We start from the raw sequence: 56977 nt of genomic DNA on the forward strand, positions 1-56977 counted from the left end.
CTGGATCTCCAGGTTTGCGGCGGCAGGGCGGGGCTTTCTCGACGGCGGCAGAAGCAACGGGGCGAGGGTAATGCGGAGCGGAGGCAGATCGACAACGAGGGCTCGGCTATGTGCGTGCCCGGGTGTGACTGGCGTGCCCACGCATCGTGGGTGGCCGTGGCACGCCGGCGGCGTAGGGTAGGTGGCGGAACCAGGGGCGCCGGGGGTTTGTGTGCGCAGGCGCTCGCGACGGCGGCTAGGTGTGGTGACAAGGCCGGGCTGCGGATGGATTGTGCCCGCGACGGCGAGGCGGAGCCGTGTTTCATGGCGAGGACGAGGCTTGGGGCGCAGGTCGGGCGGCGACAACGAGCACGGGCAGAGGCCGAGAGGTGAGATGGCGGTGGCACTCCGACGGCGGAGCGTAGCATGGACGGCTTGGCGGGCTTCCTCCACTCCGAGCGACAACGGATCTCTCCCCATGGTGGCGGTGGTGACGACGGCTAGGCCGGGCAGGTCTACGACGTGGCTGCGGGGATGACCCAGGGTGCGCGCGCGCGGCGCTAGGCGACTTGGCCGTGTGCGCGCGAGGACGCGGCGTGCGCGTGGGTGCGTCCAGGGCGCCGTGAGGCCAAGGGCCATGCTTTTGTGTGTACTGGTGTGTGTGGGTGTGCGTTCGTGGGGCGCACAGACGGGCACGGCCTGGGCGAGGCCATGGCGCGGCCGGTCGGCGGCGTGTCCAGGGTCGAAAGGTGGAGCAAAGGATCGGGCGGTACTTGGTGGTGGTGCGACCGTGGGCGTGGCCAAGACTTGGCCTTGCGACCAGGCGTGGGTTCGCGCGCACGCGCGTGGGTTCCTAGTGCCGCAGGTCCGCGGCGCGACGCGACGGCGGCGAGCGGGATGGCACGGATGGAAGAAAGGAAAACAGGGGTGGCGAGATGGTGGCCTACCGGCGGGCTCGAGGGTGAAGGGGCCTGGTGCAGCAGTGAGTCGGAGCAGCGAGGAGGCGAGGCCGTGCAGGGAGAAACGCAACGGTGACGTGGTCGATTCTCTTCCCCCTTGTCGGGCGCAGGCTCGGCGTCGGCGTTGGCGTTGGCGCCCTCCAGTGGTGGTGCTCCGGCCGCTTCTCTTCCCCCTTGTCCTCCCCTGGTGCATCGACGTCGAGCTTCGGCCGGCGTCCTCCTCCTTCTTCCTTCCTTCCACTACTCCTCTCCCTCTCCTCTTTTCTTGCGGCTAGCGGCGGCGGATTGGGGAAAAGCACTTGGGCTCTAGGGTTCGGTGGCCGGTGGGGGTTTTATAGGCGAAGCAGCTAGGATTTGGGGCTCGCGCGGGGGGAGGGCTCCAAGGCACGGACGCCGAGGTATGGCGGAGGGCGCTCGGCGCGGGCTCGCGGACGCGTGGCGCGCATCGCACGGCTGCGCGGCGCGGGGGTAGGGTTCGGGAGCACGCGCGGGTGGTCAAAAGCGAGGCGAGGTGGGTGACGCGAGCAGGCAGACGCCGCCGACATGAGAGGCGGAGAGGGGCGCGGCCGGTCAATAGCCAAAAGGCAGAGCAGAGGCATCATCCGCGACAGGGAAGAAAGGGAACAGTTTCCCCTGGCAGGCGGGCCCGGGACAGCAGGGAGTCAGGCGGGCGACGCGGGCTGTGTCGCGCGTCCGCGCAGGCGAGTCGGGCCGCGCGCATGCAAGCGAGCCGGTGCGCGCGGGATCGGGCTGGTTGTGTGGCGCGGGTTGAGGCGGAAGCAGCAGCAGGGCCGGGGCAGGCGTGCGTTGGTGGGCTGGCTGGCTCGTTTCGGGCCGGCGGGGTAGCAGGCTAGCAGGCCGAGCTAGGGGTTAGTAGGCCGGCTGTGATGGGTCAGGCCGAACAAGGAAAGGGGCACTGGGCCAACTCGGTTGGGTCTTGCTGGGTTTGGGCTGGACCGGAATTAGGGTAGAGCTCAAGTTTGGATCGGGTTGGACTGGGTAGCGGGTTCGTCCGGTTGGGTCAGGGCTAGGATAATAGGTTAGCAGGTTTGGGTTAGAGGTTCGGATTTAATTTGTATGGCTTGTTCAAATTAAATCCCACACAAGAGTTAGCGTTTGAAATTAAATTGAGGGGCACACCTCAATTTAATTTCCACACAATTTCAATCAAGAAAAATAAATCCAAATCGAATCGAATTAAACAAGGTAGAGCCAATAAAATCCAAATAACTCCAGCTATTCTCACACTAGCAATTAATAACCTTAATTATATTAGAAATTTTTAATTACTAGGATTTTTGGAAGGCAGAAATCCTACTTAAATTGATAATTACAGCATTGCCACGAATTTTTTTTTGAAATTCACATTTTTCGACTTTATAACATTCCGGAAAAATCCGGGATGTTACACTAACCTTCCCCTGTCGATCGACGGAGAAGTACGAGATGTATTGCTTCATGGCTTCTTCTTCAGCCTCTGGATCTCATTCTACTTATCTTCTCTGATTTTCTTTTGGATGTCATCAAGAACCTTCTAATGATCGGCCGAAAATTGCTGAAAAGTCGGCCTCTTGATGTTGGCAGCATCACTTTCGCCAGGTTTAGGAATACCGGCCATGGCAGTCGATTTATTCTTTCTCATCCCCAGTGGAGTCGCCAAAAAGTATGTTGGCGCAGAACTAGGGCCAACACACGAAAGCGCTCGAACGCACAGTGAGCGATGGCACGACGCAGCTCAGTCCGGTTGTCGACGGGCAGACCGGCGGCGAAACCAACGAATGTTGCCCGGGAAGGACCCGTAGGGGCAGGCGCACGCAGTGTTGTTCTAGGGTCGGCAGGCCACCTAGAACGCCCTCAATAGACATAGTGCGAAGGAGGAACAACAAGTAGTAGATTGGAAAAGCTAGGGCAAAGAGAAAAAATAAAATGATAAAAGTTGTATTATTTGATCGATTGGATACCCTCAATCGGTCGTGACCCTTTATATTTATAGGGTGGGATGGACTTATCCCGCAAGAAATCCTTTTTACAGATAAAAACCTATGAAATAATCTAATTACACTCGGACTCCTCGAAGACCGATCAGCTGCTGCCGGACCGACTACAGCGTCAGACCGGTGCACCGGTTAGCCAATTTGGTTGTCAACAAGTACACATCAATGTAAATCTTGGCACGTGTATGTGTTACAGACTTACACATTGACTGGCTGGATTTTTGGAACCTTTGTTTCTCACAGCACCTGTTCTTAAATCTTATTGGGAGAAGTATTCAATGGATCAATTTCATTCCATCAGACACCATTCTCTTGAAGGTCAACTTATTTCATAGTTCATGAGCATCGACAGTTCATGATTTCCTACAGTTGCATGGCCTTCAAGGTCCACGGCACTACTGGAAAAACGCACATTCGTCCGCGGCCGTTAGTACCGGTCACAGCTTTGGCCGGTACTAACGTGCAAATTTAGTACCGGGCCAAAAAAACAGTAGCCCTGGGAGCCTATTAGTACCGGCTGGTGGCTCCAGCCGGTACTAAAGTCCGCCACCAACAAGCTCTGACATCCGCCACCGACGGCTAGTGACAGTTTAGTACCGGCTGGAACCACCAGCCGGTACTAAACTGCCGCGAAGAAATTTAGTACCGGCCGGAGGCTTCACCCGCTACTAAAGCGCAGCTTCCTTCCCGAGTTCCTCTCTATCTCCCTTTTATATTCTGAGTCCTTGTCTTCTCTCGAGACTTCCACTGTCTCCCCTTCCTCTTCCTTTCTCCTTCCTATCTCTCTCCTTCCCTTTCTCTAGATCTGCTCTGGCCGCCGGGCACCAGCGGGCGCGGACCTGGCTGCTGGGCGGGACGCTGGCGTTGCGAGGCCACCGTGGGTGCCGCTGGCACAGGGTCCCGCCGGCCTGGCTGCGGTCATCGCTGGCGCGTTGGGGCGCGGCCTCCCACTGTCGGAGCCAGGCCGAGCCACCAAACTGCGGTGGAGAGCGCAGGAGCCCGACCTCCCAGCTTGGAGCGGGGCTGGGCCACCCCGGCAGTGGAGCGCGCAGGTAGCTGAGCTGCTTTTCTTTTCGTTTCTTGATGCTTGGATTGGGGAACTGAGCGGAATGGGTGGCTCCTTGTTTCCCTGCTACTTTGGCTGGTGATTGGTCTTTATTTTACTTATGTGGTTATAATCAGCGATTTTCTTAAAATCCCTTTCAGAATAACTTGGACGGAGATCATGGATTGTGCATCCAGTGCAGCCACTCCTATGTGTCTTGATGCCTCTTGTGAGCGTGAATGAACAGTCAGCCAAGAAGCAGCAGAAGAGGAAGAGGGCCTTCTTTGAATTGGATATTGGGGATAAAGAATCTATATCCGCTGAATGGCAGCGAGAAATGAAATCTTGTGAGCATTTTGTGATTCTTGTGTAGTCTTGTGAAAACAGTGAAATGAAATGTCGTAATTGTTGTGTAGTCTTGTGTAAGATCTTGATTCTTGTGTAATGAAATCTTGTGATTGTTGTGACTCTTGTAAAATGTGATTCAGTGATTCTGAAATTTGTGATGCACTGCGCTATGGAATGAAAAAGGAAAGAAAATGAGAAAAGAAAAGGTAAAGAAACAAAACCACCAATGGATCTTTAGTACCGGGTGTTTTGGTCGGTACTAAATGCAGCAGGGGCATTCAGTACCGCCCAAGCGGTACCGGGCGCCCAACCGGTACTAATCGGGGTTTCTGGCCCGGTACTAATATGTATTTCTCTAGCTGTGGGGTGTATCCCATGCCAGATTAGTGCCTACTGCCAATGGGAAAGGCCAGCGTCATCTATTTATCTCCACCAGTTATCTTGACCAGGCGATGTAGTGTCTAGGAGGTGACGGTAGCCAATTAGTGGGAAGTTATAGCTAGGTAACGAGTACATGCCCACTTGGCTGCCACACAGCTTCATGAAGCCTGGAGGGCACGAACCATTCCTTGAGATCACCAGTCAGAGCACGGGCATGTGCCTAAATATCATGATATTGTGGCTGGAAACTTTCCGATACCTCAAATTCCCAGTTAGATGCTGGAATGCTAGAGAGGGTATATATAGAGATTCCTAGTTAGTGCAGTGCTTAAGCTATAATATATAGCTAGCTAATAGGAGCTTGATGAGATAATGATGTCCTCGCAGCAGCTGTGCCATGTTGATTCAAGTAGTTGCTGTTCCATGCATGGTTCAAGTAGTTCCTCTGTATATAAAGACCTAGCTCTGCCACTGGCTGCCGTGGAGATAGTGGAAATGGAGACAACCAGTGTCAAGTCGTAGAAAGGCCCACTGCACAACTGATGGCAGAAGGAATAAACTCTAAAAGAAAAAAAGAGAAACTAATAAAAGGACTAGAATGCAGATTGTGGTAGAGGTGAGTGGTGAAGGTTCATTTATTTACTACAAGATGAAATTTGTTAGTAATTATTGTGCCACATAAATTGGTTGGTTGGACTACTGTACCATTCACATCTCAGTCTCATCACTACGAGGAACTTTGTTGGGTTGGATTCAAATAAGTCAGTATGTATAAGATGCAATTCATTTCTGTTTGTTACAGATCGAGTTCAAATTTTGTATCCATATATAGAACTCTTGTATAAGAAGAAACATAGAAAAAATTTTATCAGAATTTTTCATTGGAAGGTCTGTTGCAGAATTGTTAAATAACAGTTGCAACATTAGAAATCAACACTTGCAACATCAGAAAAAAGTATATATATACAAATAATTTTGACATCCGATTTGAGGATGGAAATTCCTACCGCAATTGACACCATTTTTCATGCAACATCCACTACGAGATATAAAGAAACAACAATTGCAACATTAGTGAGGGTCTCTTGCAACATGTGTCGAGCATCTTATCAATGAACCGACATGGAATGTCTGATCTGTAGCTTCAGTCCTGACATCGATGACCCAGACGTAGCTGGAAACTCGTTGATACCTCTCATTCCTAGATAGTTTGTCTGAGAAGACATCGTTTTGCGCATGTGTGAGGGAGCTACCGGAGACTAGTATATATCCTTGCTCGAAGCAGCAGCAATGGATTGATGTGTCCTACGTCTCCGAAGCACCGTACCCCCTTCCTGATGATGAACACTACTGCAGTTATTTCTAGCTCGTGGTTTACCGCCTACTGTCGTGTACCTGTTGACAGCCCGATGCAATAGAATAATGACACTGCAGTTGCTGTCTCTGTTCTACTAGTGTTTAAGGTCCTGTGTTTTGAGAAGCTAACTTCAAGTGCTAAAGTTTAGCCAGCTAATTTAACTGGCTAAATTTTAGAACTATCCTGAATGGATCCAAGTGCTAATCACATGCCAATAGGAACATCGTTTTCCACACTCTATTGCTACCCCTCTGCGCTATTGCTAATCCACCCCCCCCCCCCCCCACGGCCCCACCACCCACCCAAGCTGCTCCTGTTCTGTTCGGCTCTGCTCTCTTTTATATTTTTCCCTTCCTGATGTGCTATCTTTTGAAACAACATAATGACAAAACTATAATATACGAAAAACTAAATACTACAACATAATATAACAGTAAATATAATATTATTAGTAGAATCCGGTTCATGACAGTTTTTGCACACACACAACAATTCATATTGTAGCTGTTTCAAGCTGATAAATACAACATGAAAAAATACATAAATACGACAGTTCATATACATATGAATTGCATATTTCAATCACTCTCATCTCGCAAACAATCCATTATTGGCGATATAATCACGAAATGCATTCATTTTTTGATCTTCATCTCCTACATGAGTATTCAAACAACTTTGTTGAGATGATGATGGCTCGGGGATTGGAATATAGTTTTCATCACAATCACACTTTTCAATATCAGCATCTTCCATTGCAGTCTCTCGGATAAAGTTACGTAGTTCCATGCGTGTGAGTATTATTTTGCTCTGCTTACTGCCACCAACTTTCGAACCGGCGGCAGAGGCGAAGCTAGAGCTGAATCGAGGGGGGTGCCTTGTCCATGGTTGTACTACTAGCTCTATAATTTATGAAGTGAAAATTTGATGATTAACATTGAGTTTTTGTTTTGGCGTGGGTGCCCAGGCACCCCCCACACACAACCTAGCTCCGCCCCTGACCGGCGGTGATGAAGAATTTGCGCAAGTTCATTTTGAACTGATGGTGAAAAGTCAGTTTGCAAAGGCTAGCTCTGTAGTATTCTGTGGTCGGAAACTCGTTGATACCTCCCATTCCTGTCTAATTTGAACTATTCCTCCACGTAAACGCAACACGTCATCAGCGGCCAGCTAGCAACAACTATCTCGATCGGCCGCTGATGAGCTAGTTGTAAGAAAAAGACATCGTTTTTGGTGTGTGAGGGACCTATCAGAGACTACTATATATCCTCGCTCGAAGCATGCAGCAGCAGTGGATTGATGTCCCGGCCGATACGTCCGTGAAGCCCGTACCCCTTCCTGATGATGAACAGTGCAGTTATTTCTAGCTTGTGGTTTACTGCCACTGTAGTGTAACTGTTGACAGCCAATGCAATAGAGTAACATTGCAGTTGCGATCTCTGATTTACTGCCAAAATAAAAAAAATGACCACCCGTGTTGAATTTAAAGATTAAACTTGGGTGGTAGGTTCCATCACAAGGGGCTTATTAACGGACTGAGCTAGCTAAATTCAGTGCGTCTGAGCTACAGAAAAGAAATGCATCAATGCAACTTTGGTCTGGACGTAGCTGTGCCGAGTGTGAATGAGGTCGTCCGCTTCAATGTGTGCACATGTGCACATGTTAAATTTTGGCAGATCATTTTTGGTACATTTATTTTCATTGGATTAATTAACTATATGTACACGAGGTCGATTTTCTATCATTGCTACTCGAAATTGTAGAGTAAAAAGTTATTGAGATTGTCTCTTGTCCATTGCCGAACATGGTTCTGATTTCTGTATCAAAATCGGTGATGTATACAATCCTTCACCCTTTTTTTTAGCTTTCACTTCTACATTGCTAGTATGATGATATGATTTTTATTAAAAAAAAACAATGTCGAGATACATTGCATGGCACTTCTAGTAGAAATACGAGCAGTACATGCATCTCAAAAGATGGTAAACATTGGTAAACCAAGATATTAGGATGTAGATGTATTTGAGGAAAAGAAACCTATGGGCTCGACGCATTGTTTGGCAAAGGGGGTGGGGGCGGACACTGTGAGGAGGAACTATCGAGTGAAATCTATGAAGGCAGTACAACTGGGACAAAAGTAGAAAGTACAAGTCAACGAGAAACTTGCTTGCTCTGAAATAAATCATGCATGGCTGGTTGCTAGAGAATGTCCACTCGCCAACCCTCTCCACAAGAGGGCGCAGCCTGAATCTTATTTAGATGAACCTTTATTCACACAATAGTCGAGAACTTGATGATACTTCTCATTCCTAGCTATCTAGTGATTCCATGTTGATATGGAAGATTTGGGCAAAAAAGGTTGTTCAGAAATGAAGCTAACCACCAGTAAATCAATTGTGCTATATATAACTTGTAAGTTAGAGAGCTAGGGGTCAAGAAGGGCCCATGCAATTGAAGGCGGTAATAGATATGAGGCAGTAGAACGCTTGTGCTAGTAGTTGGCTAGCTAGGAGGACCTTAATTATGTAGAAGAGTTACAATATGTAGTAGGTGAGGGAGGAAAACTACAATTCAAAAAAGGGCTACACGCAGAATGAAAGTGATTAATAACTTGTAAAAATATTTTATTGGTAAATTGGGGCTCAGGTAATTTACCAGTAAAAGTAATACCATCTCCTTCTCTCCATTAAGGAAATGCATGCTTGAGGCAAGGACAAAAACCATCTTCCCTAGAAGCACTACATATTCTCTTGTGCATGTGGACTTCTGATAGCCTATACATGCTACGAGAGTGACTCTACGGCCAGCAGCTTGAGTGTGAGATCCAGCTGTGGAGTTGGACCATATCCGGCCATGCATGAAGCTTCATTTTGGAGCTGCACTGCGCCGTTCTCTGCATGATCCAATCAACACTGTGGTGTTTTTCAGTATTTCGTCGAGGCCTCCAGCGGAAATTGTAGCTTCAGTCCTGATATTGCTGACTTTGATGTAGCGGCAAACTCTTTGGTACCTTCCATTCCTAAGCTAGCTAGTTTGAACTGTTCTTCCACGTACACGCAACACATCATCAGCGGCCGATCGAGCTGGTTATACGTTCTTACTAGCAGTCAGCAGCTAGTTGTATGAGAAAGACATCACTTTGGGTGTGTGGGAGCTACTAGAGAGTACTAATATATCCTCGCTCCAAGCATGCAGCAGTGGATTGATGTGCCAGCCGCTACGTCTGTGAAGCCCTGTACCTCTTCCTGATGATTAACAGTGCAGTTATTTCAAGCTCGTGGTTTACTGCCTACTACTGGAGTGATGTATACTTGTTGACAGCCGATAATGCAATAGAGTAACATTGCAGTTGTGGTCTCTGATTAACTGTGCCAAAATTCAATAAATGACCACCCGTGTTGAATTTAAAGACTAAGCTTAGGTGGTAGGTTCCATCACAAGGGGAGCTAGCTACACTCTGGTGCTTCTGAGCTGCAGAAGAGAAATGCAACGATGCAACTTCGATCTGGATGTCGTTAGCTATGCTGGGTGTGAATGTGGTCGTTCGCTTCAATGTGTACACATGCGCATGTTAAATTTTGGCAGATCATTTTGAGTATATTTATTTTCATTGTCGATTTTCTATCATTACTAGTTTACTACTCGAAATTGTAGAGAGTCAAATAAAAGCGCATTTAGATTTTCTCTTGTCTGCGTTGAAATTGTTTTGATTTTTGTAACAAAATTCGGTGCGGTAGACAATCTTTCATTTTGCTTATTAGCTTTCACTTCTACATTGCTAGTATGATGATGTGATTTTTATTAAAAAACAATGTCGAGATACATTGCATGTCACCTCTAGTAGAGATAAGAGCAGTAGATCTCAAAAGATAGTAACACTGTCTTCTTTTATTTTACTCATTCAATTATATTCGAATATCCAAAAACAAGAAATTTCTCATTGTATACTTTTGTTGAAGAATATCCCCATTGGTTCGTCAAAAAATGATGCAAGAATATCGCATTAGTCAACCAAGGCATTCGGATGCATTGATGAATTTGAGAAAATGTTCCCTCAATGCCAAAAAAAAAAGAATTTGAGAAAATGGAACCTATGGGCTAAACTCATTGTTTGGCAGAAAGTTGCTGGCTCTAAAATCGTGCATGCCTTGTCGCTAGAGAATGTCCATTCGTCGGGCCGCTCCACCAGAGGGTGCAGCCTGAATCTTGTTAGACGGACCTTTCACACAACAGTCGAGAACTTGCTGATACTTCTCATTCCTACATAGTCATTCCATGTTGATTTGTAACATTTGGGCAAAAAGGGTGGAGCTGGAGCCGGAGCCCGTGCTGGGCGTACGTGCTGCAGCACGCGTGATGCGCCTAGCCCAGCTCGTTCAATTTTAACTCCCACAGTACTTTATCAACTGATTAGCCCCAGGTGGAAGGCCCTTTTCTGGCTCCGGCCGGCTATATATAACTTATGGTTAAGTTAGCGAGGGGTCTAGGAGGCCCATGCAATTGAAGGTGGTAATAAATATGATGTAGTAGAATGCTTGTACCAGTAGTTTGCTAGCTAGAAGTAGGACCTTGCAAAAAATATTTTATTAGTAAAATGGAGCACAGGTAATCTCTAATAAGGACAAATTAAATTGGCACAATATGTGAACAAAAGTTTCATTAAGCGGCCAAGATATTGATGGAGAAGAAACGGGAAAATGATAGTGAACTATGTCAAAATGAACTTGCTCACATGCAAACAGACGGAATCCAGAAAGCGACAAATGTATATTGCTGCATTTCAGTCAGGACGTTTAACCTAGTTACGTATCAGATAGACAAATAATCCAAGGAACTGCGAGAGTAAAATTGACATGAATGTTTAGCTAATGAGGACTAAAGTTGACATTTGCATCACTAAAACTTTGTCGACACCAGTTCTTTTTACATCTGAACTGTACTAGGTATGCTGCTGTTAGTGATCATTCAGGATTTTACAAACATGGGCTCAGGACAGTAGTAGTAATAAGAGAAGAAGCAAAATACATATTTACAATCAGATACAGCTTGGGCTGAAGATTTACCTAGGTTAATTTTCATCATCCTGATCATCTCCAATTAAATATATATCCAACTATTTCGTCGTGAGTGATATTGTGTGAAATAATTGAAATGTATTAGACAAGGAGTAAACATATTAGCAAACAAGAAAATATCAGAATACATTAGAGTAAACATATTGTTCCCTCTGATCCAATCTTGGAGACAGATCAATGCCCTGTCTCTATTGGTCAACCTGCTTCTATATATAGTCATTGATAATTCTCTCCACTAGAAAAAGCTGATTCTGACGATGCCATCGTTGATGCTGGAATGGCTAAGCTAATATCTCGTGCCATACGTGCAAATATTGGATATGTAGCGTAAGACATCTTCCAATATTGCAAAATGTCGAACGGAATATCCTGTAGGGACTGTTTTTCTTCCAAATACTTATTGAGTTCGTTCTTCTTTGATTCAAGTTCTATTGTAAGCTCTAATCCAAGTATCCAACCAAGGGCTGGTTCTACAGACATAGGTTTCAACGCTAATAATAGACTTTGTATATTCATGAGTATAGTCACTTGATTGAGAATTATATTCAACATCAAAGAGGTTTTGATGCCTACTCCATTGTAGGGAAATACGATGATGATTCACCTTCAAATCATTGTCTCAGACAAAACTCAAGAAAGCCCAACTTAAATCTAGGGTCCATATGGATCATATTTTCTATTGGAATTTGCCTCTGATGGTTAGTTGCTATTTCTCTAATGGAGTTTTTGGCGCACAATGAAATTTCGATTTCCAACAAGATGTCTAGAACACATATTTGCAAGAAATATAGATCCCAGTGTTTTTGAAATTTTTCTTTCATCTCATGTATCATGGATGCAATTAGACATCTATATTTGAGGACTCCTTTCCAAAAAAAAATGACCTCCCAAATCTAATGGAAATAACAATTTGCAGTAGGATAGTTGGAACCCGAGAGTACTTCAGTAGCATCACAAAATGTCTTCAAGATGTCACAAAATTTCTTGGCCATCGTCTTCCATTCATCGACTAAAGGCTAATGCACATACTAAATGTCCTCACGGGTTAGAGAGCTTCAAATTCCCTCTCATACTCCAAAGCACACTAGAGCAAGTGATAAGTTGAATTCCACCCTATCGCAATATCCAAGTGGAGGTCGTTTCTGACGAGATATCCCTACTTCTTTAATCATCTTCATTCTCAAACCTTTTTCTACGTCCTTGTGAACTTTACTCATAATTTACACTATCCCTAATACTCGATGTTGGCAGCATTGCTCATTGCAACCTTCTTGAACTAGGATTCTTGATGAGGTTCGGATGTAACTTGCTGATAACTCCCATTCCTATATAGTTTGTTCTTACAAATATGTACATGATAGTTCATAGTTAAATACATGGATAGGCAGGGCTGTGGTGCAGTGCCTAAGGATAAGCTATCATAGTTCAGATAGACAGCTGATGGAAGAGGCGGTTATATATACGAGCTTCACACTAGGATGGTTTATTAGAAATTCTTTAATTGTATTGTGGGCATTGCAAGCCAAAGGACAAGCATATGTCGGTTGGTTTTTATAAAATGTTCCACAAAGTAAGTAGGAAATAATTTATTTCATATATCATAAATAGCTAGTATCGTGTTCTGGTTTTTGAACAATATTTCGCAATGGCTATAAAGAAAGATGTGTCCCGGATGCGATACACACTATTGTAGATATAATTTGGCCATCCATCCCGAACATCCCATCACCGATAGTTGATGCTTTGAGTAAACCGATAGTTGATGCTGGTTGAGCTCAAACTGGTAGTGATATACTTTCACCGCTAGTTCATGAGTAGATGGCCATATATATATATATATATATATATATATATATATATATATATATATATATATATATATATATATATATATATATATAGTAGGTCTATTAGGTACCCTGGGTATGGAATAAGGTATTGCATACCCGAGCTTACCTTCCGCACCCGATCCGCCGCTCCGGTTTCGCACCCACCGGTTGGCCTCAGTCCGCGTCGCCCCCCAACCCCCCCCCCACTAGCAGGACCACTGCCGCCGAGCCCAGCACCCGCTACGATTTCCCAATCCCGGTGCCCGGCCGCCGGCTCGCCGCTCCCTCCCCTAGACGCATCCTCAATCCCAGCGTCCCACCTTCCTCATCCCGGCGCGGTCGGCTCCCATCCCGCCCCAGCGATTCATTCCGCTCGCCGTGTCATCGCCCGTTCCGAGTTCCGCCGCCGCCGCCCGTTGCGAGCTCCTCCGCCGTCGTCGCGGTCGACCGCCGGCCGGAGTCCTACGACCTGATCCACCTAACGCGCGAGAACTCATACATCAGTTCTCCATCATTCGTGACTCCGTTCCAAGCTCCGCGAGGTCGCTCCGCTCCCGTCGCCGTCGCCCCCAGGTCAGAACCTGCCCCGCCGTTGCCGTGGACACACGATTTGTTTGTTTTTCCCCTAAAATCTAGCGACAAATTAGGTGCAAGCCGGACTGCCGGGCAACATCGATGGTTGAAAAGATTCTCCAACTAGCTGCCCATATCACCTGCAAAAATCACATACCCCGCGCACCAAATTGCTCAATCCCTCCAATTTCCTTATCCATCCTTCAATCCCCACGGCCACAGATCCATTCCATCGCAATCGCTACACACTGCGTCCACAGATCAAGAAGCGTAGTGCACAGGAGAAGGAGAATCAAATTGGTTTGCTTCTTTTATTTTCCACGTAAACATCTATTTATTTCAGTTTGTCGCAATCAACTAACATTGGAATCGCATTTGTGGCGTTCTACCACGCTGGCACCAGCTTCCTATCCCTCTCCTTACTGTGAGAAACTAATCCATACTCAATCTCAGTTTTCCATGCTGCGTGCAGATCAAATGTCTATGATTTGGTTCCAATTTTTGGAGGCCTTCTTCCATGATTTGATTCCAACCTATGGAGGTCCTCTCTGAGTTTGATTCTATTTTATGCAGGTCTTCTTGGCTGTGAATCTGGAAGCCCAATTTTTGGACGATGCAGGTTAGTCCCAAATCAACCTTTCTCCTTAATTAATCCAAATTTCTACACCACCATGGTGTCGTGGATTCAATCTAGCTGTGGTCTGACTGCCTATAAGGTTGTAGCAGCAGTTGCATATGTGCCGCTCGCCGCCGGCGGATGGGGTCACGTGCAGAGGCAATGGGATGGGAAGCGACATCACCGTGTGCTTCACCATCTAGGGAGCCTGTACTTGCTGCTGAGTGACCATTGGCACCGGTGGTGTAAAGTTGAAAAGGTGATTGTTCTTGTTCTTGGGGGGTAAAGGATGTAATTAGGATCTGCGCATAACAAAACAAAATTGAATACGCAGACCTCAAATCAGAATGTGAATGTGACCGGCTTTTTGGGTGATGAAAGGTTACTGACGTCTTTAGTACTGGTTAGTAACATCAATCGGTACTAAAGGGTCCGCATTACTATCAGTAAGTGTTACCATCTGGTACTATTGTCTATATCAATATTAGTCCCGGTTAGTAACACCATCCAACCTTCTTCAAGATTTGAAATACTTTTTAAATTTTTTGGACATGACCGGTACATAGTAAAGGTACTTTTAATACCAAGTCACCAACCAGTACTAATCAGGTACTACCGTACCGGATCATGCAACCGGTACTGATGACCTTGCGGAACCGGTACTAATGGGCATTATCATCCGATACTGATGGCCCATTCTCTAGTAGTGCTTCTTCCATGTCACTGCAATTTTGAGCACTTTTGAAAATTTAAAAATTCCATGTCACTGCAATTATTTGCCATTAAGTGCAATTTGCTGCATTTAGCTATATATGATGCAAACAAACAAACAGAGCTATGTCACTGACTACATTTGAGCACTTTTGAAAATTTTGTGTGAACTCCATCTCATAAAGATTAAATTGCGTATTCCAATTCTCTAATCTTGATAGTACCTTGTGTCGGAGGATATTGTCAAGTTTTTGCCATTGCGAGTACGTCACTTATGGTGTGCAAATAGACTAAACGTTGTTGACTATTTTGCATAATCATGAATCATATGAGGAAGTTTTAGAAAAATCACAAAAGAATTTGATATAGGATTTTTTTAGAGAACCTATTAGAAAACATTTCACATGATTTGCAATCAATATAATGTGCTTTTTTTAATGTTTACGGTAATTTGAGCCAGTACATTCCCTTGATTACCATACTAAGGTGGATGACAATGGGTTGGTGTTAGATACAGTCAACAAAGCCAACAAACTATAGTCATTATCATCACCTTTCCCTCCAACCACCATTTTACACGAGCTAGGGCTACACCTGCATGTGAGGAATCAATATCTGTACGTTTTTTTTTGTGGAACGCACTATTCATTTGTCTGTTGTAAAATCTTGAGCTCCATTGTATCACTGGGTCTTTTTTTTTCTTTCTTTTCGAAGACTACATTGGATCACTGGCTGATGTAGCACTCTGTAGCCAGTCAGGGAACAGAAAAAAAATATACATCAGGCAGGGTTTGGAGAAACAAGCTAGAAGTTGCAGAAGCAGAAAAGCTACAAACAAATTTGCAAAGCCACGCAGCTTCAAGCAGCAGCGGCGATGCGGCGCTCGTGCGCGCCGTAACCTTGGCCACTCACGGTCCAAGTGGCGTCGCCGGCGGTGGCCCACTGCTCTCCCCTCCCGGCGGCCCCTCTGCCTGCCTCCTCGGCCCGTTGCAATTGTGGACGCCGTCACCCGTCAACCACCCCCCGCGCCCGGCCCACTGCACCCTCTCCCACTGCCAGCGCGGCCCCACTCCCCCTCCCGCGCAGGCCGCCCTGGACCCGGCCCACCCGCTCCCCCACCCCGCCTCGCCCCAGTTGACAGAATCATTTTCCCCTCGGCGCAGCGAACCGCTCGCCCGCACGCCGCCTCCTCTACCCCCGCCCCCGGCCGCCCCGGCCCCGCGCGAGGCGGGCCCCGCCTGTCGGTGGCGCGTGAGGTGTGCCCGCCAGGGCCCAGGCCGGGTGGGCGCGGCGGTCCGTCACGCGAAAGGCCGCCCTCCCATCTCATCCCCCTCCCCGTCTCGCGCTCCCTCTCGCTCCGTTGGAGGCCAGGCCCAGGCGAGGGATTCGGTTCGCGAGCTCGTCGTCCTCGGCCCCGACCGCCGATCTCGCCACGCGCCGCCGCGGCGGAGGTGAGGCCCGCGCTCTCTCCGCCTGAGTCCCCGCCCCCCCGGGGCCTGGTCCGGTCCGAGCTCCCCGTCGCCCTCTGCGCGCGCTTGGTTAGGATCGGGATTCGATTCTGCTTCGAATTGGCGCGGGGGTGTCGGGTTCCGTGTAGCGTGGCTGGGGCGTTGGCGCGTCCACGGAGCTGCGATTTGCTTACGTTCAGATTGGCGGGTGGATTCCGATGAGGCGTGAAATAGTCCGAGGCAGCATGCCGGTGTGGGGGAGTGGGGGCGTTGGCGCGTCCTGGGAGCTGCGATTTGCTTACGTTCAGATTGGCGGGTGGATTCCTATTAGGCCTGAAATTGTCCGAGGCTGCATCATACCGGCATGTGCTTTCGGGGGAGTGGAATTTGGAGTGTCCACGATTAGGTGGCGCTTTGAGTAGTAGTATTTTTTTAATACGGAAAAGAAATTCTCATGGTTTTTGAGATTGTCCTCGGAGAATTTAGGCGTTGTGCATTTACTTTATGGCAGTTGAGGTACTACCGTGCTTGTTAATAGTGCCATGGCGAAGAATCCGAATAATTGCCAAAGCTCTGTGTCATGGGCTTCCCTTCTACCGCGGAAGGACCCAGAACTGGTGTCTTTCCACAGCTCAGGTCGATTGAGAACGTGTAAGGTGTTCACTCGTTTTTTCCCCATAGCCTAAATGACCCTGTAGTCTGATTAGTAGGCGTGTACTCTATACACGCTACACTAGTAGCTGGCCAGATGTATTTGTCCTAAAAGTCATGTACACGGAGGTTGCTTTGACTGTTTAGCATTTACCTTCTATGGTAGGCGGATTGACGAAATTTTCATTCATCAGTTTCTTGTGTATCCTTCAAGTTATGAGATCAAGAATTTCTGTTTGTGACAAAAATGATTGGTTTTACTTTTGCAGATGCAATAATCCTAGGCGAGGAGCATATTCAGAAGTCAAGACAGAAAGGGCATTATACGCTGGAGGTACATTGTGTTGGTGGTAGCTGCGGTTTGTGCACATTCATAGATGGAGAGAATAAGCACCAACAAGCTCTACAGTTCTGGAGTTCCTGTAACTGTACCAACATCTCTGCCTTCTATACCGGCCTCTCTGGAAGAGAGCTTCCCGAGGCTTCCGGATGCGCAGAATGTTTTGATAGAGAGAGAAATGAGGAGTGCGGCACCTCATCAAACCGCTGTTGCTCCTATCCGCAGCCAGTTTCACTCAAGTACTGGATCTGTCGGGCCTTTGTGTTCGCCCCCGGCTGTAAGGTTCTCTTCGGTTTCAAGCCCTGAGCAATACTCCAATCCTGGTCCTTACAATTCCCAAGCATCAACTACTGCAAGTTCTTCAACGCTGAATTATGGATCACAGTATGGAGGCTTTGGACCATCCTTAACTGAGTTTCCTAGTGATGTCGAACCAGCCTGGTGCTCTGATCCGGTTGAGAGCATTCTTGGATATTCTGCTGATGTCCCTGCTGGAAATAATTTGACTGGGACCACTTCTATTGGAGCTTCAGATGATCTTACTAAGCAAACTGAATGGTGGACTGAACTTATGAGTGATGATTGGAAGGACATTGTTGATAACCCAGCTTCTGCAGAAACTCAACAGGTAAACATGGAAACGCGAACTCTCATTTGTGCTAATCCTTACCTAAGTGAATAGTCGGTTCATTGAGTCTTGGTCCTTGTCAGCTAGTTGATGATGAACCAATAAGTCTGTAATCATACTGCTGATGTTCTATAAGTTGTGTTGCTATCCAGGACAGATGCTTTGCAATCGTATTCAGCTCTATATGTTTTATACTTTGGTTGGACATTGCTTAATTATGCTTCACATAGGTTGGACCACCTGCACAATCATCCGTCTCAGTTCACCAATCAGCTACCCAACAAACAGTTTCATCTCAATCTGGAGAACCTTTGACAGTTGTGGCACCCACACCCAGTGCTGGCTCCAATACTGCCAAGGCACGCATGAGATGGACTCCTGAACTTCATGAGCGCTTCGTAGATGCTGTCAACCAACTTGGTGGCAGTGAAAGTGTGTATTGTTTGAAGACAACTTCTATCTACCGTGATTGAATATTTTCATTATGACATTAGTCTTAAACTATTGCAGAAGCAACTCCTAAGGGTGTGCTGAAGCTAATGAAGGCAGACAATTTGACCATTTATCATGTAAAAAGTCACCTTCAGGTCTGATAGCTAGCCCTACTGCTGGTTATTACTGAAAGTAGGAAAAAAATATCAACTATCTGATTTAGATTTAACTTAATTTTTCAGAAGTACAGAACAGCTCGATACAGACCAGAATTATCTGAAGGTCTGTCATGTTCCGCTTGCAATGTGTTCTATTTCTTTGTACTTCTTGCTGCAATTTCTTCAAGAGTTTTACCATGTTCAGCAATTTGAAAATTTTCAAATTTTCAGGCTCTTCAGAAAAGAAGGTAGCATCAAAAGAAGATATACCATCTATTGATTTGAAAGGGTAAGCGTGCAACTCGCATGAAACTCATTTAGTTTGTTTTGATGTTATTGATGTGAATACAGTGTGAACACTGTACAGTTTGTGTTTTACTTTATATAAAATGCCTGATCTGGAAGCTTGCATATTGTCACAATCATATTTTGAGCAAAAACATGAATAATAGCACCAAATTTTATTGTTTGCAGGAACAAAAGCACAAATAGTTAATAGGAAAATTATCAAACTTAGATGACCTTTTGTTTGCACATCAATCTGGTTATAAGTCGCAACTGTTTTCAACACTGTTTCCGAGCTGTATGTAAACTGTAAACAGATATTCATGGACTTCATATTCCTGTTCCCTAGTGAATCTAGGTTCTATATCCAATTTCACAGATTTTACCTTTGATTGGATGTGTTCTATGTTTGTCCGACACATAACTGCATCTGATGAATATTGCAGTCACTGCAGTGTCCACAACAATAACAGTTTTTTGGCCTTCATTCCAACGGCTAGTCTCTTTTCTTGTTTATTGTTTTTACCTTTTAGTCATGGAATAGTTTGCAATTTTAGCCAAGTTGTATGGCCATCTTAAAATACTTGGTTACAGGGTCCTAAACTTCAGTTCTTCTATTGTGCTACAAGAGTTGCTTCTGATAAACAGTTGCAGTGTCATCTGTAATTATGGCTGTTGGATATTTGTTTTGTTGCAGTTGCCATTATTTTTAGATGGGAACCTGTTAACATTCTAGCCAAGTTATATGGACATTCAAAATTACACAGTTCTTATTAGGGGTTACTGAGAATTAGTTCTTTTATTGCGCTGCAGGAGTTTTGATCTCACTGAAGCACTTCGTCTCCAGTTAGAACTTCAAAAGCGGCTTCATGAACAGCTTGAGGTATTATTATACTTGCTCTTTTAATGCTTTTGATTTTGATATCTGAAGGAGTGAGGGTCAGTAGGGTCTAAAATCTTTGTAATTCAGAGTTGATGGTGCATGCAGTTACTGTATTGTACCATTCTTTTTCTTTGCAGCTTGATCTTGTAATTCAATGATTGCTGATTATGAATTCAACTTTTACATGCAAAACTATTCTCCCATCAGCCTGCTACAGTTTCAATTTACTTCAATTTTGAAGTCATACTGGTAATAGTCATGCTATCTTTAAAAACAATAGTTTTAGTGCAATAAACTGTTAGAGTGGTGAGGTGATTTAACCTCCCTTTTGTTTTATGGATTGCATCTTTTTCTAGGCAGAACTGATATGATAGTAGTGGGTTCATTGGGCGAGAAGCCTTTAGCAGTAAGCACTATATGGCAATGAGTTTTACAATTTTACACTGTCAAAAATATGCTAGGTTTAGCAATGCTGGCTTGTGCATCCCTGTTGGTAACTGCTAACCACTTCAGTTTCAAATTTGAGCTAGCAAACAGTCCATTGTTCCAGTGAGAATAGTTCTGATGAACTTGAACAGCACACAGTGAATTTGTACAGCAGCCTTGTGCAGGCGTATTGCTTTTATGTTCCTGAAAAATGATTGGTAACCATGTCCACGACATACTGTGTCTTGCTGAATTTTACCCTCATGTTTCCTCTATCATTACCTGGACTGCAGATTCAAAGAAGTTTGCAGCTAAGAATCGAGGAACAAGGGAAATGCCTTCAAATGATGCTGGAGCAGCAGTGTATACCGGGGACAGAAAAGGCAACTGATGCTTCAACCTCAGCAGAAGGATCGAAGTTATCTTCTGAGACTCCAGAACCTTCTGCTGTGAAGGAAGTTCCAGAAACCAGTCAAAATGGACTAACCAAGCAAACAGGTATGCACATCTAAGAAAGGCTTCCACTTGTGGTGATAATGATTTTTGATGATGAGGCACAGATAACTGATGGTTTCCGGCCTTTTGTTTCAGAATCAGGTGATACCCAATGAAGTTGCAATTGCAAGCAGGTTCTCCCCAACCTGGCCATGAAATGGGTTTGATGTTGTGACTGGTTGTTTTCAAGCTTAAGTCGTTTTTGTCCTTTCGAAGGAACAGATATAAACAACTTTGCGAAGCCTGGCCAAGTGCGTGTAACTAGGCGTTAGTTGTACAGTACCCACCATCACGGTTCCGATGGAATCCCCGTGTTATGTGGATGATGTAGGGTTCAGAAGACAGCGCAAGCATAATTGTCAGGAATTTGACATTCTTGCCTTTTCTCCTTTGTTAGTGATCAAGTAGCATCTGCTAGGCATTTGATTATGGGCTAATTCAAGTATTCACAATAATCTTCAGCACATCTCTTGTTTAGAACATAGCATGGTACCCAAATATGATCAAGGATGTATTTCCTTTTGTATGAGAATCATGGGCTGCACTTCGGTTCAGTTTCCATATCATCTTCTGTTTGGATGATCGCTGTGGTGGAGAATTGTGCTCGTGGATGATAGCAGAGCATTTGGGGTGACCTGCTCGAATATGGACAGACATGGCTACATCAATATTAGTCGCATCTTTTCTACTGCTGGATGCGAAACCCAGAATATACCGTGAATGCATTATACCTATGGATAGTATCGAATGTTGATGCATACCAAAAATGAACCCAATGTTTTCTAGTGTATTTGAGATCATGGAAGTGTAGCAGTACGATCTCTTTGAGGCATGAGCGGTCACTGCGCTTCTTGTGAAGGCAGTGTAGATGGCATCGGTGTCATCAGGTGCTATGGTAGGTTTCAGCACCATAACTTTCATCACACCATCTTTTTTTTTTTTTGAAATTGCAACCGTAAACTGACTTGAATTCATGTGTAAATAAATTGCAGCTTCAATATGAACTAGTTTAATAATATATAAGAAAAAAGTTATGCATTGACGGGATACAAAACACCGCAATTTTTTGTAACCTACTATCACTCACCATCACAAAAAGCACATCTATGAGCGATTAGAATTCATGTGTTGAAGTCTTCTAAAACTAAATAACTCGAACGAACATATGGATTCTGAAGTTACAAAACAACTATGGATTCTGAATTCTTCTACAAAGTTTGGTCTTTGCATTCAAGCTGCTAAATACTTTTCAAATCACTATCAGCCAAATTTCTGAAACTATGACCCATGCATATATTGTCCAAAATGTCTAACCGGATTACTCTATTGTGGTCAAGAAGAAGAAGAAGAAGAAGAAGAAGAGAGGTAACTAGCTATGGCTTGGTGGGTTCGAACTTTTTCCACGGCTTGTAGTCGTCGCTCCCCAGCATCTGCTCCACCTCCTCGAACTGGAGCCCTTTCGTCTCCGGCACCAGCAGGAAGAGCAGCAGGAACGACGCCGCCGACACGCCGCAGAAGAGCAGGAAGGTGCCCGCCGTGCCCAGCGCCTGCGTCAGGCTGAGGAACGTCTGCGTGACGAGCAGGTTGGACGCCCAGTTGGCCACCGCCGCCACGCCGCCGCAGATGCCCCGGAACCGGAGCGGGTACACCTCCGAGTTGATGAGCCACGGCACGCTGCCCATGCCCGGCGAGTAGGACACGATGTACGCGCCCAGCGCCACCAGCGCCAGCCACCCGAACGAGCTCGGGCACCCGCGGCTGTACCACTCGCGCCGCCAGCCGGCGGCGCCGCGGCACGAGCGCCGCGCCTCGTCCGACGCCGCCAGGCACGCGCCGGGGAGGAGCTTGTCGGCGGCGTCGGCGCAGAAGCCGCACTCCGAGGCGGCCCGGAGGCACTGGGTGCACGTCCACCCTTCCTCCGCCCCGGCGACGGCGGCGGCGAAGTCCGGGCACGTCGCGTTGGGGCCGAACAGCGCCGTCCCGGCCGGGCTGACGGCCGGCGCGTGGCTGTCGACGGCGAAGAAGACGCCGCTGAGCATGGCGAGGCACGCGACGATGCCGGCGAGGCTGAGTAGCATCAGCCGGCGGCGCCCGGCCCTGTCGACGAAGAACATGCTCACCACGGAGCCGGCGGCGTTGAGCCCCGAGGTGACGAGCGACAGCGCCAGCGCCGTGCTGTTGGACGCGAACCCAGCGAGCTGCACGATGGTCGGGCTGTAGTACATGACGGTGTTGATGCCCACCAGCTGCTGCGCCACCTGGCAGAGCACGCCGGCGGTGAGCCCGCGCCGGACCACCACGCTGCCGAGCGCCGCCCGGAGCGCGCCGGCGAGGGACCGCTCCTCCTGGGCCATGTCGGCATCCACCGACGCCCGGAGCGCCTCGATCTCCGCCTCCACCTCGTCGGGCGGGTACACCCTGCGCATGATCGCCTCGGCCTCGCCCTTGCGGTCCTTGCGGTAGAGCCACCGCGGCGACTCCGGCAGCGCCAGCATGAGCAGGAACTGGAGGAGCGCCGGCACGCCGGCGACGCCGAGCATCCACCGCCACGTGCCGCGCACCTTGGTGAAGGCGAGGTTGATTAGGTAGGAGAGGAACTGCCCTGCCGTGATGAGCAGGCCGTTGGTGCTCACCAGCGCGCCGCGAATCCTCGCCGGGGAGGCCTCGGAGATGTAGAGCGGCGACGTCATGGAGGCCATCCCGACGCCGAGGCCCACCAGGACCCTGCCCACGATGATCACCGCCGGCGCCGGCGCGAAGCACATCACCATGGACCCGGCCAGGAAGAGCAGGTCGGCGATCAGGATCGACGGCCGCCGCCCGAACCGGTCGTTCATCCAGCCACCCGCGCCCGCGCCGACGATCGCCCCGGCCACCGCCATGCTCACGATAGTCTCCTGTTGCAGTGCAGCATCCCGCCATTAGCTTGTGAACCGCGAGGAATTCAAAGAGAAAGAATCGAATCAAGAACCTGCAGCACGGTGCTCTTCTCGACCTCCTCGAAATCGTCCCGAATGTACAAGAGAGCTCCTGATATGACGCCTGCGTAGAGAAGAAATCAAGACGAAATGGATTAGACTTCTAGTTGCATTGAACATTTTAGTTAAGACATCGTGGCCTCTGAACAATTCCTAGCATAACAATGCATTCAGTATCAATTGCTGACCTCCTGGAGCACACAAACAAGTTGAGAGTTTAGACGACGGACCTGTGTCATAGCCGAAGAGGAGGCCACCGATGCCGGCGGAGAAGGCGAGGCGGAGTATGAAGGGCTGCTTTGACGTCAGGTAGAGCAAATCCCTGAACTCGGTGCTCTCTGCTTTGTGGATACCACCTTCCATGCCGCGCGGATTAAAATCCTGTAAATTGTAGCAAGCGACACCAAGAACAGAGTAGTTTAGGCAGGTGCCTGAATTTTGGAGTTCTTCACGCCATGTATGGTATATAGTACTACTCACTTTGTTCGTTCAGAAATGTAAGAGCTAGAGTACAAACTATGATCAATATTAGTTAAACTATATGTATATATTTGTATTCAAAATGGTTTTAAAATTATATTAAGTCTTTAGCAATTGATATTACATTCAGGGTTCTGAGATTCGACTGAGATGGTCCGAAATTCGCCGAAATTTAAGGTCCGAAATGAATTTGGTTCTCCAAATTTTGAATATTCCCCGGAATCCATTCAAAATCCTATCGAAATTCGTTCATTTTGGTTGGGGCCAAAAAAAATTCTTCAAATTGAATCCCAAAAACCTTGATTACATTATAAGAGAAATTAAAGATCAAATCAACTTTGTAAGACTTTTTACTCAGTTAAAATATATCTAATATTTCTAAATGGAGGGAGTATATATTGATCCAACCATCCATATTTTATTTCGTATTGTCTACTGTGTTCTACCTTTCCTACCGTCTTTCTCTTATAGAAGCAGTGATGCTTTTTGTTCATCCGCACGAGTAGCAATCTCTGTTCAATGCCGTGCCATTCAAACTTATAACTATTCCTTCTATACCATCGAAAATATAATGTTCCCTTTAGTGCCACTTTTATTTTCATCCGTCCCTACATGCCACTCAAGAAAGTTCCTCAGTTAAGTTAGGGTATGGTAGGATGTCTAGAGCCGAGGATGACATGTGGGCCCAGGCGCCTATTTGCCAAGATTGGGTCTTTGCAGCCACCCTGACCTTAGGGCTTTTCTAGTGGCCGATGCATACACCAACGTGACATGAGTAAAGTGAATCTTCGCCATTGGAGCTTCTCCAGTGGCCGATGCATACACCAACATGGCATGGGTAAAGTGAATCTTCACCACTAGAGGAGTCGAATCAAGAAGATTCGACTTCCAATTGGAAGTCGACTGACAGCGAATCGAAAAATGGATTGGTCTTCGCGTTGGATGCTTGCTCCTTTAAAGCACATGGACTTGCACCTTTTTTTTTCATAAACACAAGTACTCATAGCGAATCGATTCATAGGTAAAACAGTATTACACGAAGAACATGGAGCTAGGGGAGAGGTGGTTGGCAAGCGCAAGTTGCCAAATATTGCAAATCACCCATTTCCAGCTAGCGTCGAGTGAATTGCCAGTTTTGTTCTCTCCCCAGCTTTCTCTCTCCGACAGGTTGACACGCATTTTCATTTCGCCGGCTAAGGTGGCTCCATAGGGGGCTTCTATTCATTGTGCTTTGCGATTTGGGAGGATCCATTGCAGAAGCTCCCTAGCCGCATGTCCCCGCCAACCCCTGCCTCCCTCGGCTCCAGCGCTACCCCCGGCGCCTCCGTCGCTGCCGCCAACACTAATCACTCCCGCCACCGTGCCGCCGGTCCGCCGCCACCGCCTTCTCGCCTCCACTGCCACCCACCGCCCACAGGAGGTTTTCCCTGCCTGGCCGGCAGCGTTCCCGCGCCGTCTCGCCCTTCACCGGCCAAACCACCGCAGCCCCCAGACCCCTCCTCTAGGCTAGTGATCATGGAGCCGCCGCCACCCCAGCAACCCTGGGACAATCGCCACCTCACTGACGCTCCCCCCACCAACCACCCCTCGCCGGCCACAACCTCCCCCTCCCTAGCTCGCCGGTTGCCGCCCCTCCTCCTCTGGCTCAAGGAAGAAGATGAACAGGGGGTGGAGGGGCTTCTGCGATGCGTCCGCCGGGTTTCGCATATGCGATGAATAATAGAATCTGCGGCTCCATAATACTTGCCCTAACCCATTAGCCATCTTGCGCACCCTAAACCCTAAACCCTAAAGCCTGTGGTGCTCCCACCGCATCACTAACATCCCGCTGTTGGCCCACCTCCTCTGCTCCTCCTTTTCCTCCCCAACATCTTAAGATCAGTAACTATGTTACTCTAGCCCTATATATGACACAAAACTCAAACAACTCACACCTCTTCTAAAGCAGGTATGGTTTGGACATTAAAATATATTATACTTCTAAAATAATGTCTTCTAAATAGGTAAAAATGAAGTGGTTTATTTAAATGTAAAATTAAATATTAGCAAATTGAACTGCATTTTCTAAACTTTTTGTTTTGAGTAAGTCAGATACTTTGCAGGACGAGCGAGGTGCCAACAAGTTGGTAATGGCGATACAGGAAGGATGGTTGTTCTCCCTAGGATGCATATGGGTCGGTTCAGGTTGCGGCTCATGTTAGGCATGTATCTTAATTTACACTTGAGAAAAGTTTGAAATAATTAAGTTGTTTTGCCGATCATGCGCCAGATGAAAATTATGGACCATTGTTAAATGTGGAAATTCTAGTGCAAATAGCGATGAAGCCTGATGAGCAGATCCTCACTTACCTCTCAAGCAAACTCGACCAAGCGCTTGTTTCCTGCTGGAACAGCTAGCGATGCCCTTGGCAGCGCGATGGGGCGCCGGCCGGCGGCTGATCGCCGGTCGCAGATTCCCAGCTCCGTTGGGTCGTCGAGGATGGACCGGGAATATTCAACGCGAGAGGCATCTATCAGGAACGAGCGTTGTCGCCGGTCTCCTGCCACTTACTACTGGCTTTAGCCGAGAGGATCGGTCCATCAGCCGTGTGTCAAGTTTGCCAAGTTTAGGACGACCCAGATCCTATTTCCGGGGACTAATCTGCACACGTGGAGAGCTTTGTTAACTGACTTCTTAGGCTTAGGACGGTACTGATGATGTGTGGTGTCTAGAGGTTCCACGTTCTACGATCTGCCTGCCTAGCAGTACACACTAGAGCCGCTTGGCCCAGCTCCAGGTCTGATACTTCTGTTCCAATAACACATTATGTTCACGACAATTTGGTGTACCGCTATATTTGGAAATTGTTCATCTCAGCTCATAGATTGCTTTGGTTTCCCAACCATTGGAGGCGGAAGCTAGCTGAGGCTTGATTTTCTCAGGAAGAAGAAAGAGATGGTGTGGCTGGTATTGATCACCATTATTTATAAGAGCCTGTGTGAGGCAAATGGTGAAGCGTCTGGATTGATAGCAAGATGAAAAGATGGAATTCGAATCGTCTCTACGGGGTGCAAAGAGATTGATCCAGGGGCAAAGAAGTGTTTTCGCCTGTTGGGTGCGGGGGAGATGAGAAGTCATCAGAAATAAAGGCCGGAGGAATTCTCGAGAAGAGAATCGGAGTGGATTGATGAGTTTCAAAGTAAAAATTATTTATTTCACTCCAAAACTGGGGGGCATGTGTTGACACCGTTTTTTTGGCACGTGTCAATCCGGTAGACTGGCAGCCGATGAAGAATGGGCCGGCGTTGGGCTGGAGAAAGAAAAGAGGATGTCTTGGGCCGAAGGAGCATCGTAGCCGATGAAGCTAAGAAAAGAGCCGACGATGCTAAGTTGGCAAGTTATCTTTTAGATTTTGTTTTGTTTAGATAGGCAAGTTTGTTTTCTTGGTTTGCAAGGATGTAATCTCGCTGTATCGGCACCAGGATCTAGGTTTAGACTATAAATAGCTGACCTCCGGCATTTGTAAACTTTGATCAACCACATCTAACACAACATTTACATTCAAATGCATCTACCTTTCCGCACGGCGACTTCGCCCAAGTTGTAGTAGTTTTTTTTCCTTTACGAGTTCTTCTCAGCAGGTATGTTCCATCACTTGTTGAAAAGTTCCGAGTAGAGTTGTGTAGATGAGTTCAGGTTGACGGCGCATCGCTTCTTCCTCTATCTATGGCGCTCAAAGTTATCAAGCATGTTGGATCCGTCCGGCGGAGTCTGACTATTCACCAGTTATCGAGCTCTCTAGATCCGTCCGACGGGGTTTAGTCTGCTCACCAAGTTATCGGTAGAAGTTATCAACTTGTTAGGATAATTGATCCGTTAATCTTGCTTGTTGTTGCTTTTACCACCAAGTTATCGATATATGCTTAGTTCTTTCTAGGTTAATCTATTTAATCTGGTTTGTTCTAAGTTTATATCACAGTTATCGGTAATTGTTTAGATTTTGCTAGGTTGACTTGTTAATCTAGTTTGTTTTAAGTTTTTACCATGATTTATCCAGCTTAGATCTGTTCACTGTCGGCTGATTACGTGATTGTATCACCATAGCCGATAAGATTCAGGTTTAGGTGTTGTTCCCCAAAGCCGCATCATTTTAGATCAGCCCATCATTGTCATGTCGGCTGTACGGTAGCCGATCGCTGACGTCACCGGCATTCGGTTGGCTAGCCGATTGTACCCTAGAATTTAACGTTTACCTTCCTTGTCAATTGTAGGTCAAATTGACTGGCACGCCGAGCGCACCACATGCGCGCCGACTGGGTTCGGTACTCGGAGCGAAGCAGATCTCCCCGGCCCTAGTGTATGTGGAGTGTGAGAACCCATCCGTGGGATTTTCGCGTCAACAAGGAGCATTGGCTTGCATCCTCTTCCTCCTCTTCACTTGAGTTTCTTTTGATTGCCATCTTTTTTCAACATTCTTACTTGTTTATTTGCAAGAGCACTATATATCGGTGAAGAAGGTGGAGTTCTTGGCTTGATGTCATTGCGAAACTCATGTGCAGTCACCTTGTTGAGGACTTGATTTGGTGTCAATGTGGAAAGCTCTTTCTCATAGAGAATGGTTGTCACCAAATCATAATCCGGCCTTCGTAGTGAGTGAAGGGTTTTGCGAATGTGATCCATTTCTCCAATTTGCTTCATACCTAAGGAATTAATCTCATTCACAGGAACATTCAATCGTGAGTATATAGATTCGGAATTCTCGTAATCAAGTTGCTTAAAGCTATTAAGCCTATATATGAGAACATAATATTTTTTATTGGCAACATCCTTTGTGCCCTCATGGATCTCATTAATAGTCTTCCATAGCTCTTTAGTATTTTTACAAGCAAACACTCGATTGAACACATTGTTTTCAAGAGAACTCAACATAACACATTTTGCAATAGCATCATATTGTTTCTCTTGTTGACCATTGTTTTTCACACCTTCACTCGTTACTCTCCAAACATTTAGGCCCTTAGCTTGAAGATGGGATTGCATTAAAATCTTCCATCTTTGGAAGCTCGTGCCATTGAACCATGGAGGAGGTCCTAATGAATCCATCCCTTCCCAAACGAGCTAACTCAATAGGCGGTGAAGCCAAAACCGATCCAATGAGCCAGTATATATAGATTGCCAATAGAATTGGCTTTTTTTTGTGAAAGATGTGAGTCCTGGCTCTGATACCAATTGAAAGGAATCGGGCGCTCGTAGCCTAAGAGGGGGAAGGGGTGAATTAGGCAACTTAAAACCTTAACCTAAGGCTCCAACTAGTTTGCATAATATTTAAACTAAAACATGCTATCTAAATGTGCAACTACAGTTTTTCTAGTGTGAAACCCTCATCCCAAAATAGTTATGCAACCTATAAGCAATCCTAGCATGATACTACACTAAGAAAGTAAAGGCACACAAGTTGCAATAAGAAATGCGGAAACGTAAAGAGGGGATGAGAGAAAGCAAACTCTCGGCATGAATATTTATCGTGTGGTATCGGTAGGTACTAAGTCACCCCTAGTCCACGTTGTTGAAGCACTTACGGAGAGTATTGCTTCTCGGTAATCAAGTCTCTTCCGGGACTCTTCTTGACTCGCCACAAAGGCTATGTCAAGTCACCACGGTCACCTTGATCTCGCTTTTCACTAAGGAGCTTCTCCACGAAAGATGACCAGCGTACCAAGATACACATTGGTTCACTCAAGAACCAGCTCACAAGACTCAACACCTTGCTCTCACACTCTCTCAAGAGCTAATCCTAGCACTAACACTCACAAAGCTTGTGCTAAGCCTAAGTGTATGATCAATATGCTCTTTGGATGGTTTGGAGATGTTGTTCAATATGTATGGGGTGTCTCTAGTCTTCAGCTCCCTTGAAATGGCCGGGGTGAGGCATATATATAGGCCACCAACTCGGAGTAGCAGTTACTAGCCGTGATCCTCTTTCTGCGTAGGGCATCGGAACTTCCTATGGGGGAACTTTCAATGGGGGCGTCGGTATTTCCGGTCACTCTGAGTGTAAATAGTAGCCGTTGGGAAGCTGACACAGTGGCAAACTTACGTCATTGCTCCGACGCCTTACTCTGGTGGGGCATCGGAAATTCCAGTGCTGAAGAGAATTTTGTTCCTGGAACTGCATTGCTGACGTATTTCTCCGGTGCTTTGCTCTGATGGTGCATCGGAAATTCCGGTGCTTAAGAAATTCTTCTGCTGCCCAAAATATCGTCTATGAGTAATACTACTGTGTATACTCTGATGCTTCACTTGGGGGGCCATCGGAAATTCTAGTGCTACTAGGATTTTTCCACTTGACTCTGCAGCGCACAGAGAATTGCCCCGGTACTAGTGATTCGGATATTCCGGTGATGGGTCATCGGAGGTTCTGAAGGCCACCGGATATTCTGGTGCAACTGATTTCTGCAGAACTCATCCAACTCAGCGTTTCTTTGAGTTTTTTCTTCGTGTTTTGCTTTGCTACGGCTTTTTACTTAATCCTTGGAACCTAGAAAGATTCACTTGACAAATAAACTCGTTAGTTCCATTGATTGCATTGTCAATCGATCACCAAAATCACTCGAAATAGTCTAAATGGGGCCATATTCATTACTAGGCCCTCCCACAAGTACTCCTGCGACCTCGCCGCGCACACCTCCCTCAAGCCTAGGTATGCGTATCCCACCAACCCTTGATCCTTCCATGGAATCAAATCTTCCTCCACCCACCGGGATTGCCTGCTAGCTGCTTGGAGATCTGGCCGGCCGCGATTTCTTCTTTTTGTTTCTCCCCTAAGTCCATTCCGCGTAGCTCGATAGAGTGAGGGCTCAAATTGGGGAAACAGGCTAGGGTTTGTTTGTTTCCTAGGGAATTATTTTCGATGAGGGGTGGTGATTCCTCGATTGGGGCAAGCGGCGTGTTCGACCCCACCACGACCATAATCGCCACGTTATGGTGGCTACCAAATCATCGGCGCCTCAACCCTTGCCTATACTTTGTCGCCGCCACCCGACCAGCTTAATTAGTGTTGAATATGTTCCAAATTCATATTGGGCTGGCCGACTTCTGCTGTAGCGAAGCGGAGGCCCGAGCAAAGCCAACGGCAGGGCCGGAGCGAAACGGTATGGTACATATACCCTTGATTAGGGTTTACTCCATTCATTCTCTTGTAAGCCGCCATATGGCGTTGTAACCCAAAACTCTTGATAATAGTGAGAAGTGTTGCTGGCTAGCGCCCGTGGTTTTTTTCCCTTCGCATTGGAGGAGTTTTCCACGTAAACTCGTGTGTCTCCGCTAGGATTGATCTTACTTGTTTCATCATTTAGTCGCCGTTACTTGTAACAAGTGGTACCAGAGCTGTAGTTGCAGATTAGGGTTCCATGTCGACGTCGATAAAGTTCGATCTTCCGTTGCTGGATTACAACACGAGGTTCTCGCTATGGCAAGTCAAGATGCGGGGGATTCTGTCGCATAATCATGGCTATGATGAGGGCTGGATAAATTCGGGAAGCAAAGGAAGGCTGAGTGGACTCCTGAGGAGATCCGCAAGGATCAGAAGGTGCTTGCCCTAATTCAGCTTCATCTTAGTAATGATATTTTGCAGGAGGCGTTGGAGGAAAAGTTTGTTGCAGAACTCTGGCTGAAAGTGGAATCGATCTGTATGTCCAAGGATCTAACCAGTAAGATGCATATGAAGATGAGCACTCTTAAGATGAAGGAGGATGATTCGGTGATATGCCACATATCTGAATTCAAGAAGATCGTTGCCGACCTAGTGTCGATGGAGGTGAAGTATGATGATCAGGACTTAGGTCTTTTACTGTTATGTTCATTGCCAAATTCGTATGCTAATTTTCGTGACACCATACTTTTGAGCCGTGATGAACTCACCCTAAAGGAAGTTTATGAGGCTCTCCAGTCCAGGGAGAAGATGAAAGGCATGGTGCAGTCTGACGGGACATCGTCCTCCAAGGGCAATGCTTTGCATGTGAGAGGCAGATCTGAGCATAGATCCTCCAATGACAGCAATGATCGTAACAAGAGTCATGATGGGAGAAGCCATTCAAAGTCCAAGCTGCGTAAGAAGTTCTGTAATTACTACAAGAAGACTAATCATTTTATTGAGGATTGTTTAAAATTTAAGAATAAGGAGAAGAAGAAAAACAATTCTGATGGTAAGGCTTCCGTTGTTTCTGCTGCTGACTCTGATTCGGGAGACTGTCTGGTTGTTCTTGCTGGTTGTGTTTCTGGTCATGATGAATGGATTCTTGATTCCGCATGTTCATTTCATATCTGCATTAACAAAGATTGGTTTAGTTCCTATAAGCCTGTGTAGAAAGGAGATGTTGTGCGCATGGGAGATGATAACCCACGCGACATTGTGGGGATTGGCTCAATTCGGATCAAGACTGATGATGGCATGACACACACACACTGAAAAATGTCAGATATATACCAAGGATGACCAGAAATCTTATCTCGCTGAGCACGCTTGATGCAGAAGGTCTTAAATATTCCGGTTCGAATGGCGTTCTAATGGTATCAAAAGGTTCTTTTATTTGCTTCAAAGGTGATTTGAATTCTACTAAGTTATATGTCCTTAGAGGAAGTACTTTACCTGGTTCTGTTTCCGCTGCTGCTGTTACTAATGGTGAACTTAGTAAAACTAACCTCTGGCATATGCGTTTGGGACACATGAGTCTACTTGGTATGGCAGAATTGATGAAGAGAAACTTGCTGGATGGCTGCACTTCGAGTAGCATGAAGTTTTGTGAGCATTGTATTTTTGGGAAGCACAAAAGGGTGAAATTCAACACTTCAGAAAAGTATGGCCATATTTTCTGAAACATAAAGATGATACCTTTGCATCTTTTAAGGATTGTAAAGTTATGATAGAAAGGCAAACTGAAAGGAAGGTAAAATTGCTTCGTACTGATAATGGTGTAGAGTTTTGTTCACATGCCTTTAATGATTATTGTAGGAAAGAAGGCATTCTTAGGCATCACACCATCCCGCACACTCCGCAACAAAATGGTGTGGCCGAACGTATGAACAGAACCATCATTTCAAAGGCTCGTTGCATGCTGTCCAATGCAAGGATGAGCAAGCGTTTTTGGGCTGAAGCTCCTGCTACTGCATGCTATTTGATAAACAGGTCGCCTTCTATCCCACTAAATAAGAAAACTCCCATTGAGGTATGGTCCGGTACGCCTGCTGATTATTCACAGTTGAAAGTTTTTGGCTGCACTGCTTATGCACATGTTGATAATGGAAAATTAGAGCCTAGAGCTGTTAAGTGTCTTTTTCTTGGTTATGGTTCGGGGGTTAAAGGCTATAAATTGTGGAATCCCAAAATAAAAAAGACTTTCATGAGCAGGAGTGTTGTTTTCAATGAATCTGTGATGTTTAATGACAGTTTGTCCTCAGATCATGTTCCAGATAATTATGAAAAGGAGCTGCAGCGTATGAGCGTGCAGGTGGAGCATGTTGATGATGAGATAGGTGTGCAAGTGGAGCCTGTTGATGACCAGGACATCGATGTTGCTGATGATGATGCTCATGATGTTGTTCAGCAAACTCCTCCTGAGGAGGATTTGCCTATTGCTCAACGCAAATCAAAGAGGAGTTGTGGACCTCCGAAATGTCTTATTGAAAAATGTAATCTGTCTTATTATGCTTTGAGTTGTGCTGAACAGGTGGAGAATTGTCATGAGCTAGCAACTTATACTGAAGCTGTTCGTTGTGGTGATCGTGAGAATTGGATTTCAGCTATGCATGAGGAGATGCAGTCTCTCGAGAAGGACAATACATGGGAGGTGTCTTTGCCTGAGAAAAAGAAGACCATCCGCTGCAAATGGATCTTCAAGAGAAAGGAGGGTCTAACTCCAAGCGAGCCTCCAAAGTTTAAGGCAAAGTTAGTTGCAAAAGGTTACAGTCAAATTCCGGGTGTTGATTATAATGATGTGTTCTCTCCAGTTGTAAAGCACAGTTCAATCTATACATTCTTTAGTATTGTTGCTTCACATGATCTTCAGATTGAGCAGTTAGATGTGAAGACTGCGTTTTTGCATGGAGAGCTTGAGGAGGACATATACATGGACCAGCCGGAAGGGTTCATAGTGCCTAGCAAGGAGAAATTTGTGTGCAAGTTGAAGAGATCCTTGTATGGTTTGAAGCAGTCCCCTCGTCAATGGAATAAGAGGTTTGATTCATTTATGCTGTTACATGGTTTTAAAAGGTCTAAATATGATAGCTGCGTTTATATCAAGCATGTTAATGGATCACCTATATACTTGCTGTTATACGTTGATGATATGCTGATTGCTGCCAAGAGTAAAGTTGAAATCACTAAATTGAAGAAATTGTTGAGTAGTGAGTTCGACATGAAAGATCTTGGTGCTGCTAAGAAAATTCTCGGTATGGAAATTACTAGAGACAAAAAAAATCTGGTTTGCTATTTCTTAGTCAGCAAAATTATGTTAAGAAAGCTCTTCAGCGTTTCAACATGCAAGATGCAAAAGCTATTAGTACCTCTATTGCACCTCACTTTAAATTATCAGCTGCACAATGTCCTAGTACAGATGAAGAAACTGAATACATGTCAAGAGTTCCTTATTCTAGTGCTGTTGGGTCTTTGATGTATGCCATGGTTTGCTCTCGCCCAGATTTAGCATATGCTATGATTTTGGTCAGTAGATACATATCTAATCCTGGTAAAGAACACTAGAAGGTAGTTCAGTGGGTTTTCAGGTACCTCAGAGGCACAACAGATTATTGTTTGAAGTTTGGCAGAACTGACAAGAGACTTATTGGTTATGTGGATTCAGATTATGGTGCTGATCTGGACAGGAGAAGGTCATTGACTGGTTATGTGTTCACTATTGGCAGTTGTGCTGTGAGTTGGAGGGCTACATTGCAGTCTGTTGTTGCTTTGTCTACTACTGAAGCAGAATATATGGCAGTTTCTGAAGCGTGCAAGGAACTAATTTGGTTGAAAGGCTTGTATGCTGAGCTGTGTGGAGTTAATTCTTGTATCAATCTTTACTGTGACAGTCAAAGTGCTATTTACCTTACTAAAGATCAGATGTTTCATGAAAGGACTAAACATATTGATATCAAGTACCATTTTGTTCGTGATGTGATCGAAGAAGGTGAGCTGAAGGTATGCAAGATTAGTACTCATGATAATCCTGCTGATATGTTGACAAAGCTAGTTCCTGTTGCTAAGTTTGAGCTGTGCTCAAGCTTAGTTGGATTGATTGATTAGCCCAAGAGGCTATTTTTTGCGCCAGAAGTATTCTTTCTTTGTTATGTTCAGGATGAAGGTGTTGATTTATGCTACAAGAGGAATTTGTCTCAAGGTAGAGTTTGTTGAATATGTTCCAAATTCATATTGGGCTGGCCGACTTCTGCTGTAGCGAAGCGGAGGCCCGAGCAAAGCCAACGGCAGGGCCGGAGCGAAGCGGTATGGTACATATACCACCGGATATTCTGGTGCAACTGATTTCTGCAGAACTCGTACAATTCAGCGTTTCTTTGAGTTCTTTCTTCGTGTTTTGCTTTACTAGGGCTTTTTACTTAATCCTTGGAACCTAGAAAGATTCACTTGACAAATAAACTCGTTAGTTCCATTGATTGCGTTGTCAATCGATCACCAAAATCACTCGAAATAGTCTAAATGGGGCCATGTTCATTACTGGGCCCTCCCACAAGTACTCCTCCTGCGACCTCGCCGCGCACACCTCCCTCAAGCCTAGGTATGCGTATGCCACCAATCCTTGATCCTTCCATGGAATCAAATCTTCCTCCACCCACTGGGATTGTCTGCTTGCTGCTTGGAGATCTGGCCGGCCGCGATTTCTTCTTTTTGTTTCTCCCCTAAGTCCATTCCGCGTAGCTCGACAGAGTGAGGGCTCAGATTGGGGAAACAGGCTAGGGTTTGTTTGTTTCCTAGGGGATTATTTTCGATGAGGGGTGGTGATTCCTCGATTGGGGCAAGCGGCGTGTTCGACCCCACCACGACCATAATCGCCACGTTATGGCGGCTACCAAATCATCGGCGCCTCAACCCTTGCCTATACTTTGTCGCCGCCACCCGACCAGCTTAATTAGTGTTGAATATGTTCCAAATTCATATTGGGCTGGCCGACTTCTGCTGTAGCGAAGCGGAGGTCCGAGCAAAGCCAACGGCAGGGCCGGAGCGAAACGGTACGGTACATATACCCTTGATTAGGGTTTACTCCATTCATTCTCTTGTAAGCCGCCATACGGCGTTGTAACCCAAAACTCTTGATAACAGTGAGAAGTGTTGCTGGCTGGCGCCCGTGGTTTTTCCCCTTCGCATTGGAGGGGTTTTCCACGTAAAATCGTGTGTCTCCGCTGTGATTGATCTTACTTGTTTCATCGTTTAGTCGCCGTTACTTGTAACAATTAGCATGTACTGCTGCTAGTTATTAACCTGTTTGCACCACCTGACCCCTTCCAGGCAACAGCATGCATGCTTTTGCTCCACCTCATGATCATTTTGGCTGCACCATGTAATTTGGATTCTACATGTGCAAATTGCATACAAGGTTTGACTAGTGTCTTACAAGGTTTGAGTTACCTTGATACCGAGCTCAAAATGTTGTCTTGGTGGCTAGTAACTTCTTCCTAGGAAACTAAGGCTCAATCTTCACTTTTATTATATATCTAGTCCATTCTACAATGCATAATTTCTGACGTTGGACATGGGGCACTTATGTCATAATCAATTAAGCATTTATACGAAATCAAATCGCTGCATCTGCTTCTCAAGGCAAACAAGATTCAGCCCCACCAACTTACTGTTTACAAAGATGTTGTATATGTTCCCCGCTAGTATATCTGGGAATCACAAGTAACCTCCTCGGATATGGCTAAGATAGTCCCACCGGTTGTGCAGTCTAAACCAGGAAGTGAGATTGGCTGCATATAGTCACTAGTCAGGTTTTTCCCCTCTATTACTCAGTACTCACTACCTACTCCCGTGTATACAGTTAAGAGGGCCAGCAGACCCAAGAGGAGTTACAGAAGCGGAACCTCAGGGAGGAACTTGAGGAACGTGAGCGCAAGCACTACTCTTCCAAGGACAAGTCCTATGCTGGTATGCCTACCTTTTCTTTCCCCCTTTACATGGTCATCTAATCGTAAATTGTAAGTTTGTTGTACAATTCCTAAAGAAGAGAGAGACCGGCGGAAAAGTTCAAGCCAGCTGCTCTTAGAAGGTTGGTGGAAAAAATGCTGCATGATATCTGTTCATGCTGTGGCTTAGTGATGACTTATTCCTTTCTTGCCGTAACTCACAGGTTCAAAGAGAGATGCTGAGGATAAGATAGTTCCACGAGAAATCGATGCAGATGATTCTGATGTGGAGCCTAAAAGTGACGGCGAAAGGTCTGTATCATTTTCCTTGTGGAGTAGTGATTTATATCTGTTATTTTGCATTGCCTAGCATAGTGGCGTGTTCAGTTTATTGTGACTATTCTGTCTTCACTTCAAGCGGGCTGATAAATAAGGCAACACTGTTTAGGAGTAATTGTTTGTCCCATGTTCTCATTATGTAGTAAATTTTGCTTCACTATGTTTTGTTGCTCTTATACACATTGAATTGCAAATTCTATTCAGTGATGAAGACGACGATGACGACGATGACGACGATGACGACACGGAAGCACTAATGGCAGAGCTTGAGAGGATTAAGAAAGAAAGAGCTGAGGAGAAGCTTAGAAAGGTTTGTTAATTTTTGTATCTCTATCATGATTTTCCAATGTGATGTTCATTCAGGTTTTAGAAGCATAATGGAAATGGTTGAATTGCAGGAGCGCCAACAAGCAGAAGAGGAGGCGAAGATGAAGGAGGCTGAACTGATGCGGGGAAACCCTTTGATCAATATCAACAATCCTGGCTCCTTCAGCGTTAAGAGAAGGTAAGATGCTGATGATTAGCTTCTTGTGTTATACCATGTCATGTAATAGAAATCCTCAAGCAGCTTCTGGTGAGCCTAATCTTGCTCTGACATGTGTGGTTTGTAGGTGGGATGATGATGTGGTATTCAAGAACCAGGCAAGCGGAGAAACTAAGACTCCAAAACGGTTCATTAACGACACCATCAGAAGTGATTTCCACCGCAAATTTCTGCAGAGGTACATGAAGTGAGGCTTGTGCTGTGTATGGTTGAACACGTCCCTGCCGTGGTATGTCAGGGCCTTGTTTCGCGGCTCATCGTCTTGTAATAGATGTTTGTGTTTGAGCGTGGGACCATTGTGCTGTATGAAATAACGAGCTTTTTTTACTATGCTTGGAAATACTTCCTAACGCTTTATAATACCTCCCAACACCTACCCATAATATTATTTTAAATTAATTTTAATTATTGAAAGGTAGAATAGTAATTGGATACCCCAAATCCCCACCTGCCTCCGCTAAACCCCACGCCCGCCGGCGTCTTCTCTCTCCTGGTGAGAGTCGCCCCCACCACCGCCTCCCGCCGCGCCCTCGGCTGCTGTCACTGCCGCGTCCCTACCTCGCTGCAGCCTTGCTCGCCGGCCGGCGATCTCCCCCGTCAGACCCTCTCGATTCAATTCCTCCCAGCGTGAGCACCTCCACGCCCTCCTCTACCTTCCCCAACCCGTGGCCGACACTCTCCTACCTGAGCAGAGCTCCCCACGAGCTCCGTGATGCCGTAGCCATGGCTACCTCGGCCGCCGTACCCAACCTTCGTTTCCCATGCCCGGAGTCACCAAAGTGAAACCCCCTCACCCTCCTCTCTCTCTCCCCATGCCCTCGGATTCGAGGACGGTGGCCGGAGCTGACGCCGGCTTGAGCTCGAGCAACTCAGCCATGGCGTTCCGGCAAAGAAAGAACACGAGCTTGTCTTCTCTGTTTATCTCCTGAGCACGTTTGGGCTTAGTTCTTTATGGACCAAGGCGCCGTTGCTGGGCCATCCATCCGGCCTGGGCGACCACTTGCAGCTGCAGGGGCTGCCGTTCAGGGCACGCGCCGAGCACGACGCCGTGGAGGTGAAGCTGTCGGCGGCGGAGAGACTGCTCTCGCTGGACTGGTACGGCGAGTACCAGTTCAAAGTTAGAACATTATTTTTATAATCATAAATTTACCCTTTTACCCTTAATAAAAAAAATAACTATGAAAAAGAAATTGACATGAATTCCTAATTCTCTTAACTTTGGAGGCGTTGGGAGGCGTTACGGCACATATGGGCCCACCGACCATAGACACATCTAACGCCTCCTTATTGACGCCTCTCAACGCCTTCCCATGTATTGGGCCCACGAATCATAGACACATGAAACGACTCCTGATGCCTCCCCAAGCATTGTAAAATTTCTCATGAAATAACACACATGCCCTTTAAAGATGTGGTTTGTCTCCGGTCTGAAATGATTAATGATACCGGCCTAAGAGCAACTCCAATAAATTCTTTAAATAAACCCCCATCTTAAATTTAGAGAGTTAAATAAAAAAACCACGCTCCAGCAGACCCTACTAAATTTCCCATTTTGGCGAGGCCTCCAAATCTCTTCCCCCACTCTCTATTCCTGGAGGGTCTCTAGGGAACTCTCTATCCACTGATAGGTCCCACCCATTAGATTAAAAGAAGAGGATGAGATTTAGAGGCCACCGCTGAAGTTGAGGTTAAAAAATTAGCCCTAAAAAAATAGATGGGGTCCTTACTCAAGAAGTAGAGGGTCTGATTTGAGGGCCATTATTACTGGAGATGCTCTAAACCCTTCTCCAAATGGGGAAAGTTAAAGAAATACAGTGCGCTTTGTATATTTTATGATGTGATGAATGTGGGACAAAGTTGCAGAAATCCTTAGATATAAAAAAGCTGATAAACCAGTTACAGCAGTAGTGGGTACACATGATACTATTGTGCAGATGAAAAACTAAATTAGATAATACAGAAGATGACACGGTCGATTATTTGGGCCTGATGATGTGCTATTGCCATGGTAAAGAAGGAATGCTGACTCTTATTTAGCTGATCTTTCGAGTTGCTGGGAGGCCGAAGATTATTATGAAGGACCCGACGTTTATGAAGACTACTGAAGAAATTGCTGGAATGCTGACTCTTATTTAGCGCACGGGCGTCCCCTCGGCGCGATACCCTCCAGGCAGCGTGAAAGCTGATGCAAATGTCACAGTAGCGATGAGTACGGCGACAATGCTAATCACCTGCGTCGCATGCGTATATTTCTCCGACTCATCCCGTATAGGGCTATATTTCTCATACAAGAGCTGCGGCCGAACCCCACTGTGAGCTCCTGCGTACGCTAATGTCTTCTCTATCAAGATGGGAACGAGCCGACCCGGCCCTGGCTTTCGACCCGGCCCCATGGCCTCGAGGCCAATTCTAGGGGTCTTGGGTCGACCCATTTCTCCTATATGTTATGGTTTTGATGGCCTATTGGGTATTATGGGTCGACCCAAATATTTTTTTCTATAATTCTAAACTAGGAATACTATCAACACTTTTAGTAAAGATAAAATTCAAGATTAAAATATATCACAATAATATATTAAGATTGTTAGCAATGCATCAAATTAAATATGTTTACTAGCGATCCATGATTTTAATTTTATCCATTTTCACTTCCAACGTGTGATATTTCTCATTATATTTTGAAGTATATAGAATCTAACAACTTATGACTAGTTGTATTTATTCAAAAGAATGAAGAAAACCAATAAATCAAATAAAAAATTATTAATATGATAAGTGGGTCGATCCATAATACCCATTGGGTCAATAGGTTTCAGCCCTATTGATCTATTTTGGAATTTAGGGTCGGTCTCTATAACCCATTGACCCTATTTTTATGGGTCGTGTCAACTACCCAATGGGTCGAGCCGGCCCATTCTCATCTTGACACTCAGGAGAGAAACTCATTTCTTTTTTTCAAAGAAAGAGAGGCCCGTCCTTATCTTCTCTCGGAAACCAAGGAACGGCCATTCTCTTCCCTTTCTCTCTCCTTTATCTCCTTACTTTGTTTGGTTTCCTAGCACAATTTGTGTTCGGAAAGGAATCTTGCATGCATGAAGTATTAAACAAAATTTATTTATAAAATCTTTTCATAGATAAGTGTAATTTTGCGCGACGAATCTAATGAGCCTAATTAATCCATGATTGGATACAGTAATCATCCTCTAATCATGCGGTCAAAGGTCTCGTTAGATTCGTCTCGCGAAGTAGCGCAGGGATTGTGGAGTTAGTTTTATAAACTGTCTTTATTTAATATCCGCAATTAATGATCAAAATTAGCTACAATACCTAGCGCTACTAAACCAAACAAGGCCTCCGGGAGGAAATGCAGGGAGGAGCTCCTGCGTGCGTGTGGGCAGCTGCGCCTGCCCCTGGCGCACACCGGCAGCCAGGGCGCGCAAGCCTATGCGCCGGAGGCCGGGGCCTGGGCTATGCCTGCCCGTGGCCGGCAGCCGGAAGCCGAGCCGGTGGCCAGGGCAGGCGGCCAGGGGTGCCGCTCCGCGCGCCCGCTCCTGGGACGGCAGCCGGGAGGCCAAGCCGGCGGTTGGGACCGGCGGCCGGAGACGGGCGAGGCCACGGCCAGCGACGGGGCCTGCGTCCGCGTCCGCGGCTTGCAGGCCCGGCGGTGCGGCGGCCTGCGCCCACGGTCTTCAAGACCGGCGGCGCGGGGGGCCTGCGCAGCGCGCGGCGGCCTTCGGGGCCGGCGAGGTGGCAGTTCGAGCGCCCGGCCAGATCCGGTGGGCGGCGGCGGTGCCCGCCTGCACCTTTTGGCAGCGGCCTAGGGGCCACACTCTGCTTGCCTTGCGGGTCGTGGTCTGCTGGACCACCTCTCCACACGCGTCTTTGGGACGGTATGGATTCGGCACTTCAGGGCCGACAGCGAGTGGAGGCAGAGCCATCCTACCATCTCCGGTACTGGTGATAGATAGCAACAGGTTGATTGCAAAAGAACAGATTTCTCACCTTCTTACCCTTAGCTCGGTAGAACTCGTGCTGATAACGTGTTAAGAAATCAGCTTGCAGTACTCACAAAAACACAGAATGGACACACGAGAGCACAGTGAGGAGAGGAGTTGCTATCTGTATTTCACTTTTCACTTCACGTTACAAAAGGTGAGAGTGACCTCCTATTTATAGGAGAGGAGATCAAGTTACAGCAATGTGAATTCAAAGACTTTCTCCCCCTCTTTATAAATTGGCCACCTTCAAAGTTCAGTTTTCACTTTGATTTACAACAAATATGATAATTTTAAAATTTTAAAATTTGCATTTAAACTAGGCCTAGAGCCGGCAGGCAGCTGCAAGCAGAGGCTGCTGCCGGCAGGCACATAAAGCAGTGACGAGTCCGGCTGCCGGCCGCTGTGCCTCGGGTCTCAACTATAATCTAGGGCGTAAAACAGGGGTGGATAACGGAGGCGACCAGTAGGCTCCAGCAGGTAATTTAGTTAGATTTTTTTTAAAAAATTATCGAAAACATCACGATGAATGTTTAGACACGTGCATGGAGTATTAAATATGAAATAAAAAACCAATTTCACAGTTCGCGTGTAAATTGCGAGCGAATCTTTTGAGTTTAGTTGCGTTATGATTTGACAACATGGTACAATAAACATTTGCTAATGACTGATTAATTAGACTTAATAAATTTGTCTCGCAGTTTACAGACGAAATCTGTAATTTGTTTTATTATCGGTCTATGTTTAATACTTTAAAAGTTTAAATTTGTGTCCATATACTTCAAAAAATTTATACCAAAAGAATTAAACACACCCGCTGGCACATTAGCTCTGCCACTTGATGTTGCATCGTACTGAAGAGGGCACATGTGCTACGGTACCAAAACTCAAACTTTTTCGCTAACTAAAGGTAGCGGATATCTTAAAAAAAATAAAAAATTCTGCGGTCAAGCCGTAAAAGTTTGTAGTACAAGACGCTAGTGGATGAAGCAATCTTCATTCACACTGAACTTTTTCCCTTTCTTTTGGGAAACATAGTAGAACTGCTCGTTTATCTAAGGAGGGAAGCAGGAAAGAAAGAGTCTTAGAGGTGTGATACTGATATCACATAATAAAACAACTTAAACTCACACCAAAACAGCAACAGATCGAACAGAAACCAAGGGAACTCAAGGAAACTCAGGCCTTCCACAGGCCGCCCCACGCCACGCTGCAAAAAGTTGGGCTTTGATCAACCCAAAAACCTGCACCTGCTGCAGTAACTTCCTGTCAAAAACTCCCCAGTTTCTTTCATTCCATCCAGATATATTCCACGCGGCAACCATCAAGATAGCCGCCGCTGATCTTTGCTTTTTGAGAGGAAAATAGGAAATGGCCAGCAGCAGCACGAATGTCCACCAAGCCCGCAGATGAAGTTCATCCATATCATCCTGAATATTCAGACTGAAGAAATAACGTACTGAAAATACTCGCACGGTTTATCTGCAGGATTGGTGACCTCTGCCCTACCTCGTGCATCAATTCGCACATCATTTTCACGAGCGTACGCATCGTTCAACCAAAGCATGGCTTCATTTATATTTCTCGAATCATTCAGTGAGCCTTACATGCATGGATCATGTATACGTACGTACATATTGTGACTGGCATCACCATCACCATCACTACCATCACCGGAATTAATAACAAAAAAGATACAATCAAAGTAGGAGTACAAAGCAAGCACGAACAAATCCCTCCAACAAACCGGAGGGCAGACAGGACACACAACGAGACCAACCCAGAAGTGCAAAGTCTCACCACTGCAAAAGCACGATCTGCATGCTCTGAGGTATGTAGAGCTTAAGTGATGGAACTACGGAGAACGCGTGCCGGCGTAGTATCTCTCTCAGTGGTGACCGCCAATGCCGCCGCCGCCGCCGCCGCCTCCACCGCCGAAGCCGGCGCCGTTGCCAAACCCAAACCCGAAGGCCTTGCCGCCGCCGCCGCCGCCGCTGCCGGCACCACCGCCGTAGCCGCCTCCACCGCCAAGACCGCCGCCCTTGCCGAAGCCGCCGCCGACCCCATGGCCGATCCCGCCGCCCTTGCCGAAGCCGCCGCCGATCCCGCCGCCCTTGCCAAAGCCGCCGCCAACGCCGTGGCCGATCCCGCTGCCAAGGCCGCCTCCCTTGCCGTAGCCTCCACCGATGCCATGGCCGATTCCTCCTCCGAGCCCGCCGCCCTTGCCGTACCCACCACCAAGACCGCCGCCCTTTCCGTAGCCCGCGCCGATGCCGCTGCCAACGCCGCCGCCGATGCCATGGCCGATCCCTTCGCCGAGCCCGCCGCCCTTGCCGAACCCTCCACCAAGGCCGCCGCCCTTCCCGTAGCCGCCACCGATGCCGCTGCCAACGCCGCCACCGATGCCGTGGCCGATCCCTTCTCCAAGGCCACCGCCCTTGCCGAACCCTCCACCAAGACCGCCGCCCTTCCCGTAGCCGCCACCGATGCCGCTGCCAACGCCGCCACCGATGTCGTGGCCGATCCCTTCTCCAAGGCCACCGCCCTTGCCGTACCCGCCGCCGATGCCATGGCCGAGCCCTCCGCCCTTGCCGAACCCTCCACCAAGGCCGCCGCCCTTGCCGAACCCGCCGCCGACGCCGTGCCCAAGCCCAGCACCGCCGCCGAGCCCGCCACCTTTTCCAAACCCGCCGCCGATGCCGTGGCCTTCGCCGCCGCCCATCCCAGCGCCACCGCCGTAGCCGCCGCCGGCTCCTCCACCGTACCCGCCGCCTCCACCTCCTCCTCCGCCATAGCCGCCCTTCCCGATCCCACCGCCAAGGCCCTTGCCCAAGTGCTTCTTGAGCCAGAGGAACTTCTCGTCCCCGGCGGCGTCCCTGGTGGTGGCGACCGGGCGAGCCCACGCGCCCACGGCCGCGCTGCTCAGGCAGAGCAGCAGCGCGAGCGCTGCTCCCTTGCTCCCCATAACGGCTCCTATCAGCAGCTAGCTAAGCTATTCCCGAGGAAGAAGAAGAAGAAGCTGCTTCTGGCTCGAGTCCCCGTTGCGGTGCGGTGCATTGGCCTCGCAGCTCGGCGGGTTATATAGCCGTAGCCGCAGCGGCGGCACAGCACAGCAGCGAGGCTATAGGAGAGGAGCTGAGCATTAAGTGATGGGTACCTGTGCACTGGGCTGGCCATGTGGTGGGGGAGGACGGCGGCCATGGCGCAATAAAGGATGGCGCGTGCATGCAGCTGGGTGGGTGGGCAGACGAGCTTGAGGGGGAGGAGTAAAGAGGGTTACTGCAATGGCGGGAGGGGTCGGTCGACAAATTGGCAGATGGATGGGCTGGACGGAGAAGAAGGGCGCTGCTACACGGCACGGGGCTTGCCAGCATTAAAACTTGTCACGGATTCGTCCTCGGCGCGTTCGGCGCCATTGGCGACGCGTGCATGTGCATGTGCATGTGCATGCATGCACACCCATCATCGCCCGGAGGAGAGACCGTGCTGTGCTGGCCAGGGCATGCACGTTTTTTTTTTCCTTCAGATAAAAAAAGAACAAAGCATGTACTGTGGGCCGCCTGTGGCACGACGAACCGTTCACCTCGGTTTGCAGTGTCAGAAGTCAGAACTCAGGGACACACTACTGTATCCGTTACCCCATTGGCACGGAGGGATTTCTAGGCTGCATATGCACCTTTTTTTTTCCCCACAACGTAACAGGAAACGTTCACACCCCTGCTGATTTCAAGGAAATCACGAGATCCTGGAGGTTTAGCTGCATCTGCACTTGTTTCGTTCGTGCTTTTCAGGTACAGCAAAGCCGGCCGGAAAGCTACCTGCCCCTATTATCGCAACTATGTGGGGGTACCACCGCAAAGTTTTGAGACTAGCTTGCATGCATGTTCGATAAACTACTCCCTCCTTCCCCGTTTATAAGTCATGGTGGAACATGACACGGTCTTCTAAACAACACTTTGACTATTTATTTATTATATAGTATATCACTTTTGATTATAAACTTATAATCATTGTAAAATATATTTGATTATGAATCCAATCATATGAAATTTGCATTATAAAAATAAAAATTTAATAGTCAAATTATTGGTCAAAGATGATAAGGTTTGAATCTTGATATACGTGTATGCCTTATAAACAGGGAAGGATGGAGTATCACTACAGGAAACTAGTAATTCACCGTGTGCCTAAGAGTTCGCCGTGCGCAAACCATCGGGCACACGGCGAAGAGAGCCTTTGTTATGGGCCAAATACAGAACACACGGCCAAAATAAAGCCCACGGCGGAAGGAGCCTTCGCCGTGTGCCCTAACCTCGGCACACGGCAAAATGATTCTTTGCCGTGTGCCTCAGAGCGGCACACGGCAAAGATAGGGCCACGTGGCCAGAGTATCACGGCCGGTCAACGCCGTCACATTTTGCCATGTGCCTCCGTTAGGCACACGGCGAATTTATATCTATATCGTGTGCCACATGGAGGCACACGGCAAACATAGCGCCACGTGGCCCGTCGATCACAGCCGGTCGACGTCGTCATATTTTGCCGTGTGGCCAGATTTGGGCACACGACGAAATTTATATGTTTGCCGTGTGCCAAGATCTGTGGTACATGGCAAAGAATATTTGCCATGTGTCCTAGATCGGACACACGGCGAACTCCCACGCACTTATTAACTATCTAGCTCACTGACGCTCTCTCTGGCCTCTCTCACTCTCTCGCTCCCCACCGCCGCGCCAGACGCCCTGCCCCGCCGCCGCCCCTGTGTGCCGGACCGGCCCCGCCCCGCCGCCGCAGTGTGGCGCGCAGCGCCGTCCCGCTGCCGCCCCAGCGCCGCGCCACCACCGCGGCCCTGCCCCAGCCCCGCCTTGCCGGCGCGGCCCGGCCCCGCCCCGCCACCACCCCTGCGCATCGGCCCGGCCCCGCCCCGCTGTTGCTGCATGGCGCGCAGCGCCGTCGACCTGCAAGAGCCGCCCCTGCTGGAGGTCCCGCGCCTCCCGCCGTCGCTGCTGGAGACCGCGCGAGGAGGTCCCGCGTCGCTCGTCACTGCTGGAGAGCCGCCTGCCGCCGTCTCCTGCACCTGACCTCCGGCGCCATCCGCAGCCCCTCCTTCCAGGCCATCCCGCGAGGAGGTCCAGCGCCGCCAGGCCCAGGCTCTCGTACTGCCGCGCCACCATCCGTGGTACGCATCAATCTCTCTCCTCATTGTTTTCTGAACTAAATTTGTTTTATGATTTCAATTACTGAATAATTGCATAACAAGGACAAAGGCAAAGAGCCACAAAGACACATTCAAGCACCGTAGGAAGCCCATGACACAATATAGCTGTAAAGTCGTATATTTAAGCATTCCTATGCCATCCAGCACAGCTAGGCAAATAAAAGTCCAGATCCAAGATGGAAGATTTAGAGGGTAAATGCAAAACAAATAAAATGACTAATCTCTGAATCGAGATATATTAGAAATTGTCCTTACAGATACGAGGAGGATAAAATACGACAACAAATTAAGAAGATAGAAATGACTATATAGTCCCACAAGTAGTAAGCAAGGTGTTACTGAATCACTGAACTTGCTTCCACAAACAAAACCACATATTTAGACTTCATAGCACACTGATTCAGAAGAAAGGGGGTGAAATACAAAGGGAAAATTCGATCCATGCCACCACAACTCCGTGAAATTGGGTGTCATGTTGAAAATCATGCCACTCAATGGCATGGATTTCAACATGAGATCCAATTTCAAGAAATTGGAGTGGCATGGATCCAACTGACCCAAATACAAAAGCAGGCTTCAGTATTTAATTTCATATTTGTCAAGTGTACATGTGCTTTACCTAACAGGATTGCTTAGAAATTCGGCTTCTACATGCAGTTCCTTTTTTTTTTGAAAACTGTCATGCAGTTCCATTTCTTTTAAAACAGTCATGCAGTTCCATTATACACAACTCCAATAATTAATTTGTGCCAGAGCAGGATTGCTCCAGGGAAATTTAGGATGTTCAAATTTGATATAAGTTCCAGGTGAATCCTAGTCATCAATTCCAATTCGAAACAATAGTTCTTGCTCTTACTTCTACTTCTAAGAGCGCCTACCATAATTTAATCCCTTGCAAAAACTAAATAGAAGAGCTTAAAAACTAAAAAAGCAGATTAATGTGGTAAGGCATGTAAAATTAATTGAATGTTGCAAGGAAACATGGAATTCAGCCTCAACTCGGTCAGAGCATAGCATGCCATGAAAAGAAAATGGGCGCATTAGAACAAAGTAATAAAAAACTTGAAAATATTAATTTACCTTGAGATCCAACTGTTTGTGAATCCAGTAGGGGGCAGGCATGCAAACACAATAAGCAGATTTTTTTGAGTCATGACATTGAAAATTTGACCTATACTTATGTTGTAATTGATGGAATTAGATTGGAATGAGGAGGAGAGAGGAGGACAAGAAAAAGGAGGCCACGCCGCTCACGTCGTCAAGCCCATAGGTGAGCGGCATAAGCAACCTCTCTTTCCGTGTTATGCATAAGCCCATAGGTGAGCGGCATAAGCAACCTCTCTTTCCGTGTTATGCATAAGCCCATAGGTGAGCGGCATAAGCCCATAGATCACATAACTTAGTCGTCTCCCGTTCGAAAGAGATACGGTTCGAAATATGCAGCTCTTTGCATATATGGAACCGTATGTGTTTCGAATTGTCCACGTCATTTGGACAGCCCAAGGGTGCGTAGATATGGTTAGTTTTCATGGTCAACTCCGATCTGTGCCAGAGTTTCGGCATCACCTCCCTGTTGTTCTCCGGATACACAATCTCCTTGACAGGACGTGTATTTGGAGAGCAGCGGGGAGGTGCTGCCGAAATTTTGTCTCGGCTAGGAGTGAATCATGGAAACCAACCATATCTACGCATCCTCGGGTCGGATTAGGACCTATCTTCACCTATTAGAGTTTGTTATATATCGTGTATATGAAATCGATTTTTAAATTTCTCGCTCGTATGTTAAAGGATGGATGACCGTGAGTGGATGTACAAGGGCTGGCAGAGCAAACAAGAGTATATTGAATTTGCTCTAAAGGTCAATGACTTTTTGGAAAAGGCATTTGATAGAGGATAGAGTAGAATGCCGTGTCCATGCACCAAGTGTCAAAATAGGATACATCAATCACAACTCACTATGGGTAAACATATTATCACAAATGGGTTTGTGGAAAACTATACCCGGTGGATCTGCCATGGTGAAGCCCATCGTGCGAGAGAAGAGGTAGTCAGACAACGCATCGATGATTATGATGTTGATGCCGGTTGCGCATACATGTTAGCTGACTTTCATGAAGCACACTTCGAAGAAGGACCTAGAGAGGAACCGCCAGAGCCTACGGTAAAGCAGTATTACGACATGTTGTCTGCGGCACAGAAACCACTTCACCAGCATACCAATGTTTCTCAGTTCGATGCTATTGCACGCGTACTGGCCCTAAAGTCTGAGTGTGGCATTAGTTGAGATGGCTTCGACAAAATGTTGACGGTTTTTGGTAGTCTGCTTCCGGAAGGACACATTCTTCCAAAGAGCAGGTACGAGGCACAAAAACTTCTTCGTAGTTTTAAGATGTCATATGAGAAGATACATGCTTGTCCAAAGGGATGCATGTTGTATAGGAAAGAACATGCAGATGCAAATTACTATACAAAATGTAAATCATCTTGGTGGCTGGAGGTAGATTCTGGTGATGGTCAAAAGAAACAGCTCAAAATCCCCGTGAAAATCGTACGGTACCTTCCATTCATACCGAGAATCCAACGTCTGATCATGACCGAGGATTCAGCACAACAGATGAGATGGCACAAAAACGGCAAACGCTACCGTCCTGAGAAGATGATACATCCATCCGATGGTGAAGCATGGAAACATTTTGACAGGCGTCACATAATGAAAGCTCTGGAGGCTCGAAATGTACGTGTTGCGTTGGCAACAGATGGATTCAATCCTTATGGAATGACGGCTGCCCCGTACAGTTGTTGGCACGTGTTTGTTATCCCTCTCAACCTCCCCCCTAGAGTTATCTTTCAACGAACATATTCTTGTCGTTGATAATTCCTGGATATCCGGGGGATAATATGAGTGTGTATATGGAGCCTCTTATTGATGATTTGCTCCATGCTTGGGAGGAAGGTGTATGGACATATGACCGAGCTACAAAGACAAACTTCAAAATGCGAGTGTGGTACATGTACTCCCTGCATGACTTGCCAGCGTATGCAATATTCTGCGGATGGTGTGTGCACGGGAAGTTCCCTTGCCCAGTATGCAAGGCAGCTATGAGGTTCATCTGGTTGGCGAAGGGTGGCAAGTATTCTTCGTTCGACAAACACCGACAATTCCTCCCTATTTGTGGCAGAACCGCCTAAATTACCCCGGCTCAAGTGCGCAGGTCATCACCATAAAGGCAACATTAGCGCAAACGCACTTCAAACGGAATAATTCTGGGTCTGTCGGGTAACGTCCCGATACAACCACCGGTTCTCGGATCGAACAAGCATACCCCGCACGAAGGCGAGTCCAGAGATGTTACAACCACAATTTTACAACACAGGCATAGTAAAGATTACAAACCAGTTGAAAACATTATTACAAAACCAACTTAAGTAAAACAGTTCTACAAGCCATTATTATAAGTTCAGAGTCTAAACAGCGGAAGATGAAACACGATGACTACAACACGTCGCAAAAGTATACCAAGCTAGCCCAAGCATGGTATCACTCGTCATAGTCATTGCCGGCCGAAGACGTATCCCACTCTACGGACCAGCCAGGAGGCAACGAGCAAGGATAGGTTAAGCTAGCGATCTGATCCTCAAAACTCATACCTGAAAAAGAGTTTCAACAGCAAGGCTGAGTATTCTAATACTCAGCAAGACTTAACCGACAACGGGTATAAGTAGCCCACTTTATCTAGACTATGCAAGGCTTTGTGAGGCTCTGGTTTTCCTTTTGCTGAAAAGCAATAAAGAGTATGTCCTTACTTTCAAGTTTTAGCTTCAAGATTCTATTTAATTAACCATTCTATGTAAGCATCTACTATCCAATCATGGTGGAACTTCTAAGCAAACATCAAGATTAATAAGAATATTGTTGCTCTTATTACTCTGTGTGGCAAAGAGATCAAGCAGTCTCATTTCATCGTGAGAGGCGGACGATTCTGAATCGAAATTCAACCTTGCAAGGAAAACCTAACACACACGTTTGGAACACCGTCGGGTCGTTCCCAAACAACCGTTTGCCTTTCTTTCCGGCTCGTGGATAGGAACACTCTCCCCGACTACAGGGCTCCAAGGTCCACCCGTGCCCGGTCCACCCTTGTCCCTAGAAGTCGTAGTGTTGCGCAACATAAAATAAAACCTATCTCTAAGAGAGAGTGTCAGGTATATCCACTCCCCGGTCCAATCGGTTACTAGGCTTACCGCGTACCATATTTACGGCATGTGGTTAGTACGTTCAAAAACTTAACCAGCACTACCACACACCGCGACCTTAGCAAGTTCATCAACACAGACGGGGTCTCACATAGGACATGATATCGAACACAACCCCGTCCGTCGTCCTTATATTGATAACAGAAAGTAAACAAGCAATTCCTATAAAGCTCGCGAGTGACAGGCAATCACTCGACTTTTACCGTTCCTATAAGCTTAGCAATTACTCGAACTCAAGTCTAGTGTTCAGTACATAGGTTCCTAGGATCATGCATCTAGGGTTTCAATTCAACTCCTATGAACTGTAAATGCACAAGTAAAATAATACAGTAAATGATATTAATTTGAAGTATAGGTTATGTCCGGGGCTTGCCTTCTCGGTAGTTGCTAACTATTTCAGCCCTAGGCTCTTCCGAACTTTGGTCCGGGGCTTCAGTTAGTTCCGCAGTGTTTACTTGAGCTTCGAGATCACCTCCGTCAGACTCCGGAATCAACTCGTACGTCCCGTCTGACAAAGTAGTCGTATCTATATGTAATGCAAGAACAACATTATAAACAAACATGGGCAATCGTTTATAGAGTAGTTAAATAACAAATTTAACTACACAAGGCATCATGATCAACAGCACAAAAGAAGTTAACTAACTTCATAAAATGAGTGGTGGTGATTTACTATACCACTAAGTCATGGTTTGTAAATAAATCAACAAATTAGAGTACAAACAGTAATAAAATCTACCAAAATTACTCTAAACAGAACATGAACAAAGTAATCTACCCTACAAAAATCATGTCAAGACATGTAATCATTTAATCACAATAAATCATTTACTCAGATAACATCTAGAACAAGCATGAATTACACAGATCAAAATAGATCAAAACAGAAGCTCAAAATTTAACAGGAGATCTACACAGGTAAGATCTATCTACTGTGAATTTTTCATGATTTTATCTACAGCGACATAATTCTGAGAAAATAAATAAAACAGACAACAGATTAGCAAGATTTATATTTTAGCCCCTGACCTAGCCATGAACTAAGGCTCAAACTTCCTGGACAAGCTAACATACTCCAGAAGAACACTCAGGAATATTTTCATGATTTATTAAGAACCGAAACTATTTACCATGAATAAAGTCTATTAAACAAAGATTAAATCAAATAAATAGCTACAACAAAGAACTGATCATGACATTTTTATAGCAAATCTAGTGTTACATGAGTAAACTACCACCAAAATTTCATAGCAATATCAGCTTTCAAGCATCAGATAAGAAAAAGACTAAACATCTAGTATTTATTTATCTAGTGACACAAAACCATTTATACAGCAAAAACTTGTAACTAAAGCCTAACATATTATGGTTCTACTGCATAGAGCTCTTCAAGAGGATTCCAAAACACCAAGATTTTTTATTTTACGAATTTCCTATGAATTGATATTGAATTTCAAAGATCACTGAAAAACATTGCAAACCAGTCCCTAAGGCACTATTGCAATGAGTCACTGACATCGCAGATAACCCCCTGGGTTTTCTCAAATTCAAGCACGCGGTCCTTGGGTCGGGTCAGAGAGGGGAGGCGAGGTTTGACCGGCCGTTTCCCGGCGAGGGGCTCACCGGCGGCGAGGGTGGAGTGGTGCGTGAGCTTCACGGGTGCAAGGCGCACCTCTGGGTGGCCTAGGGTCGCGGGAAGAGGCTCGGAAGCGGCGGCTCGGCGGAGCAGGGCGGGTTGGCGGCGGAGGCGAGCGACGGCGAGGGTGCTCCGGTGAGGTTCGGGCGAGGGGAAGTGGCCTGGGAGCTGCGCGAGGTCGAGGCGGTGCTAAGGGTGGGGGCTGTAGGGGTGGAGCGGGCTTGCAGTGGCGGCTCCGCGGCGGGGTGGGGCTCGCCGGGGTTCAAGCGGGGCGGCGGCGGTGTTCTGCGGTGTGGAAGCGAGGAGAGAGCAAAGAGGTGCACGAAATCGAGTCCTGGGATAGGTGTAGTGCTCGGGCGCTCGTTAGAAGAGGGTGGCGTGCTCTGAAGGGGGCGCTCCACGGCGGCGTCGCGGTGGCGGCCGTCGGGGAGGTTCTGGGCGCGGCGGGGGTGCGTGGCGAGGGGTGGAGGCTCCAGCGCGAGGCAACAGGAGGGGGAGGAGCTCGTCCGCGACGCGTGGGCGCCAGCGCACGGCGGAGTAATGGCCGGGAAAGCCGGGAAGGCGCTCCACGGCGGCGTTGTCGGTGGCCGGCGACGAGAAGCAGAGCAGGGAGGGGGAGATGGTCATAAGGGTCGATTTGTAATTACCAAAAATTCCAGGAACCTCTCTGTAAACAAGCAATAACTTTTAAACTAAAGCTCAAATGAAAAAGTGCCCAACATGGAAGTTGTTCAACTTTTCAAGATCTACAACTTTGATGTTGTGCAAAAATTTATTTGATCAAAGATTCGAGAGCTAAAATTAAAATCATTGAAGGGATTTTGAATTCCAGGAAATTTGTCTTTTTCAAAGCAATTTCACTTCAAATGTAGACCTTCAAGCAAAATTGGATGCCAAGCAATAAATGCACTGAAATTTTGCACAAACACCCTCCACTAAAGCTATAATTACACAACCTATTCAACACAACTGCAGAAAGGACCTTGCATAAAATCATAATTACACATATAACCTTTCATAATTACAAAAAGATCCTTTTTCAAGCAATTCAAGCATAAGATGCATGATTTGGTTCTAATTACCCTAAATTGGCTATTTAAAAACCTGGGCCGTTACACTATTGACCATCCATTCCGACGTGACATCAAGAACTTTACGAAAGGTGTCGTGGTTGATGAACCTCCACCGCAGATGATGTCAGGTGTCGTGGTCCGTGAGTGGTTACAGTCGCTGATGGTTAAAGAAGGTGGTGGTTTTGTGGGTTATGGTGAAGAACATTCCTGGACTCAGAAGTCGGGCCTGTGGAGGCTTCCCTACATGGATGATCTTCTTCTTCCTCATAACATTGATATGATGCACTCGGAAAAAAATGTTGCTGAGGCACTCTGGGGTACAATCATGGACATTCTTGATAAAACAAGGGACAATGTTAAGGCCCGAGTGGATCAAGCTACTTTATGCGATAGACCAAAATTGAATATTCCACCACCCAAAGATGGTAAGAAATGGAAAAAGCCTGCAGCTGAATTCGTCCTGAAGAAGCACCAAAGGAATGAAGTACTAGAATGGTTCCAGACTTTAATGTTCCCCGATGGGTATGCAGCGAATCTAAGGAGAGGGATCAACTTATCTACTATGCGAATCAATGGGCTGAAGAGTCATGACTACCACATATGGATTGAGCGGCTTCTTCCGGTGATGGTTTGAGGCTATCTCCCTGACCATGTCTGGCAAGTGCTGGCGGAGTTAAGCAATTTCTTCCGCCAGCTATGTGCTAAGGAGTTGTCTCGGGCTGTGGTTGAACAAATGGAAAAATTGGCCCCTGTGTTGCTTTGTAAGTTGGAGAAAATCTTTCCACCCGGCTTCTTCAATCCAATGCAGCATATGATTTTGCACCTCCCGTATGAGGCACGGATTGGGGGGGGCTGTTCAGGGACGTTGGTGCTACTCGATTGAGAGACAACAAAAGATCCTTCGAACCAAATGCAAAAATAAATGCAAAATAGAAGCTTCCATTGCAGAAGCATACATTCTGGATGAAGTCTCCAACTACACAACAAAATACTATGGTGAAACCCTTCCAAGTGTGCACAATCCACCCACTCGTTACAATGAAGCTGAAAATGAAACGAACCTCAGCCTATTCAAAGGGCAACTTGGAAGTGCAAGTGGTGCGACTCCTAAGACCTTGCTCAATGAAGAGTTGCGCACTATTATGATGTATGTGTTGACCAACCTAGTGGAAGTCGAGCCGTACATACAGTAAGTTCTCAACAAACTATTTACTCGAGTATTAACTATTCTGCATCCAACCCCCTTTACCTCTCGTTTATATAGGGAATTTACTCAACAATTCTAGCGTCGCCGAAGAGTTCCAATCCCGCACGAAGTTGACACCCTTCTTAAGTCCGGTGCGGGATAAAGAGCCCCCGATTTCATTTCTTGGTTCAAGCACAAGGTATAACAAACCCTCATACTTGTTAGACATTTGAAGTTTCTTGTCCGTGCGAATAGTATAACAAACCATCATACTTCTACCTGCAGGCCCAAAATGATGCGTCTATGTGTCCCGAGTTGAGACAAGTTGCCAATTGTTGTGCCTATAGGGTCTTGTCATACTCCGGTTATGTTGTCAATGGATATCGCTTTCACACAAAAAGCCACGAGCAGAGTCGGCCCAATCGAAGAACCACAAATTCTGGCGTTTGTACGACAGCCCTTGATGGGGTCGAGTATTATGGCATAATTGAAGAAATCTATGAACTCACATTTCATGGTTGCAACCCTCTTAAGCCTGTCATATTCAAATGCCATTGGTTTGATCCTAACGAAGTGCGATGGACTCCTCATCTCGGCCTAGTCGAAATTCGCTAGTCATCAGTGTATCCAGGAGACGATGTATATATTGTGGCTCAACAAGCCACGCAAGTTTATTATCTCTCATATCCGTGCAAAACCGACGATCGCCTTACGGGTTGGGACATGGTGTACAAGGTATCACCACACGGTAAAGTAACTATTCCAAATAATGAGGATTACAACATAGACCCAAACACATATGACGGGGAGTTCTTTCAAGAAGATGGGCTTGAAGGGCATTTTGAGATAGACTTAACCGGAGTGGTCGAAATGGAAGTACACGATGATGAAATGGTTGATGACGAGGACGTTGATGAGGAGGTTCGTAATGCGAAGGACCTAGAATTACTTGAGCGATTACAATTAGGCGATGACAATGAGGATGAAATTCCACCTTTAGAGCACGGGCTTGAACTTCTCGACTTGCATGATAGTGATGATGAGACATATGATCCAGCTAATCCCGATGAAGATGATTATTTCTAATACATGTATGATCCATACTATTTGATTTATTAATGTTACTTTTTAATTATGTCATTTTTTTCTTTCTCTTTATAAGATCGTTTTGTATATATGTGCTGATTGGTTTACTATTTTTAATTGCAGGTGATTGAAGAAAGATGCCGGGTGGCGGACTTCAACGATCGGTCGCCTCACTGTACAGAAGAATGATGCCACACTCGGATGCTGGTGAGGGCTCCGATAGGAGTTCCGGGTTGGGGCGAGGCAAGGGTCGAGGGAAGGGTGGACCCAAGAGGGGTCGAGGGAAGGGTGGAGGCAGGAGGCGTCGGTAGCCTTCGCCTGTACCGCCGTCTGAGGAGGAGGAGGAGGAGGAGGTGGTGGAGCCTGCCTAGGACCAGGAGCAGGAGCGGGAGGAGGAGTGGCAGGCGGACGCGCAGGAGGAGGGGGGAGTCGTCTAGTGCTGAGGAGGACACGGCCGAGGATAC

General features: G+C 46.7%; 4 protein-coding genes and 2 long non-coding RNA genes across 6 annotated transcripts; 4 read left to right on the forward strand and 2 right to left on the reverse strand.

The window, feature by feature from the left end:
- Positions 1–3660: 3660 nt before the first annotated feature.
- Positions 3661–4476, forward strand: LOC120670088. The gene is made up of 2 exons (XR_005673053.1): positions 3661–3984; positions 4139–4476. It is a non-coding gene; the product is annotated as an uncharacterized LOC120670088 (long non-coding RNA).
- Positions 4477–13306: 8830 nt separating this feature from the next.
- Positions 13307–14370, forward strand: LOC120695967. Its single transcript, XR_005683962.1, has 3 exons — positions 13307–13540; positions 13615–13964; positions 14114–14370. It is a non-coding gene; the product is annotated as an uncharacterized LOC120695967 (long non-coding RNA).
- A 1785-nt stretch (positions 14371–16155) lies between these two features.
- On the forward strand, positions 16156–21192 carry LOC120670095 (protein PHOSPHATE STARVATION RESPONSE 2-like). The gene is made up of 9 exons (XM_039950087.1): positions 16156–16318; positions 17236–17934; positions 18165–18366; positions 18445–18521; positions 18609–18648; positions 18756–18813; positions 19623–19692; positions 20412–20616; positions 20710–21192. Exons 2-9 carry the CDS (start codon positions 17344–17346, stop codon positions 20727–20729), a joined length of 1263 nt encoding a protein of 420 aa, XP_039806021.1. The 5' UTR covers positions 16156–16318; positions 17236–17343; the 3' UTR covers positions 20730–21192.
- A 565-nt stretch (positions 21193–21757) lies between these two features.
- On the reverse strand, positions 21758–23963 carry LOC120670101 (inositol transporter 4-like). The gene is made up of 3 exons (XM_039950099.1): positions 23822–23963; positions 23585–23655; positions 21758–23510 (listed from the first exon to the last, which is right to left on the reverse strand). The coding sequence occupies exons 1-3, from the start codon at positions 23952–23954 to the stop codon at positions 21987–21989; spliced, it is 1728 nt and encodes a 575-aa protein (XP_039806033.1). The 5' UTR covers positions 23955–23963; the 3' UTR covers positions 21758–21986.
- Positions 23964–35766: 11803 nt separating this feature from the next.
- On the forward strand, positions 35767–38435 carry LOC120695182 (protein CWC15 homolog). Its single transcript, XM_039978485.1, has 7 exons — positions 35767–35837; positions 37101–37204; positions 37281–37325; positions 37407–37494; positions 37726–37831; positions 37920–38026; positions 38133–38435. Exons 1-7 carry the CDS (start codon positions 35767–35769, stop codon positions 38254–38256), a joined length of 645 nt encoding a protein of 214 aa, XP_039834419.1. The 3' UTR covers positions 38257–38435.
- Positions 38436–43613: 5178 nt separating this feature from the next.
- Positions 43614–45167, reverse strand: LOC120670109 (glycine-rich cell wall structural protein-like). Its single transcript, XM_039950113.1, has one exon. The coding sequence runs from the start codon at positions 45023–45025 to the stop codon at positions 43949–43951; it is 1077 nt and encodes a 358-aa protein (XP_039806047.1). The 5' UTR covers positions 45026–45167; the 3' UTR covers positions 43614–43948.
- Positions 45168–56977: the final 11810 nt, after the last annotated feature.

This window comes from Panicum virgatum, chromosome 2K (genome assembly GCF_016808335.1).
Source record: "Panicum virgatum strain AP13 chromosome 2K, P.virgatum_v5, whole genome shotgun sequence".
NCBI classification, from domain to species: Eukaryota; Viridiplantae; Streptophyta; class Magnoliopsida; order Poales; family Poaceae; genus Panicum; species Panicum virgatum.

Coding starts and splice junctions, on each gene's coding strand:
- LOC120670101 (XM_039950099.1), bottom strand. CDS start 23,954: ATGGAAGGTGGTATCCACAAAGCAGAGAGCACCGAGTTCAGGGATTTG. Junction 23,656..23,821: donor CCTCTTCGGCTATGACACAG/GTCCGTCGTCTA, acceptor TTCTCTACGCAG/GCGTCATATCAGGAGCTCTC. Junction 23,511..23,584: donor AGAAGAGCACCGTGCTGCAG/GTTCTTGATTCG, acceptor GCACTGCAACAG/GAGACTATCGTGAGCATGGC.
- LOC120695182 (XM_039978485.1), top strand. CDS start 35,767: ATGTTCATTACTGGGCCCTCCCACAAGTACTCCTCCTGCGACCTCGCC. Junction 35,838..37,100: donor CACACCTCCCTCAAGCCTAG/GTATGCGTATGC, acceptor TGTATACAGTTA/AGAGGGCCAGCAGACCCAAG. Junction 37,832..37,919: donor CTGAGGAGAAGCTTAGAAAG/GTTTGTTAATTT, acceptor GTTGAATTGCAG/GAGCGCCAACAAGCAGAAGA.
- LOC120670109 (XM_039950113.1), bottom strand. CDS start 45,025: ATGGGGAGCAAGGGAGCAGCGCTCGCGCTGCTGCTCTGCCTGAGCAGC.
- LOC120670095 (XM_039950087.1), top strand. CDS start 17,344: ATGGAGAGAATAAGCACCAACAAGCTCTACAGTTCTGGAGTTCCTGTA. Junction 18,367..18,444: donor CCAACTTGGTGGCAGTGAAA/GTGTGTATTGTT, acceptor AAACTATTGCAG/AAGCAACTCCTAAGGGTGTG. Junction 19,693..20,411: donor GGCTTCATGAACAGCTTGAG/GTATTATTATAC, acceptor CCTGGACTGCAG/ATTCAAAGAAGTTTGCAGCT.